Source organism: Taudactylus pleione, unplaced genomic scaffold (assembly GCF_031769625.1).
Source record: "Taudactylus pleione unplaced genomic scaffold, aTauple2 ptg001523l, whole genome shotgun sequence".
NCBI lineage: Eukaryota > Metazoa > Chordata > Amphibia > Anura > Myobatrachidae > Taudactylus > Taudactylus pleione.
Genome location: NW_028285920.1, coordinates 59279 through 120245, shown reverse-complemented (window position 1 = coordinate 120245; position 60967 = coordinate 59279). Strand labels below are relative to the sequence as shown.

General features: G+C 44.8%; 1 protein-coding gene across 1 annotated transcript; it reads left to right on the top strand.

Moving 5' to 3' along the window:
* The first annotated feature begins 5936 nt into the window (after positions 1 to 5936).
* Positions 5937 to 59475, top strand: LOC148442429 (branched-chain-amino-acid aminotransferase, cytosolic-like). The gene is made up of 9 exons (XM_088463956.1): positions 5937 to 6147; positions 10787 to 10897; positions 11229 to 11348; positions 12111 to 12274; positions 13775 to 13917; positions 15431 to 15516; positions 16770 to 16910; positions 48867 to 48941; positions 53816 to 59475. The coding sequence occupies exons 1-9, from the start codon at positions 6037 to 6039 to the stop codon at positions 53861 to 53863; spliced, it is 999 nt and encodes a 332-aa protein (XP_088320082.1). The 5' UTR covers positions 5937 to 6036; the 3' UTR covers positions 53864 to 59475.
* The last annotated feature ends 1492 nt before the right edge of the window (positions 59476 to 60967 follow it).

Below are 60967 nucleotides of genomic sequence, written 5' to 3'. Positions count from 1 at the left end.
ATGGGCTGTATCTCCCCTGTGCAGGTAATGGGATGGGCTGTATCTCCCCTGTGCAGGTAATGGGATGGGCTGTAAATTGCTGATCCCTAGAAGTGTTTTGTGAGTTTCTGAGTTTTTTTTTTTTTTTTTTTATAATATCACATAGACTATTTAGGTAAAGTCACATTTAGTTGCATTATGTCGAACACAGCAGCGATGTCCGACCATCCCAGAACCACAGTTTTCATTAAACAAACGTTCCCCCTAAAATATGGCTCAGTCAATAGTGAGAGTGAGTGGACATCGGGACTTCCGTTATTACATGTGACACGTGTGTATGACTATGTGTGTATGTATGTGTGTATGACTATGTGTATGTGTCCCTGTGAAGGTTTTTATTACATTGCTCTGGCTGTACCTAAAATGTACCCTCCGCACGCCTATAACTCATTTCATTAATCTCACTCCATCTAAAATCTTGTTTTTGCAATGCTCCGCTAAATAAGGCGCACCAGTGCGCTCACTCCGTGCCAGGAACGCCTTCCATCCACCCAAATCCTCCCCCCTGCCAGTGACAAATCCGCCCATCGTTCCTCACTAATGTATGCGCCCCGGCAGGCGTGCACTTGCACAAATCAGGGTGCGCGGTACGGTAGGTCTTAAGTTGCTGCTGCGCTAGAATTTACAGGTTCTGTGCTTTCAAACTCCCCATAGATGAAATCTGATGTAACCTGACGTTCTACACATTTCTGCACAAAGTGTCCAGGATAAGCGATTACCTCTAAGGTCCTAGAAGTTATATTTGGGAAAGGTTATTATTGGCTAAAGGGATTCAAACTGCAGAAAAATCCCAAAAATCTGATTTCACTGTTGTAGGAAATTACGTTACAAAGAGCCAGTTGTTCCGAGATCACATTCTTACTGCGAATACGCACAACCACAAACAAACACATCCTGGTAAAATATTATCCTATTACCGCGGTAATCCCCCAGGCTGACAGATTAATGGACGACAAACGCCTGTGGTAATAGCTGGCAGTTTTCTAGGTCCCACCAAGATTTCGTTATCTCCATAAACATAAGGTGTAGTTCCGAGAAAGGAGCAAATCGGCCCTAAAGCCACAGCAGCCAATCAGACGTTTGCTTTCATAGTATAGTTTGCACTAGACAGATGAAAGCTGATTGGCTGCTTTGGTTGTAGAGCAGATCCGCACCCTTACTGCTCTTTCCTTACTCTATAATAACATATAAACGCCCTGTCCAAGGGGTATTGGCTCCCTCTAGTCTGACTGTGCTGATGGGCATCTGTAAGGGCAAAGTTACCTGCAGCCACCAGTCGCCACATCTGCCAACCTGGCTTTCAAGTGTGCCACATACACACTTAACAATATGGCTCATGGAGCAGTAAGTGTTTCCCTTGCACTGCCGGGCTCAGTGTCCTTAACGATATCGTTCAGTGACGGCACCTCCCTCATCCCCGTACTTGCAGAACCTGACGATATCCTTCAGTGACGGCACCTCCCTCATCCCCGTACTTGCAGAACCTGACGATATCCTTCAGTGACGGCACCTCCCTCATCCCCGTACTTGCAGAACCTGACGATATCGTTCAGTGACGGCACCTCCCTCATCCCCGTACTTGCAGAACCTGACGATATCGCTCAGTGACGGTACCTCCCTCATCCCCGTACTTGCAGAACCTGACTATATCTATGGGTGATGAAAGACATCGTTAACTATCCGCGGGAGCATGCATCGTTAACGATGTCTTGCATACACACTGGACGATATTGAATGCGAAGAACAATAACTATATCGTTATCGTTCATATCGTCCAACTTATCGTGTAATGTGTATGCGGCAACTTTTCTTCCTCTGCCACTTCTATTATCTCCATCTTCTTTATATTTTATTTATTGGTGGGGCTGCAGCACAGTCCAAGATTCAAATAGGGGAGTCACACCAAGTGCCAGCGAGTCCTGGCCAGCGATGTTTGGCAGCGCTTTGGGGTGGCAGTTGGTGTGACTCCCCTATTTGAATTTTGGACAGTAGCTGATCACATTTCCCTCGGCCCCTCTGTATCTGATCGCATTTCCCTCGGTCCCTCAGTAGCTGATCACATTTCCCTCGGCCCCTCAGTGTCTGATAACATTTCCCTCGGTCCCTCAGTAGCTGATTACATTTCCCTCGGTCCCTCAGTAGCTGATTACATTTCCCTCGGTCCCTCAGTAGCTGATTACATTTCCCTCGGTCCCTCAGTATCTGATCACATTTCCCTCTGTCCCTCAGTATCTGATCACATTTCCTTCGGCCCCTCAGTGTCTGATCGCATTTCCTTCGGCCCCTCAGTGTCTGATCGCATTTCCCTCGGTCCCTCAGTATCTGATCGCATTTCCCTCGGTCCCTCAGTGTCTGATCGCATTTCCCTCGGTCCCTCAGTATCTGATCGCATTTCCCTCGGTCCCTCAGTATCTGATCGCATTTCCCTCGGTCCCTCAGTATCTGATCGCATTTCCCTCGGTCCCTCAGTATCTGATCGCATTTCCCTCGGTCCCTCAGTATCTGATCGCATTTCCCTCGGTCCCTCAGTATCTGATCGCATTTCCCTCGGTCCCTCAGTATCTGATCGCATTTCCCTCGGTCCCTCAGTATCTGATCGCATTTCCCTCGGTCCCTCAGTATCTGATCGCATTTCCCTCGGTCCCTCAGTATCTGATCACATTTCCCTCTGTCCCTCAGTAGCTGATCACATTTCCCTCTGTCCCTCAGTAGCTGATCACATTTCCCTCGGTCCATCAGTGTCTGATCACATTTCCCTCGGTCCCTCAGTGTCTGATCACATTTCCCTCGGTCCCTCAGTGTCTGATCACATTTCCCTCAGTGTCTGATCACATTTCCCTCGGTCCCTAAGTAGCTGATCACATTTCCCTCAGTATCTGATCACATTTCCCTCGGTCCCTCAGTATCTGATCACATTTCCCTCTGTCCCTCAGTATCTGATCGCATTTCCCTCGGTCCCTCAGTATCTGATCGCATTTCCCTCGGTCCCTCAGTATCTGATCACATTTCCCTCTGTCCCTCAGTAGCTGATCACATTTCCCTCTGTCCCTCAGTAGCTGATCACATTTCCCTCGGTCCATCAGTGTCTGATCACATTTCCCTCGGTCCCTCAGTGTCTGATCACATTTCCCTCGGTCCCTCAGTGTCTGATCACATTTCCCTCAGTGTCTGATCACATTTCCCTCGGTCCCTAAGTAGCTGATCACATTTCCCTCAGTATCTGATCACATTTCCCTCTGTCCCTCTGTATCTGATCACATTTCCCTCGGTCCCTCAGTAGCTGATCACATTTCCCTCGGCCCCTCAGTGTCTGATAACATTTCCCTCGGTCCCTCAGTAGCTGATCACATTTCCCTCGGTCCCTCAGTAGCTGATCACATTTCCCTCGGTCCCTCAGTAGCTGATCACATTTCCCTCGGTCCCTCAGTGTCTGATTGCATTTCCCTCGGTCCCTCAGTGTCTGATCGCATTTCCCTCGGTCCCTCAGTATCTGATCGCATTTCCCTCGGTCCCTCAGTATCTGATCGCATTTCCCTCGGTCCCTCAGTATCTGATCGCATTTCCCTCGGTCCCTCAGTATCTGATCGCATTTCCCTCGGTCCCTCAGTATCTGATCGCATTTCCCTCGGTCCCTCAGTATCTGATCGCATTTCCCTCGGTCCCTCAGTATCTGATCACATTTCCCTCTGTCCCTCAGTAGCTGATCACATTTCCCTTGGTCCATCAGTGTCTGATCACATTTCCCTCGGTCCCTCAGTGTCTGATCACATTTCCCTCGGTCCCTCAGTGTCTGATCACATTTCCCTCAGTGTCTGATCACATTTCCCTCGGTCCCTAAGTAGCTGATCACATTTCCCTCAGTATCTGATCACATTTCCCTCTGTCCCTCAGTATCTGATCACATTTCCCTCGGTCCCTCAGTAGCTGATCACATTTCCCTCGGCCCCTCAGTGTCTGATAACATTTCCCTCGGTCCCTCAGTAGCTGATCACATTTCCCTCGGTCCCTCAGTAGCTGATCACATTTCCCTCGGTCCCTCAGTAGCTGATCACATTTCCCTCGGTCCCTCAGTAGCTGATCACATTTCCCTCGGTCCCTCAGTGTCTGATTACATTTCCCTCGGTCCCTCAGTGTCTGATTACATTTCCCTCGGTCCCTCAGTGTCTGATCGCATTTCCCTCAGTCCCTCAGTATCTGATCGCATTTCCCTCGGTCCCTCAGTATCTGATCGCATTTCCCTCGGTCCCTCAGTATCTGATAATATTCCCACACGGAGCTGAGGGCCTGATTCAGAGCCGCTCGTAAGCGGTCGCTCCGAGCGATGTTCGCACAACTGCGCATGCGGTCAGAAATCGAGCGCTCGCAAAATAGCGAATGCCTGCTAATTTGAGTGACAGAATGAGGCGTTTGTGGGTGGTAACAGGGGAAGGTGCTTGAAAACGGGGAGCGGTGATCCGAACGCAGGCGTGCCAAAAGGTCAAAACGGGAGTTTTAAGGGTGTGCATAATTAACAAAGCAGCGTCATCGACCACGTCACTTGGTTGTTTCTTAGCCTGAACTGTTCGCATGATTGCGGTAGGAAAATCCAACCACAAGCACTGCGAGCAGTTCAGACGCCTTTCGATGTACTTGATTAATCTAATAAATAGCAGAGATGACTTATGATGCGAGCGGCCAGGGGGCGTCTTTACAAAATAGCGAGCGCATATTTCGTTCGCTCAGACAGAGGCGTCAACAGACCGCAAAGAGCGAGCGCTCAATTTAAATAGCCGGCCCCTTTTTCTGAACGAGCGAGCGCAAAGAGCGTCCGGCTCTGAATCAGGCCCTGACTCCTTTGTGCTTCTCACAACATGAAGGAAACAGAACTTTATTCAGTTATTGGTGTTTTATTACTTGGTTTGTTTTCAGTTTCCCAATAATCCTCTACAGAGGAGAAGAGGCTTCTGGGTGATGACATACACATGGCGGCCATATGTGTCTATGCCCCGTCCGCTGATACATTATACATTACAGACCATGATACATTACAGACCATCTGTTTCTGCCTGCTTTGGGATCATCAGTGTAGGAGGGCGGGTTGCTGTAGGCAGTAGAATGGGGTGACGTGCAGCTGGCCTCACTTTAGCTAGAAGTAGTGGTTTGACGATGAGAATAGTTTGTCTGAAAGTTATTATGTGCAGAACAGAGCGTATCCGGCCCATGCACTAAATAGATAACTGTTATAATAGGGATCATGTGGCTTCTCGTCATGTGGAGAGTAACCCTTTAACTTCTCATTGGGACTCAGTATGTTGGAAGACATTACACAGCGTTCTCTCGTGCTGGCGTTTCCTGTTCCTATTGTGGTCCCCTGTCTGCTCCCCCCCACATCTTTACCCTTTTATCTGATAGACAGTAAGCTATAAGTAACCAGTCACCTGACTATGCTGTAACAATGCACCTACTGCCGCAGCGCCTACCAATATACATTATTACAACCTGTACTAACGGTGTTATTACACACAGCAGGGTATAAGGACCATGCATGCTCCAGACCTGATCATTTAGCCATTTACCGGCCACGCGCGTTCTAGGTAATCATTTCTTGTTAAATGAGTTGACAAGTGTGCGGATGACGACAGACCCGATCCAATGAGATGGTAAATCTGCTGGTAATCTGCAGCCATTACTTTGAAATGTTGCACCCAAAACGGGCACCTTGAAGCCAAGTGCGCTGTAATTGTTCCGTTCGTCTAGTGATCCGTCAGCTGCCGTACAACGCGGGCGCACTGCTCCATTAGATCAGAATTTTCCTTTCACAATCCCGAATAAAAACTTTCAAGTCAATAACAATCTGATTGAGGTTTGTCCTTACATTGTCCATTGATGGGATAGCGACGGTCTGTCCTCTTTGTCTCTCACATTCAGGCATCGGACGTAACCATTGAACTGACCACCTCCCCAAAAGAAAAGCCAGACCCAAAGAAGCTGGTTTTCGGCACAGTGTTCACCGATCACATGTTCGCGGTTGAGTGGTCCGTAGAGAAAGGATGGCAACGACCGGCTATAAAGCCTTTCCAAAATATCTCCATGCACCCAGCCTGCTCTTGTCTTCATTATGCCATCCAAGTGAGTTTGAGTAAAGGGCACTGTAACCTTTTTTCTATTTCTCTCTTTGTATTTGTCTATTGGGCTATTGAGATGTTGTTATTATATAATGTTCTCTTATTACAGATCTTATTTCATGTGAAGGTGTTTCTTGCATTCATGCAGAGCTCATCTTTCATTAGACTGCCCTTGTCTTTGTCTCTGTCCCCCGATATCCTCACTGAGCCTTCCTGTCATTCCTCTTCTCACAATACAAGAGGTTAATGGCCAGAGGCAGGTATGGCCTTATTGGTTTTCAGCTAAGATTATATTCAATAATATTCAAACAAAGATCCCTCTATGGCACTATCATCATCTTACACACCATGAGTACAGTGATAGCGCGTGAGAGTATTAGTAGCAAATTCAAAAGCCACATTACCCTATTCGCACACAGTATAATAATGCAATGAAGCATCAGTGCAGATGTAGTATTGACTGTATTAATAATAAACTAGCGTACGCCTGGAGCTTCCCTCGTGTGGTTGTCTGTTATTGCTCAGCAGAACTAATTTTACAAAGACAGTAGTGACATCTAATATTGTGATTTGTATATTTTGTACTGTAGACATTGATCACAAAATGTCTTTGTAAACAATATTTGCTGTTTTTCCTTCAGGGATTAACACAAAAAGATGCTTGGGGCTACTAACTCGTGAGCAGGCCACTTAACCTACAGTAACACTGAAAGGTTGCAAGTAACATGAGCAGCGACTCTATGATCTGTAGTATTTGTCTTGGTGGGCCATCTATTGGTTTGACATATATATACTGAAACTTCATGAGTCAAGATAAGATGCCTGATTAGTGCTTAATATATAGTTGGATATTCCTGTGAAATAGATCTTGATATACAGTGCATCCGGAAAGTATTCACAATGCTTCACGTTTTCCACATTTTGTTATGTTACAGACTTATTCCAAAATGGAATAAATAAATTTTTGTACTCAAAATTCTACACACAATACCCCATAATGACAACGTGTAAAAAGTTTTTTTGCAAATTTAATTAAAAAAACAAACTAAGAAATCACATGTACATAGGTATTCACAACCTTTGCTCAATACTTTGTTGATGCACCTTTGGCAGCAATTACAGCCTCAAGTCTTTTTGAATATGATGCCACAAGCTTGGCACACCTATCTTTGGGCAGTTTCACCTATTTCTCTTTGCAGCACCTCTCAAGCTCCATCAGGTTGGATGGGAAGCGTCGGTGCACAGCCATTTCCAGATCTCTCCAGAGATGTTCAATTGGATTCAAGTCTGGGCTCTGGCTGGGCCACTCAAGGATATTCACAGAGTTATCATGAAGCCACTCCTTTTGATATCTTGGCTGTGCGCTTAGGGTCGTTGTCCTGCTGAAAGATGAACCGTCGCCCCAGTATGAGGTCAAGAGCGCTCTGGAGCATGTTTTCATCCATTATGTCTCTGTACATTGCTGCATTCATCTTTCCCTCTATCCTCACTAGTCTCCCAGTTCCTGCCGCTGAAAACATCCCCACAGCATGATGCTGCCACCACCATGCTTCACTGTAGGGATGGTATTGGCCTGGTGATGAACGGGGCCTGGTTTCCTCCAAACATAATGCCTGGCATTCACGTCAAAGAGTTCAATCTTTGTCTCTCATGGTCTGAGAGTCCTTCAGGTGCATTTTCGCAAACTCCAGGCGGGCTGCCATGTGCTTTTTACTAAGGAGTTGCTTCTGTCTGGCCACTCTACCATACAGGCCTGATTGATGGATTACTGCAGAGATGGTTGTCCTTCTGGAAGGTTCTCGTCTCTCCACAGAGGAATGCTGTAGCTCTGACAGAGTGACCATCGGGTTCTTGGTCACCTCCCTGACTAGGGCACTTTTCCCCCGATTGCTCATTTTAGACGGCCGGGCAACTCTAGCAAGAGTCCTGGTGGTTCCGAACTTCTTCCATTTACGGATGATGGAGGCCACTGTGCTCATTGGGACTTTCAAAGCAGCAGATATTTTTCTGTACCCTTCCCCAGATTTGTGCCTCAAGACAATCCTGTCTCGGAGGTCTACAGACACTTCCTTGGACTTCATGCTTGGTTTGTGCTCTGACATGCACTGTCAAGTGTGAGACCTTATATAGACAGGTGTATGCCTTTTAAAAATCATGTCCAATCAACTGAACTTACCACAGGTGGACTCCAATTAAGCTGTAGGAACATCTCAAGGATGATCAGTGGAAACAGGATGCACCTGAGCTCAATTTTGAGTTTCATGGCAAAGGCTGTGAATACTTATGTACATGTGACTTCTTAGTGTTTTTTTTTTTTTTTTATTATTAAATTTGCAAAAATCTAAAAAAAACTTTTTTACACGTCATTCTGGGGTATTGGACCTCATTCAGAGGCGCTCGTTCTGAATGAGGGCGGCCGCTTCATTTTTGAAGTGCGACCTCCAGGTCGTTAGGTAAGCTGTGGGTTACCACCCACAGCTTAACGACCGACCAGGTTGATGGTCGCGATGGTGAACACCATCGCGACCATCGGGGCTTGCGACGAGACCCTAAGGTTGGGTCTCGGCAGCCGCAAGCCCCAGGGAGCTTCCTGCTCCTTAAGGAACGTCTCCGTTTTGGAAACCACCCCCCCCTGGCCCGCCTACAAAACGGGGCGAGCTGTCGATCAACATCGACAGCTGCCCCTTTTGTAGTGAACTCCGGAGCGAGACAGTTTCTCTCTTGCTCCGGGGCATGCGCAGTGCGGCCGCTGCGCGTGCGCAGGGCTAACTATCGACCCGGTTGCGAGCACATCGGTGCTTGCGCCCGGGTCTGAATGAGACCCGTTGTGTGTAGAATTTTGAGGACAAAAATGAAGCCTGTAACATAACAAATGTGGAAAAAAAATGAAGTGTTGTGAATACGTTCCGGATGCACTGTATATACATATACATACAGGACTTGAGGAGCCTGTGCAAATCCTGATAACAATTTTTTGTCTCCATAGTTCATAAACATTCCCTAAAACTATATTTGTCCCCCAAAAAATATATTTATATACATCTGGTCATTTGTGGCTTTAGGAGCCTGCACACGGCACGTGCCAAGTATCAAGCGTTTGGTTCTTACTTTATTGCTCCTCTCCCTGATGTCACATTGAAATAATAAATACCTCCAGTGTCTTTCTAGGTGACTAAGCTATACAATATTGAAAACGCAATCCAAATTCATCCCGTAGTTTTTGCGTGATGCCGGAATGAACAGACAGACAAACAAAAATTCCGAATTTATTTTGTCTCCATAGTTCATACACCATCGCAAGGAGAACATTTCTGCAAAAACATTTCTATGTACAGACACAACCATTACAACTTTATTATAAGTATAGATATAAAAGTTGACATTGCCACATAAAGGACCTCATTCAGAGGCGGTCGGAGGATGCAAGCGGTCGCTCAGAAACTGGGCGGCGCTTGCATCCTGACCGCCTGCCTCTGTTTCGGTTGTTAGGCTGTGGGTTTACACCCACAGCTCTAACGACCACTAGGGTGATGGTCGCGATGGTCATAGACCATCGCGACCATCGGGGCTTACGACGAGACCCTAGGGTAGGGTCTCACTTGTCGTAAGCCCCGGAGAGCTTCTGGCTCTGTCAGAGCCGGAAGCTCTCCACTGACATCCCTAGTGATGTCAGTGGGGCCTCCCCCAAATGGCAGGCGTTCCCATGGGAACGCCTCCGTTTGGGCTGCCACCCCCCCGGCCCGCCTTCCAAACGGGGCGAGCTGTCAATCAACATCGACAGCTTGCCCCCTTTGGAAAGAGACCCGCTACGACCGTCGCTGTCGGTCGTAGCGGGTCTCACGCATGCGCACGAAGGAGCCGGCTCCCACGTGCGCATGCGCACTGGACAAACATCGAGGCGGCCGTGTGGTTGTAGACCGTACGACCGCCTCTGAATGAAGCCCAAAATGTAAGTAAATTCAAATAAAAATAAATTTTACAAATTATATTAAGGGAAGTTAAATTAAATACAAACATATATTGTTTTCCCCTTTACAAATCCAATGGGGAATCTTCTCCAAAAGGAAATGTTGATTAAGTAATAGACAGCGTTTGCGCATAGGTGTAGACCCCATCCCTCCTGCATTTCTCTGCAGGATAAGATTTATAAAATGTGCATATATATATATTATATATATATATATCTATATGTGTGTTTGCATACGCAGTACAGAAATGTGTATTTTATGTGACTAAAACAGTCATACGTCTGTTTCCACATGCGTCCCTTCGCCTGGATCGTGTTACTGAACCGCTGCGGCCCGCCACGGCTATTGTAGACGTGGAGATAGTTACCTTTGTTGACAAAGGACTTTTACAGTTTTAGAACCAATAATCTGACGCCAGCAATGACACTAACATTTAATATTCTCCTTTACAGCTGTAAAAATCCGTTAGATAATAGGTCTATGTTCCGTACATTTACCCAGGACCCTCGTCTGATAGTAGCTGTGCTCAGCATTACTTTGTGACCTGCGTGAAATGCGTCAGCACTGGGACCGCGTCAGTTACGTCTGTGAATGAGAGCGCTGAGGGAGATCTCGCACTCTGTATTGAGGCTTTGGCTGTTCTATGACGTAGTAACTCTTATTTTATCTGTGCAGCTCTTTGAAGGTTTGAAAGCTTATCGGGGAGAAGATGGAAAAATCCGCCTGTTCCGACCCCTGCTCAATATGGAGCGAATGCAGCGATCCGCTAAAAGGATGACCCTACCGGTATGTGAGTGATGGGAGAGTGCTAAGAAATCGGGGCTATATATATATATATATATATATATATATATATATATATATATATATATATATATATTATAATTATTACATCTTATTTATAGAGGATGAGAGGTGACACAAACAAGTGTATGCAGTCCTAGGCGTAAATAGGGTTCTGTTGATTCTTTGCAGTAAGAGCAGTAAGGGTGTAGGACATGATGCCGCTGATGAGCATATGCTCTATTATATTAGTAGAATTAAACCATCTTTTATTGAGCAGAACGGATTATTCACGGCGAATGTTCAACATACTGACACCTAATTCTCATTCCAGCCCTTTGATAAGAGAGAACTTTTGGAGTGTATCCGTAAACTGATAGACGTGGACAGAGCCTGGGTCCCGGATTCCAGTGAGGCCAGCCTGTACGTCCGGCCAATCTTCATCGGGACCGAGGTGAGATTTCCATAGTAACACGAAGCCGCTAATTGCGTGTTCTGCAACAGTCTCTGAGATCATTTCTCCGCACATCTGCACCGTGTGTAATGTGGAAACGTGACAGATACCGTCTACAGCAAGGTTGGGCACTAAGCAGCCCTCCAGCTGCTGTGAGACTACATATCTCAGCAAGCCCTGCCACAGTTTTGCTGTCAGGGCATGCTGGGATGCGTAGTTTAGCTAAATGCCCACCCCTGGTCTAGAGCATTGTATGTAAATGAGGGGGAGGAGACAGGTTCAGGAGACATTCTAGTAGTGTTAAACAAAAGTTTCCCCTGGCACTGTATGTAAATGAGAGGGAGGAGACAGATCCAGCAGACATTCCAGTAGTGTAAAAAGAAAGACGTCCACTGGCACTGTATGTAAATGAGGGGGAGGAGACAAATTCAGCAGACATTCTAGTAGTGTAACTGGGCTAGACTGTATGTAAATGAGGAGGAGGAGATACATTCACCAGACATTCTAGTAGTGTAAGCAGACAAAGGGCCCTGATACTGTATGATAATAAGGGAGAGGAGACAGATTCAGCAGACATTCTATCAGTGTAAAAAGAAGGTGGACTGAAAACACATTACTTTGGAGACACACAAGTAATTTTCCGATATTCAGCAATTTAATCTCCCTCATTACCCACATTAGGGGCTCAGGGGGTTATTGATCAGTCCTGGTAACTATGTAACACTTCCATCCACACAACCATCATATTTCTCGCCCGTCCAGCCCTCGCTAGGAGTGAAGAGACCGTCCAAGGCCTTATTGTACGTAATCCTGAGCCCAGTCGGTCCCTATTTCTCAGGCGGAGCTTTTAATCCGGTTTCATTGTGGGCCGACCCCAAATACGTCCGGGCCTGGAAGGGAGGAACCGGAGAAAGCAAAGTGGGAGGGTGAGTTTGTTGCATGTTACGTTACTGTCTCATCAGATTTACATACTGAGGTTTATATATTAGCCAGGTCTCATATTATATAAACCAATGGAAGTATAACTAAAGGGAGGGAGTCGCGAGGAAGCTTTCCGCACACTAGACAAGCCCCGCCCCCTTCCGAACTGCCGCATTGCCCCTGAGGCGGCATCACCTTGATCACAGCGGAAGCTCTTTTGTACCCCCCCCACAGATGCCACCATCTTGAACCCATGCACTTTCAAAGTAGGCACATGATATCTTAAACATTTGCGCTGTGGGTTTGTGCTTTCCTAAATGGGCCTCGTTATCTTCTGAAGACGTGAGAGTTCTGTTCTCATTATGGGAACATTCTGTTTTACAATAAATAGAGTTTTAGGGGTATATTTACTAAAGTGAGATTTTTATTTTAAATTGAGATGTTGCCCATAGCAACCAATCAGATTCTACTTGACATTTAACTAGCACCTTCTAGAAGATAATAGCTAGGATCTGATTGGTTGCTATGGGCAACATCTCCACTTCTAAAAACCCTCTTTTTAGTAAATATACACCTTTTAGGGGGGTATTCAATTATACTGCGAAAAGTCGAAATCAGCGATAAATTATCACTGATGACGTCATTTTCGCATGTTTCAATTATCCCCGTATTCAATTTCAAAGACTTTTCGCAGGTTCGAAAAGTCTTTAAAAAAAAATGGGGATAACTTTTCACCACTGAATAGGTGGCGAAAAAAAAGTGCAGAATTTGGGTTTAGGGGTGCAGGCTTAAACAAAATAGCCTGCACCCCTGGGAATTACCCCTTAAAACGAACTGTGTCAAAAAAAGTTTAAAAAAAAAATCAGGACACCCCAAAAAAATTACTTTAAATTTGGGGTAATTAAAAAAAATAAATAAATGGGAACAGTGTTTAAAAATAGCCAAATAGGTTCGGGGGCGTTCTGTAAGTATGCGGCAGGTGTTTTCTACAATAGGCTATAAGCGGCAGGTGCGTTTTTGCAGAATGTTATAAAAATAAGTTTAGGGACTTAAAAATATGCTAGTACCCATTTTCATGTACCCCAAATTTGATGGGACCACTTGAAAAAACACTGTTCTGCTCTTCTGCATCACTTGTTCTAATGTCGGGAAAAAACACCTGCCGCAGCTATTTAAAAATGCAGAACACATTCTGCAGGGCTAAACGGGGGTACCCAGAGTGAACCCCCATGTCTGGACATCTTTAGGGGGGTCCTAGGAGCAAAACCAGAAAATTCCCAAATTTTTAGCGATACTTACCTTTCCGCCGGCTCCCGTTTTCGCTGCTTCCTAATTGAATACGGGGATAAAGCGGGCACGCGTCCGATACTTTATCCCCGGAAAATCAGCGATGTGCTGGACTTTTTGCTCCCTAATTGAATACGGGCCATAGTGTAGATTCCTCAGGGAACGTATTTTAGCGCTATCAAATCTACATCATGTGTATTTGGCGTCTTGTCTCTCAGGAACTACGGAAATGCGCTTTTCGCGCAGTACGAGGCTGTGGATGTGGGATGTCAGCAGGTGCTCTGGTTATACGGAGAGGACGAACAGATCACAGAAGTGGGGACTATGAATCTTTTCCTCTTCTGGACAAATGAAAATGGCGGTAGGAGAATGCTTATATACAGCGTGACTGATCGCGGCTTTAGGAAAATGCTTATATACAGCGTGACTGATGGCGGTTATTGGATTCCTCCCTCCCTCTTACAAACCGCTGAGATTTAAAAGTTATTTTTCTTTTTTACTTCACGAATCTTTACAGAGACTGCTGTAATAGACACATTAGGGTACAAACCCCCTGTTCTGTATGTAGTGGGCTTAGCTATATATATCTTTGTGGCACTTTGTTACAATAACATCGGATGTTCTGTTATCTCCCTACATAAAGAATAAGCCTCGTATCCGAGACTCTGAGACACAGCAGATGGCTCCGGGGTCTTTGGTTGGTAAATTGTTTTTCAAATCCAATTTGTGGCTTAGATTTCATTGTCCTGCAGAGGAAAGCAAAGAAAATGCTTTTTACAGCGACGGACGATGTGAAATCTCCTCACATCCCCGAGTCAGCTGGATAAAACCCACTGTAGTGCCCCCAGGTCACATGATGGCACAGTGCCCTGGTTACCCGCCCTGGCTGCCCTGTTCTGAATACGGCACTGATTGTAATGTACGTGGTTAGTTAGTACCCGTAATAAATACAATTCATAATTAAACTACAGAATGTAACTGTAGTCGTATATTCCGCGTTCCATCACTGCGCCGCAGCGGGCATATGGTACCTCAGCTGGAGAAGATATACGCGTGACCTCGGATATATTTATCCACCCAGCTCCAGTCCCCTTACATGCAATAGGCCCTGCGGCAGATGATGAGAGATATTACTGCGGGACCAGCGATGTGACATACTATTACATGCGCCGTCATAGATGAAATCATTGGGCAGGAAAACTAGTCCCACGGTTGGCTCTTATAGCAAGCAGCAAACTATCTGACTATGGGTCCTGATTCATTACGGATCGCAACTGCGATTGCAATAGGGATTACGCACTCAGTCTCCCTGCGATAGTACGCTAATACACTGCGATCACCATGCCATCGCAGCACAACACAAGGACGCCCCCTTTACCTTACACACATCCGTAATGTTTAGTAAGACTGCAAAACCATCGATAACATGGAGTACCATCACATCCTCACACACACTTACACAGGCTCTGACCTTACTCAGGAATTGCTGACTTCAGCGCACGCTATCAGGTCTCAGGCCGCGTAGGGCATCGCAGTGGATCATTTATGTACGTCCATGCAACGGTGTTCAAACGCACTGGCATGTTTGCATTTCGCTGACCCCCCCCCCCCCCCCGTAACCACCCACAAATGGCATTTCCTGTCAATCCTTCTGTGATGGGTACTACGTGGTCACTGATCACAGTCCCAATCGCAGTGGCCGGTTTACTCACGTGCTTTGCGATGCATGCGCATACTGCAACAATCGGCCGATTGCGTCCGTAATCGCATTTGTGATTGGTAATGAGCCAGGCGCTGTATCTGCGCGATCGATTATTACAAGATTAATAGATTTATTACATAGTAACTCAAATAATATATCTTTATTTTTTCAGAACTGGAGCTGGCTACCCCACCACTAGATGGCATCATTCTCCCTGGGGTTACAAGGCATAGCATTCTAGATCTGGCCCGGGAGTGGGTGAGTGCACAGAATATACCGCGTCATGTTATACGCCGTGTAGATCATATCACAGAGTGCGCAGTCTCCTTACGTCATCCCCTGTGGGGTCCTGTTACTACGGTCAGTGGTAACGCTGCCGCCTGGACATCTAAGGACAGTCTAATTTTTTTGAATGTCCCACGTTCCCATGTAATTATTTATACAGTGATATTGGTGCTGATATCGGCCTTACGGGGATATCAAAATTACTGTGATCCCCAACAATAGCTCAGTATTGGTGGGATCATTATCTGGCATGTAGGCAGATGATCACATGATCACGCTAACGAAGTCTTTCTCCGTCCGTGTAATATGTCTGTTTTTGCATGTCCCTTTCTCTTTCCTTCGAGCCCTTACGCTTTGACGTGCCGGCGTAGAGCCCCCCTTTGTGGCAGCCATCTTTGTCCTGCCCACACTGGAGTCACGTAATTTATACAGCACCTGTTAGGACACGAGTTGCTGCCATTCCAGTGCCACAGTGGTTATTTCATCCCGCCCATGGCACAAAATTATATATGTACCCATGGTGCCCCCGCGATATAGCGGCTTTTCTCACTGCCCGAACAACGTAACTCAGATCACATAATATACTGTGATAGGTGGGGGGCAATAGTGATAATCATGGGGGGCGGGCTGTCTGTAAGATCACTATCCCTTTAGGAAACCTGGTTCCTGTATCTGAATAAGAAATAATGGACCTCATTCAGACCCGCTTGCAAGCGGGTCGATGGTGAGGGCCTGCGCAGCGCTCACATTGCGTGTGTGCAAGCCCCGGAGCAAGTGACCAATTCACTCGCTACGGGGCTCGCTACAAAAGGGGTGGCTGTCGATGTTGATCGACAGCTCTTCCCGTTTTGTAGGCGGGGAGGGGGGGTGGCCGGACAAACTGAGGCGTTCCTGATGGAACGCCTGCTGTTTGTAGGCGGCCCTACTGACATCACACGTGACATCACACATCTCTGTTAGAGCAGGAAGCTACCTGGGGCTTGCGGTAGATGAGACCCTACCGCAAGGGGTCTCGTCACAAGCCGCGATGGTCTCGACCATCGCGACTATCACCTGGTCACCTGCTAAAGCTGTGGGTGAAGCGGCCGCCCTCATTCAGAGTGAGCGCTCGCTGCTTGCGAGCGGCTCTGAATGAGGTCCAATGTCCATCATTCTTCACTTATGTACTTATTTGAGATAAAACTTAATTTCTAATCACATCCTTACTCCCATCCATCTGTCTCCAGGGAGAGTTTAAAGTGTCTGAGCGTTACCTCACCATGAGTGATCTGGTGACGGCATTAAAGGAGAACCGGGTGAAGGAGATGTTCGGTGCGGGCACCGCGTGTGTGGTATGTCCGGTCGGCAAAGTCCTGTACAAGAACGAGGTAAGAGGTTACTGCCAATCATTGTCCTCCTTATGTGTATACATCTACCTCTAATTACTGTGTGGAACCAGGCTCGGGAGTGCGCAGAATATGAGGATAGTACAATAGAAACACGAAATTCATGGGAAATGTTCTTAACTTCATCCCTCAGGGGACTTTAATGTATTGATTTACATGACATCCTGTAACTGTCACTGAGCACACTGTATACATTGTATCACATCAGCCTCCTGTCACTGATACTGAGCACACTGTATACACTGTATCACATCAGCCTCCTGTCACTGAGCACACTGTATACATTGTATCACATCATCCTCCTGTCACTGAGCACACTGTATACATTGTATCACATCAGCCTCCTGTCACTGATACTGAGCACACTGTATACATTGTATCACATCAGCCTCCTGTCCCTGTCACTGATACTGAGCACACTGTATACATTGTATCACATCAGCCTCCTGTCCCTGTCACTGATACTGAGCACACTGTATACATTGTATCACATCATCCTCCTGTTACTGAGCACACTGTATACATTGTATCACATCAGCCTCCTGTCACTGATACTGAGCACACTGTATACATTGTATCACATCAGCCTCCTGTCACTGATACTGAGCACACTGTATACATTGTATCACATCATCCTCCTGTCACTGATACTGAGCACACTGTATACATTGTATCACATCAGCCTCCTGTCACTGATACTGAGCACACTGTATACATTGTATCACATCAGCCTCCTGTCACTGATACTGAGCACACTGTATACATTGTATCACATCAGCCTCCTGTCACTGTTACTGAGCACACTGTATACATTGTATCACATCAGCCTCCTGTCACTGATACTGAGTACACTGTATACATTGTATCACATCAGCCTCCTGTCACTGTTACTGAGCACACTGTATCACATCAGCCTCCTGTCACTGATACTGAGCACACTGTATACATTGTATCACATCATCCTCCTGTCACTGATACTGAGCACACTGTATACATTGTATCACATCAGCCTCCTGTCACTGATACTGAGCACACTGTATACATTGTATCACATCAGCCTCCTGTCACTGATACTGAGCACACTGTATACATTGTATCACATCAGCCTCCTGTTACTGAGCACACTGTATACATTGTATCACATCAGCCTCCTGTCACTGAGCACACTGTATACATTGTATCACATCATCCTCCTGTCACTGTTACTGAGCACACTGTATACATTGTATCACATCATCCTCCTGTCACTGATACTGAGCACACTGTATACATTGTATCACATCAGCCTCCTGTCACTGATACTGAGCACACTGTATACATTGTATCACATCATCCTCCTGTCACTGTCACTGAGCACACTGTATACATTGTATCACATCAGCCTCCTGTTACTGTTACTGAGCACACTGTATACATTGTATCACATCATCCTCCTGTCACTGATACTGAGCACACTGTATACATTGTATCACATCAGCCTCCTGTCACTGTTACTGAGCACACTGTATACACTGTATCACATCAGCCTCCTGTCACTGTTACTGAGCACACTGTATACATTGTATCACATCAGCCTACTGTCACTGTCACTGAGCACACTGTATACATTGTATCACATCAGCCTCCTGTCACTGTTACTGAGCACACTGTATACATTGTATCACATCAGCCTCCTGTCACTGAGCACACTGTATACATTGTATCACATCAGCCTCCTGTCACTGTTACTGAGCACACTGTATACATTGTATCACATCAGCCTCCTGTCACTGTTACTGAGCACACTGTATACATTGTATCACATCAGCCTCCTGTCACTGATACTGAGCACACTGTATACATTGTATCACATCAGCCTCCTGTCACTGATACTGAGCACACTGTATACATTGTATCACATCAGCCTCCTGTCACTGATACTGAGCACACTGTATACACTGTATCACATCATCCTCCTGTCACTGATACTGAGCACACTGTATACATTGTATCACATCAGCCTCCTGTTACTGAGCACACTGTATACATTGTATCACATCAGCCTCCTGTCACTGATACTGAGCACACTGTATACATTGTATCACATCAGCCTCCTGTCACTGATACTGAGCACACTGTATACATTGTATCACATCAGCCTCCTGTTACTGAGCACACTGTATACATTGTATCACATCATCCTCCTGTCACTGTTACTGAGCACACTGTATACATTGTATCACATCAGCCTCCTGTCACTGATACTGAGCACACTGTATACATTGTATCACATCAGCCTCCTGTCACTGTTACTGAGCACACTGTATACATTGTATCACATCAGCCTCCTGTTACTGAGCACACTGTATACATTGTATCACATCAGCCTCCTGTCACTGTTACTGAGCACACTGTATACATTGTATCACATCATCCTCCTGTCACTGATACTGAGCACACTGTATACATTGTATCACATCATCCTCCTGTCACTGTTACTGAGCACACTGTATACATTGTATCACATCAGCCTCCTGTCACTGATACTGAGCACACTGTATACATTGTATCACATCAGCCTCCTGTCACTGATACTGAGCACACTGTATACACTGTATCACATCATCCTCCTGTCACTGATACTGAGCACACTGTATACATTGTATCACATCAGCCTCCTGTCACTGATACTGAGCACACTGTATACATTGTATCACATCAGCCTCCTGTCACTGATACTGAGCACACTGTATACATTGTATCACATCAGCCTCCTGTCACTGATACTGAGCACACTGTATACATTGTATCACATCAGCCTCCTGTCACTATTACTGAGCACACTGTATACATTGTATCACATCAGCCTCCTGTCACTGATACTGAGCACACTGTATACATTGTATCACATCAGCCTCCTGTTACTGAGCACACTGTATACATTGTATCACATCATCCTCCTGTCACTGTTACTGAGCACACTGTATACATTGTATCACATCAGCCTCCTGTCACTGATACTGAGCACACTGTATACATTGTATCACATCAGCCTCCTGTCACTGTTACTGAGCACACTGTATACATTGTATCACATCAGCCTCCTGTTACTGAGCACACTGTATACATTGTATCACATCATCCTCCTGTCAATGTTACTGAGCACACTGTATACATTGTATCACATCATCCTCCTGTCACTGATACTGAGCACACTGTATACATTGTATCACATCATCCTCCTGTCACTGTTACTGAGCACACTGTATACATTGTATCACATCAGCCTCCTGTCACTGATACTGAGCACACTGTATACATTGTATCACCTCAGCCTCCTGTCACTGATACTGAGCACACTGTATACACTGTATCACATCATCCTCCTGTCACTGATACTGAGCACACTGTATACATTGTATCACATCAGCCTCCTGTCACTGATACTGAGCACACTGTATACATTGTATCACATCAGCCTCCTGTCACTGATACTGAGCACACTGTATACATTGTATCACATCAGCCTCCTGTCACTGATACTGAGCACACTGTATACATTGTATCACATCAGCCTCCTGTCACTGTTACTGAGCACACTGTATACATTGTATCACATCAGCCTCCTGTCACTGATACTGAGCACACTGTATACATTGTATCACATCAGCCTCCTGTCACTGATACTGAGCACACTGTATACATTGTATCACATCAGCCTCCTGTCACTGATACTGAGCACACTGTATACATTGTATCACATCAGCCTCCTGTCACTGTTACTGAGCACACTGTATACATTGTATCACATCAGCCTCCTGTCACTGAGCACACTGTATACATTGTATCACATCAGCCTCCTGTCACTGTTACTGAGCACACTGTATACATTGTATCACATCATCCTCCTGTCACTGATACTGAGCACACTGTATACATTGTATCACATCATCCTCCTGTCACTGTCACTGAGCACACTGTATACACTGTATCACATCATCCTCCTGTCACTGATACTGAGCACACTGTATACATTGTATCACATCAGCCTCCTGTCACTGATACTGAGCACACTGTATACATTGTATCACATCATCCTCCTGTCACTGATACTGAGCACACTGTATACATTGTATCACATCAGCCTCCTGTCACTGATACTGAGCACACTTTATACACTGTATCACATCATCCTCCTGTCACTGATACTGAGCACACTGTATACATTGTATCACATAAGCCTCCTGTCACTGATACTGAGCACACTGTATACATTGTATCACATCATCCTCCTGTCACTGATACTGAGCACACTGTATACATTGTATCACATCATCCTCCTGTCACTGATACTGAGCACACTGTATACATTGTATCACATCATCCTCCTGTCACTGTTACTGAGCACACTGTATACATTGTATCACATCATCCTCCTGTCACTGTTACTGAGCACACTGTATACATTGTATCACATCATCCTCCTGTCACTGATACTGAGCACACTGTATACACTGTATCACATCATCCTCCTGTCACTGATACTGAGCACACTGTATACATTGTATCACATCAGCCTCCTGTCACTGATACTGAGCACACTGTATACATTGTATCACATCAGCCTCCTGTCACTGATACTGAGCACACTGTATACATTATATCACATCAGCCTCCTGTCACTGTTACTGAGCACACTGTATACATTGTATCACATCAGCCTCCTGTCACTGAGCACACTGTATACATTGTATCACATCAGCCTCCTGTCACTGTTACTGAGCACACTGTATACATTGTATCACATCATCCTCCTGTCACTGATACTGAGCACACTGTATACATTGTATCACATCATCCTCCTGTCACTGTCACTGAGCACACTGTATACACTGTATCACATCATCCTCCTGTCACTGATACTGAGCACACTGTATATATTGTATCACATCAGCCTCCTGTCACTGATACTGAGCACACTGTATACATTGTATCACATCAGCCTCCTGTCACTGATACTGAGCACACTGTATACATTGTATCACATCATCCTCCTGTCACTGATACTGAGCACACTGTATACATTGTATCACATCAGCCTCCTGTCACTGATACTGAGCACACTGTATACACTGTATCACATCATCCTCCTGTCACTGATACTGAGCACACTGTATACATTGTATCACATAAGCCTCCTGTCACTGATACTGAGCACACTGTATACATTGTATCACATCATCCTCCTGTCACTGATACTGAGCACACTGTATACATTGTATCACATCATCCTCCTGTCACTGATACTGAGCACACTGTATACATTGTATCACATCATCCTCCTGTCACTGTTACTGAGCACACTGTATACATTGTATCACATCATCCTCCTGTCACTGTTACTGAGCACACTGTATACATTGTATCACATCATCCTCCTGTCACTGATACTGAGCACACTGTATACACTGTATCACATCAGCCTCCTGTCACTGATACTGAGCACACTGTATACACTGTATCACATCATCCTCCTGTCACTGATACTGAGCACACTGTATACATTGTATCACATCATCCTCCTGTCACTGTCACTGAGCACACTGTATACATTGTATCACATCATCCTCCTGTCACTGTTACTGAGCACACTGTATACATTGTATCACATCAGCCTCCTGTCACTGATACTGAGCACACTGTATACATTGTATCACATCATCCTCCTGTCACTGATACTGAGCACACTGTATACATTGTATCACATCAGCCTCCTGTCACTGATACTGAGCACACTGTATACATTGTATCACATCAGCCTCCTGTCACTGATACTGAGCACACTGTATACATTGTATCACATCAGCCTCCTGTCACTGATACTGAGCACACTGTATACATTGTATCACATCAGCCTCCTGTCACTGATACTGAGCACACTGTATACATTGTATCACATCAGCCTCCTGTCACTGATACTGAGCACACTGTATACACTGTATCACATCATCCTCCAGTCACTGTTACTGAGCACACTGTATACATTGTATCACATCATCCTCCAGTCACTGATACTGAGCACACTGTATACATTGTATCACATCAGCCTCCTGTCACTGTTACTGAGCACACTGTATACATTGTATCACATCATCCTCCTGTCACTGATACTGAGCACACTGTATACATTGTATCACATCATCCTCCTGTCACTGATACTGAGCACACTGTATACATTGTATCACATCATCCTCCTGTCACTGATACTGAGCACACTGTATACATTGTATCACATCAGCCTCCTGTCACTGATACTGAGCACACTGTATACATTGTATCACATCAGCCTCCTGTCACTGATACTGAGCACACTGTATACATTGTATCACATCAGCCTCCTGTCACTGTTACTGAGCACACTGTATACATTGTATCACATCAGCCTCCTGTCACTGAGCACACTGTATACATTGTATCACATCAGCCTCCTGTCACTGATACTGAGCACACTGTATACATTTTATCACATCATACTCCTGTCACTGTCACTGAGCACACTGTATACATTGTATCACATCAGCCTCCTGTCACTGATACTGAGCACACTGTATACACTGTATCACATCATCCTCCTGTCACTGATACTGAGCACACTGTATACATTGTATCACATAAGCCTCCTGTCACTGATACTGAGCACACTGTATACATTGTATCACATCATCCTCCTGTCACTGATACTGAGCACACTGTATACATTGTATCACATCATCCTCCTGTCACTGATACTGAGCACACTGTATACATTGTATCACATCATCCTCCTGTCACTGTTACTGAGCACACTGTATACATTGTATCACATCATCCTCCTGTCACTGTTACTGAGCACACTGTATACATTGTATCACATCATCCTCCTGTCACTGATACTGAGCACACTGTATACACTGTATCACATCAGCCTCCTGTCACTGATACTGAGCACACTGTATACACTGTATCACATCATCCTCCTGTCACTGATACTGAGCACACTGTATACATTGTATCACATCATCCTCCTGTCACTGTCACTGAGCACACTGTATACATTGTATCACATCATCCTCCTGTCACTGTTACTGAGCACACTGTATACATTGTATCACATCAGCCTCCTGTCACTGATACTGAGCACACTGTATACATTGTATCACATCAGCCTCCTGTCACTGATACTGAGCACACTGTATACATTGTATCACATCAGCCTCCTGTCACTGATACTGAGCACACTGTATACATTGTATCACATCAGCCTCCTGTCACTGATACTGAGCACACTGTATACATTGTATCACATCAGCCTCCTGTCACTGATACTGAGCACACTGTATACATTGTATCACATCAGCCTCCTGTCACTGATACTGAGCACACTGTATACATTGTATCACATCAGCCTCCTGTCACTGATACTGAGCACACTGTATACACTGTATCACATCATCCTCCAGTCACTGTTACTGAGCACACTGTATACATTGTATCACATCATCCTCCAGTCACTGATACTGAGCACACTGTATACATTGTATCACATCAGCCTCCTGTCACTGTTACTGAGCACACTGTATACATTGTATCACATCATCCTCCTGTCACTGATACTGAGCACACTGTATACATTGTATCACATCATCCTCCTGTCACTGATACTGAGCACACTGTATACATTGTATCACATCATCCTCCTGTCACTGATACTGAGCACACTGTATACATTGTATCACATCAGCCTCCTGTCACTGATACTGAGCACACTGTATACATTGTATCACATCAGCCTCCTGTCACTGATACTGAGCACACTGTATACATTGTATCACATCAGCCTCCTGTCACTGTTACTGAGCACACTGTATACATTGTATCACATCAGCCTCCTGTCACTGAGCACACTGTATACATTGTATCACATCAGCCTCCTGTCACTGATACTGAGCACACTGTATACATTGTATCACATCATCCTCCTGTCACTGTCACTGAGCACACTGTATACATTGTATCACATCAGCCTCCTGTCACTGTTACTGAGCACACTGTATACATTGTATCACATCAGCCTCCTGTCACTGAGCACACTGTATACATTGTATCACATCATCCTCCTGTCACTGATACTGAGCACACTGTATACATTGTATCACATCATCCTCCTGTCACTGTTACTGAGCACACTGTATACATTGTATCACATCAGCCTCCTGTCACTGATACTGAGCACACTGTATACATTGTATCACATCATCCTCCTGTCACTGATACTGAGCACACTGTATACATTGTATCACATCAGCCTCCTGTCACTGATACTGAGCACACTGTATACATTGTATCACATCAGCCTCCTGTCACTGATACTGAGCACACTGTATACATTGTATCACATCAGCCTCCTGTCACTGATACTGAGCACACTGTATACATTGTATCACATCAGCCTCCTGTCACTGTTACTGAGCACACTGTATACATTGTATCACATCAGCCTCCTGTCACTGATACTGAGCACACTGTATACATTGTATCACATCAGCCTCCTGTCACTGATACTGAGCACACTGTATACACTGTATCACATCAGCCTCCTGTCACTGATACTGAGCACACTGTATACATTGTATCACATCAGCCTCCTGTCACTGATACTGAGCACACTGTATACATTGTATCACATCAGCCTCCTGTCACTGATACTGAGCACACTGTATACATTGTATCACATCAGCCTCCTGTCACTGATACTGAGCACACTGTATACATTGTATCACATCAGCCTCCTGTCACTGTTACTGAGCACACTGTATACATTGTATCACATCAGCCTCCTGTCACTGATACTGAGCACACTGTATACATTGTATCACATCAGCCTCCTGTCACTGATACTGAGCACACTGTATACACTGTATCACATCATCCTCCTGTCACTGATACTGAGCACACTGTATACATTGTATCACATCAGCCTCCTGTCACTGATACTGAGCACACTGTATACATTGTATCACATCAGCCTCCTGTCACTGATACTGAGCACACTGTATACATTGTATCACATCAGCCTCCTGTCACTGATACTGAGCACACTGTATACATTGTATCACATCAGCCTCCTGTCACTGTTACTGAGCACACTGTATACATTGTATCACATCAGCCTCCTGTCACTGAGCACACTGTATACATTGTATCACATCAGCCTCCTGTCACTGTTACTGAGCACACTGTATACATTGTATCACATCATCCTCCTGTCACTGATACTGAGCACACTGTATACATTGTATCACATCAGCCTCCTGTCACTGTTACTGAGCACACTGTATACATTGTATCACATCAGCCTCCTGTCACTGATACTGAGCACACTGTATACATTGTATCACATCAGCCTCCTGTCACTGATACTGAGCACACTGTATACACTGTATCACATCATCCTCCAGTCACTGTTACTGAGCACACTGTATACATTGTATCACATCATCCTCCAGTCACTGATACTGAGCACACTGTATACATTGTATCACATCAGCCTCCTGTCACTGTTACTGAGCACACTGTATACATTGTATCACATCATCCTCCTGTCACTGATACTGAGCACACTGTATACATTGTATCACATCATCCTCCTGTCACTGATACTGAGCACACTGTATACATTGTATCACATCATCCTCCTGTCACTGATACTGAGCACACTGTATACATTGTATCACATCAGCCTCCTGTCACTGATACTGAGCACACTGTATACATTGTATCACATCAGCCTCCTGTCACTGATACTGAGCACACTGTATACATTGTATCACATCAGCCTCCTGTCACTGTTACTGAGCACACTGTATACATTGTATCACATCAGCCTCCTGTCACTGAGCACACTGTATACATTGTATCACATCAGCCTCCTGTCACTGATACTGAGCACACTGTATACATTGTATCACATCATCCTCCTGTCACTGTCACTGAGCACACTGTATACATTGTATCACATCAGCCTCCTGTCACTGTTACTGAGCACACTGTATACATTGTATCACATCATCCTCCTGTCACTGAGCACACTGTATACATTGTATCACATCATCCTCCTGTCACTGATACTGAGCACACTGTATACATTGTATCACATCATCCTCCTGTCACTGTTACTGAGCACACTGTATACATTGTATCACATCAGCCTCCTGTCACTGATACTGAGCACACTGTATACATTGTATCACATCATCCTCCTGTCACTGATACTGAGCACACTGTATACATTGTATCACATCAGCCTCCTGTCACTGATACTGAGCACACTGTATACATTGTATCACATCAGCCTCCTGTCACTGATACTGAGCACACTGTATACATTGTATCACATCAGCCTCCTGTCACTGATACTGAGCACACTGTATACATTGTATCACATCAGCCTCCTGTCACTGTTACTGAGCACACTGTATACATTGTATCACATCAGCCTCCTGTCACTGATACTGAGCACACTGTATACATTGTATCACATCAGCCTCCTGTCACTGATACTGAGCACACTGTATACATTGTATCACATCATCCTCCTGTCACTGATACTGAGCACAGTGTATACATTGTATCACATCAGCCTCCTGTCACTGATACTGAGCACACTGTATACATTGTATCACATCAGCCTCCTGTCACTGTTACTGAGCACACTGTATACATTGTATCACATCAGCCTCCTGTCACTGATACTGAGCACACTGTATACATTGTATCACATCAGCCTCCTGTCACTGATACTGAGCACACTGTATACATTGTATCACATCAGCCTCCTGTCACTGATACTGAGCACACTGTATACATTGTATCACATCAGCCTCCTGTCACTGTTACTGAGCACACTGTATACATTGTATCACATCAGCCTCCTGTCACTGATACTGAGCACACTGTATACACTGTATCACATCAGCCTCCTGTCACTGATACTGAGCACACTGTATACATTGTATCACATCATCCTCCTGTCACTGATACTGAGCACACTGTATACATTGTATCACATCAGCCTCCTGTCACTGAGCACACTGTATACATTGTATCACATCATCCTCCTGTTACTGTTACTGAGCACACTGTATACATTGTATCACATCAGCCTCCTGTCACTGATACTGAGCACACTGTATACATTGTATCACATCAGCCTCCTGTCACTGTTACTGAGCACACTGTATACATTGTATCACATCAGCCTCCTGTCACTGATACTGAGCACACTGTATACATTGTATCACATCAGCCTCCTGTCACTGATACTGAGCACACTGTATACATTGTATCACATCATCCTCCTGTCACTGTCACTGAGCACACTGTATATATTGTATCACATCATCCTCCTGTCACTGATACTGAGCACACTGTATACATTGTATCACATCAGCCTCCTGTCACTGATACTGAGCACACTGTATACATTGTATCACATCAGCCTCCTGTCACTGATACTGAGCACACTGTATACATTGTATCACATCAGCCTCCTGTCACTGATACTGAGCACACTGTATACATTGTATCACATCAGCCTCCTGTCACTGAGCACACTGTATACATTGTATCACATCAGCCTCCTGTCACTGAGCACACTGTATACATTGTATCACATCATCCTCCTGTCACTGAGCACACTGTATACATTGTATTACATCATCCTCCTGTCACTGAGCACACTGTATACATTGTATCACATCAGCATCCTGTCACTGTTACTGAGCACACGGTATACATTGTATCACATCATCCTCCTGTCACTGATACTGAGCACACTGTATACACTGTATCACATCAGCCTCCTGTCACTGAGCACACTGTATACATTGTATCACATCATCCTCCTGTCACTGAGCACACTGTATACATTGTATCACATCAGCCTCCTGTCACTGTCACTGAGCACACTGTATACATTGTATCACATCAGCCTCCTGTCACTGAGCACACTGTATACATTGTATCACATCAGCCTCCTGTCACTGAGCACACTGTATACATTGTATCACATCAGCCTCCTGTCACTGATACTGAGCACACTGTATACATTGTATCACATCAGCCTCCTGTCACTGAGCACACTGTATACATTGTATCACATCAGCCTCCTGTCACTGTCACTGAGCACACTGTATACATTGTATCACATCAGCCTCCTGTCACTGTTACTGAGCACACTGTATACATTGTATCACATCAGCCTCCTGTCACTGTTACTGAGCACACTGTATACATTGTATCACATCAGCCTCCTGTCACTGATACTGAGCACACTGTATACATTGTATCACATCAGCCTCCTGTCACTGATACTGAGCACACTGTATACATTGTATCACATCAGCCTCCTGTCACTGTTACTGAGCACACTGTATACATTGTATCACATCATCCTCCTGTTACTGAGCACACTGTATACACTGTATCACATCAGCCTCCTGTCACTGAGCACACTGTATACATTGTATCACATCATCCTCCTGTTACTGTTACTGAGCACACTGTATACATTGTATCACATCAGCCTCCTGTCACTGTCACTGAGCACACTGTATACATTGTATCACATCAGCCTCCTGTCACTGTCACTGAGCACACTGTATACATTGTATCACATCAGCCTCCTGTCACTGATACTGAGCACACTGTATACATTGTATCACATCAGCCTCCTGTCACTGATACTGAGCACACTGTATACATTGTATCACATCAGCCTCCTGTCACTGTCACTGTTACTGAGCACACTGTATACATTGTATCACATCATCCTCCTGTCACTGATACTGAGCACACTGTATACATTGTATCACATCATCCTCCTGTCACTGATACTGAGCACACTGTATACACTGTATCACATCAGCCTCCTGTCACTGTCACTGAGCACACTGTATACATTGTATCACATCATCCTCCTGTTACTGATACTGAGCACACTGTATACATTGTATCACATCATCCTCCTGTCACTGATACTGAGCACACTGTATACACTGTATCACATCATCCTCCTGTCACTGTCACTGAGCACACTGTATACATTGTATCACATCAGCCTCCTGTCACTGTCACTGAGCACACTGTATACATTGTATCACATCAGCCTCCTGTCACTGTCACTGAGCACACTGTATACATTGTATCACATCAGCCTCCTGTCACTGATACTGAGCACACTGTATACATTGTATCACATCAGCCTCCTGTCACTGATACTGAGCACACTGTATACATTGTATCACATCAGCCTCCTGTCACTGTCACTGAGCACACTGTATATATTGTATCACATCATCCTCCTGTTACTGATACTGAGCACACTGTATACATTGTATCACATCATCCTCCTGTCACTGAGCACACTGTATACATTGTATCACATCAGCCTCCTGTCACTGAGCACACTGTATACATTGTATCACATCAGCCTCCTGTCACTGAGCACACTGTATACATTGTATCACATCAGCCTCCTGTCACTGTTACTGAGCACACTGTATACATTGTATCACATCATCCTCCTGTCACTGTTACTGAGCACACTGTATACATTGTATCACATCAGCCTCCTGTCACTGTTACTGAGCACACTGTATATATTGTATCACATCAGCCTCCTGTTACTGTCACTGAGCACACTGTATACATTGTATCACATCAGCCTCCTGTCACTGATACTGAGCACACTGTATACATTGTATCACATCAGCCTCCTGTCACTGAGCACACTGTATCACATCAGCCTCCTGTCACTGTTACTGAGCACACTGTATACATTGTATCACATCAGCCTCCTGTCACTGTCACTGAGCACACTGTATACATTGTATCACATCAGCCTCCTGTCACTGATACTGAGCACACTGTATACATTGTATCACATCAGCCTCCTGTCACTGTTACTGAGCACACTGTATACATTGTATCACATCAGCCTCCTGTCACTGATACTGAGCACACTGTATACATTGTATCACATCAGCCTCCTGTCACTGATACTGAGCACACTGTATACACTGTATCACATCAGCCTCCTGTCACTGAGCACACTGTATACATTGTATCACATCAGCCTCCTGTTACTGATACTGAGCACACTGTATACATTGTATCACATCAGCCTCCTGTCACTGATACTGAGCACACTGTATACATTGTATCACATCATCCTCCTGTCACTGTCACTGAGCACACTGTATACACTGTATCACATCAGCCTCCTGTCACTGTCACTGAGCACACTGTATACATTGTATCACATCAGCCTCCTGTCACTGATACTGAGCACACTGTATACACTGTATCACATCAGCCTCCTGTCACTGAGCACACTGTATACATTGTATCACATCAGCCTCCTGTCACTGATACTGAGCACACTGTATACATTGTATCACATCAGCCTCCTGTCACTGTCACTGTTACTGAGCACACTGTATACATTGTATCACATCATCCTCCTGTCACTGATACTGAGCACACTGTATACATTGTATCACATCAGCCTCCTGTCACTGTTACTGAGCACACTGTATATATTGTATCACATCATCCTCCTGTCACTGATACTGAGCACACTGTATACACTGTATCACATCAGCCTCCTGTAACTGTCACTGAGCACACTGTATACATTGTATCACATCAGCCTCCTGTCACTGTCACTGAGCACACTGTATACATTGTATCACATCAGCCTCCTGTCACTGAGCACACTGTATACATTGTATCACATCATCCTCCTGTCACTGTCACTGATACTGAGCACAGTGTATACATTGTATCACATCATCCTCCTGTCACTGATACTGAGCACACTGTATACATTGTATCACATCATCCTCCTGTCACTGATACTGAGCACACTGTATACATTGTATCACATCAGCCTCCTGTCACTGAGCACACTGTATACATTGTATCACATCAGCCTCCTGTCACTGATACTGAGCACACTGTATACATTGTATCACATCAGCCTCCTGTCACTGTCACTGATACTGAGCACAGTGTATACATTGTATCACATCATCCTCCTGTCACTGATACTGAGCACACTGTATACATTGTATCACATCAGCCTCCTGTCACTGTTACTGAGCACACTGTATACATTGTATCACATCAGCCTCCTGTCACTGTCACTGAGCACACTGTATACATTGTATCACATCAGCCTCCTGTCACTGATACTGAGCACACTGTATACATTGTATCACATCAGCCTCCTGTCACTGATACTGAGCACACTGTATACACTGTATCACATCAGCCTCCTGTCACTGAGCACACTGTATACACTGTATCACATCATCCTCCTGTCACTGATACTGAGCACACTGTATACATTGTATCACATCAGCCTCCTGTCACTGATACTGAGCACACTGTATACATTGTATCACATCAGCCTCCTGTTACTGATACTGAGCACACTGTATACATTGTATCACATCAGCCTCCTGTCACTGATACTGAGCACACTGTATACATTGTATCACATCAGCCTCCTGTCACTGTCACTGAGCACACTGTATATATTGTATCACATCAGCCTCCTGTCACTGATACTGAGCACACTGTATACATTGTATCACATCAGCCTCCTGTCACTGATACTGAGCACACTGTATACATTGTATCACATCAGCCTCCTGTCACTGATACTGAGCACACTGTATACATTGTATCACATCAGCCTCCTGTCACTGATACTGAGCACACTGTATACATTGTATCACATCATCCTCCTGTCACTGAGCACACTGTATACATTGTATCACATCAGCCTCCTGTCACTGAGCACACTGTATACATTGTATCACATCAGCCTCCTGTTACTGATACTGAGCACACTGTATACATTGTATCACATCAGCCTCCTGTCACTGATACTGAGCACACTGTATACATTGTATCACATCAGCCTCCTGTCACTGAGCACACTGTATATATTGTATCACATCAGCCTCCTGTCACTGATACTGAGCACACTGTATACATTGTATCACATCAGCCTCCTGTCACTGATACTGAGCACACTGTATACATTGTATCACATCAGCCTCCTGTCACTGTCACTGAGCACACTGTATACATTGTATCACATCATCCTCCTGTCACTGTTACTGAGCACACTGTATACATTGTATCACATCATCCTCCTGTCACTGAGCACACTGTATACATTGTATCACATCAGCCTCCTGTCACTGATACTGAGCACACTGTATACATTGTATCACATCAGCCTCCTGTCACTGATACTGAGCACACTGTATACATTGTATCACATCATCCTCCTGTCACTGATACTGAGCACACTGTATACATTGTATCACATCAGCCTCCTGTTACTGATACTGAGCACACTGTATATATTGTATCACATCAGCCTCCTGTCACTGATACTGAGCACACTGTATACATTGTATCACATCAGCCTCCTGTCACTGAGCACACTGTATATATTGTATCACATCAGCCTCCTGTCACTGATACTGAGCACACTGTATACATTGTATCACATCATCCTCCTGTCACTGATACTGAGCACACTGTATACATTGTATCACATCAGCCTCCTGTCACTGAGCACACTGTATACATTGTATCACATCAGCCTCCTGTCACTGAGCACACTGTATACATTGTATCACATCAGCCTCCTGTCACTGTTACTGAGCACACTGTATACATTGTATCACATCAGCCTCCTGTCACTGATACTGAGCACACTGTATACATTGTATCACATCAGCCTCCTGTCACTGATACTGAGCACACTGTATACATTGTATCACATCATCCTCCTGTCACTGATACTGAGCACACTGTATACATTGTATCACATCATCCTCCTGTCACTGATACTGAGCACACTGTATACATTGTATCACATCAGCCTCCTGTCACTGAGCACACTGTATACATTGTATCACATCAGCCTCCTGTCACTGAGCACACTGTATACATTGTATCACATCAGCCTCCTGTCACTGTCACTGAGCACACTGTATACATTGTATCACATCAGCCTCCTGTCACTGAGCACACTGTATACATTGTATCACATCGTCCTCCTGTCACTGTCACTGAGCACACTGTATACATTGTATGACATCATCCTCCTGTTACTGAGCACACTGTATACATTGTATCACATCAGCCTCCTGTCACTGAGCACACTGTATACATTGTATCACATCATCCTCCTGTCACTGTCACTGATACTGAGCACACTGTATACATTGTATCACATCAGCCTCCTGTCACTGATACTGAGCACACTGTATACATTGTATCACATCATCCTCCTGTCACTGATACTGAGCACACTGTATACATTGTATCACATCAGCCTCCTGTCACTGATACTGAGCACACTGTATACATTGTATCACATCATCCTCCTGTCACTGATACTGAGCACACTGTATAAACTGTATCACATCAGCCTCCTGTCACTGTCACTGAGCACACTGTATACATTGTATCACATCATCCTCCTGTCACTGTCACTGAGCACACTGTATACATTGTATCACATCATCCTCCTGTCACTGTCACTGAGCACACTGTATACATTGTATCACATCAGCCTCCTGTCACTGTCACTGAGCACACTGTATACATTGTATCACATCAGCCTCCTGTCACTGTCACTGAGCACACTGTATACATTGTATCACATCAGCCTCCTGTCACTGTCACTGAGCACACTGTATACATTGTATCACATCAGCCTCCTGTCACTGAGCACACTGTATACATTGTATCCCATCAGCCTCCTGTCACTGAGCACACTGTATACATTGTATCACATCATCCTCCTGTCACTGAGCACACTGTATACATTGTATCACATCAGCCTCCTGTCACTGTCACTGAGCACACTGTATACATTGTATCACATCATCCTCCTGTCACTGATACTGAGCACACTGTATACATTGTATCACATCATCCTCCTGTCACTGATACTGAGCACACTGTATACATTGTATCACATCAGCCTCCTGTCACTGATACTGAGCACACTGTATACATTGTATCACATCAGCCTCCTGTCACTGTCACTGAGCACACTGTATACATTGTATCACATCAGCCTCCTGTCACTGTCACTGAGCACACTGTATACATTGTATCACATCAGCCTCCTGTCACTGAGCACACTGTATACATTGTATCACATCATCCTCCTGTCACTGATACTGAGCACACTGTATACATTGTATCACATCATCCTCCTGTCACTGTCACTGATACTGAGCACACTGTATACATTGTATCACATCAGCCTCCTGTCACTGATACTGAGCACACTGTATACATTGTATCACATCAGCCTCCTGTCACTGATACTGAGCACACTGTATACATTGTATCACATCAGCCTCCTGTCACTGATACTGAGCACACTGTATACATTGTATCACATCAGCCTCCTGTCACTGAGCACACTGTATACATTGTATCCCATCAGCCTCCTGTCACTGAGCACACTGTATACATTGTATCACATCATCCTCCTGTCACTGAGCACACTGTATACATTGTATCACATCAGCCTCCTGTCACTGTCACTGAGCACACTGTATACATTGTATCACATCAGCCTCCTGTCACTGTTACTGAGCACACTGTATACATTGTATCACATCAGCCTCCTGTCACTGTCACTGAGCACACTGTATACATTGTATCACATCATCCTCCTGTCTGATACTGAGCACACTGTATACATTGTATCACATCAGCCTCCTGTCACTGATACTGAGCACACTGTATACATTGTATCACATCAGCCTCCTGTCACTGTTACTGAGCACACTGTATACATTGTATCACATCATCCTCCTGTTACTGATACTGAGCACACTGTATACACTGTATCACATCATCCTCCTGTCACTGATACTGAGCACACTGTATACATTGTATCACATCAGCCTCCTGTCACTGAGCACACTGTATACATTGTATCACATCAGCCTCCTGTCACTGTTACTGAGCACACTGTATACATTGTATCACATCATCCTCCTGTCACTGATACTGAGCACACTGTATACATTGTATCACATCATCCTCCTGTTACTGATACTGAGCACACTGTATACACTGTATCACATCAGCCTCCTGTCACTGTTACTGAGCACACTGTATACATTGTATCACATCAGCCTCCTGTCACTGTTACTGAGCACACTGTATACATTGTATCACATCATCCTCCTGTCACTGTCACTGAGCACACTGTATACACTGTATCACATCATCCTCCTGTCACTGATACTGAGCACACTGTATATATTGTATCACATCAGCCTCCTGTCACTGAGCACACTGTATACATTGTATCACATCAGCCTCCTGTCACTGAGCACACTGTATACATTGTATCACATCAGCCTCCTGTCACTGAGCACACTGTATATATTGTATCACATCAGCCTCCTGTCACTGATACTGAGCACACTGTATACATTGTATCACATCAGCCTCCTGTCACTGTCACTGAGCACACTGTATACATTGTATCACATCAGCCTCCTGTCACTGAGCACACTGTATACATTGTATCATATCAGCCTCCTGTCACTGTTACTGAGCACACTGTATACATTGTATCACATCAGCCTCCTGTCACTGATACTGAGCACACTGTATACATTGTATCACATCAGCCTCCTGTCACTGATACTGAGCACACTGTATACATTGTATCACATCAGCCTCCTGTCACTGTTACTGAGCACACTGTATACATTGTATCACATCAGCCTCCTGTCACTGTTACTGAGCACACTGTATACATTGTATCACATCAGCCTCCTGTCACTGATACTGAGCACACTGTATACATTGTATCACATCAGCCTCCTGTCACTGATACTGAGCACACTGTATACATTGTATCACATCAGCCTCCTGTCACTGTTACTGAGCACACTGTATACACTGTATCACATCAGCCTCCTGTCACTGATACTGAGCACACTGTATACATTGTATCACATCAGCCTCCTGTCACTGTTACTGAGCACACTGTATACATTGTATCACATCATCCTCCTGTCACTGAGCACACTGTATACATTGTATCACATCATCCTCCTGTCACTGATACTGAGCACACTGTATACATTGTATCACATCATCCTCCTGTCACTGATACTGAGCACACTGTATACATTGTATCACATCATCCTCCTGTCACTGTCACTGAGCACACTGTATACATTGTATCACATCATCCTCCTTTCACTGTCACTGTTACTGAGCACACTGTATACATTGTATCACTTCAGCCTCCTGTCACTGTCACTGAGCACACTGTATACACTGTATCACATCAGCCTCCTGTCACTGATACTGAGCACACTGTATACATTGTATCACATCAGCCTCCTGTCACTGATACTGAGCACACTGTATACATTGTATCACATCAGCCTCCTGTCACTGATACTGAGCACACTGTATACATTGTATCACATCAGCCTCCTGTCACTGATACTGAGCACACTGTATACATTGTATCACATCAGCCTCCTGTCACTGAGCACACTGTATACATTGTATCACATCAGCCTCCTGTCACTGATACTGAGCACACTGTATACATTGTATCACATCAGCCTCCTGTCACTGAGCACACTGTATACATTGTATCACATCAGCCTCCAGTCACTGATACTGAGCACACTGTATACATTGTATCACATCAGCCTCCTGTTACTGAGCACACTGTATACATTGTATCACATCATCCTCCTGTCACTGATACTGAGCACACTGTATACATTGTATCACATCAGCCTCCTGTCACTGATACTGAGCACACTGTATACATTGTATCACATCAGCCTCCTGTCACTGATACTGAGCACACTGTATACATTGTATCACATCAGCCTCCTGTCACTGATACTGAGCACACTGTATACATTGTATCACATCAGCCTCCTGTCACTGATACTGAGCACACTGTATACATTGTATCACATCAGCCTCCTGTCACTGATACTGAGCACACTGTATACATTGTATCACATCAGCCTCCTGTCACTGATACTGAGCACACTGTATACATTGTATCACATCAGCCTCCTGTCACTGAGCACACTGTATACATTGTATCACATCAGCCTCCTGTCACTGATACTGAGCACACTGTATACATTGTATCACATCAGCCTCCTGTCACTGATACTGAGCACACTGTATACATTGTATCACATCAGCCTCCTGTCACTGATACTGAGCACACTGTATACATTGTATCACATCAGCCTCCTGTCACTGTCACTGAGCACACTGTATACATTGTATCACATCATCCTCCTGTCACTGTTACTGAGCACACTGTATACATTGTATCACATCAGCCTCCTGTCACTGATACTGAGCACACTGTATACATTGTATCACATCAGCCTCCTGTCACTGTTACTGAGCACACTGTATACATTGTATCACATCAGCCTCCTGTCACTGATACTGAGCACACTGTATACATTGTATCACATCAGCCTCCTGTCACTGATACTGAGCACACTGTATACATTGTATCACATCAGCCTCCTGTCACTGATACTGAGCACACTGTATACATTGTATCACATCATCCTCCTGTCACTGTTACTGAGCACACTGTATACATTGTATCACATCATCCTCCTGTCACTGTCACTGAGCACACTGTATACATTGTATCACATCAGCCTCCTGTCACTGATACTGAGCACACTGTATACATTGTATCACATCAGCCTCCTGTCACTGATACTGAGCACACTGTATACATTGTATCACATCAGCCTCCTGTCACTGATACTGAGCACACTGTATACACTGTATCACATCAGCCTCCTGTCACTGAGCACACTGTATACACTGTATCACATCATCCTCCTGTCACTGATACTGAGCACACTGTATACATTGTATCACATCAGCCTCCTGTCACTGATACTGAGCACACTGTATACATTGTATCACATCAGCCTCCTGTTACTGATACTGAGCACACTGTATACATTGTATCACATCAGCCTCCTGTCACTGATACTGAGCACACTGTATACATTGTATCACATCAGCCTCCTGTCACTGTCACTGAGCACACTGTATATATTGTATCACATCAGCCTCCTGTCACTGATACTGAGCACACTGTATACATTGTATCACATCAGCCTCCTGTCACTGATACTGAGCACACTGTATACATTGTATCACATCAGCCTCCTGTCACTGATACTGAGCACACTGTATACATTGTATCACATCAGCCTCCTGTCACTGATACTGAGCACACTGTATACATTGTATCACATCATCCTCCTGTCACTGAGCACACTGTATACATTGTATCACATCAGCCTCCTGTCACTGAGCACACTGTATACATTGTATCACATCAGCCTCCTGTCACTGATACTGAGCACACTGTATACATTGTATCACATCATCCTCCTGTCACTGATACTGAGCACACTGTATACATTGTATCACATCAGCCTCCTGTCACTGAGCACACTGTATACATTGTATCACATCAGCCTCCTGTCACTGTCACTGAGCACACTGTATACATTGTATCACATCAGCCTCCTGTCACTGTTACTGAGCACACTGTATACATTGTATCACATCAGCCTCCTGTCACTGATACTGAGCACACTGTATACATTGTATCACATCAGCCTCCTGTCACTGATACTGAGCACACTGTATACATTGTATCACATCATCCTCCTGTCACTGATACTGAGCACACTGTATACATTGTATCACATCATCCTCCTGTCACTGAGCACACTGTATACATTGTATCACATCAGCCTCCTGTCACTGATAATGAGCACACTGTATACATTGTATCACATCAGCCTCCTGTCACTGTCACTGAGCACACTGTATACATTGTATCACATCAGCCTCCTGTCACTGATACTGAGCACACTGTATACATTGTATCACATCAGCCTCCTGTCACTGAGCACACTGTATACATTGTATCACATCATCCTCCTGTCACTGAGCACACTGTATACACTGTATCACATCAGCCTCCTGTCACTGTCACTGAGCACACTGTATACATTGTATCACATCAGCCTCCTGTCACTGTCACTGAGCACACTGTATACATTGTATCACATCATCCTCCTGTCACTGTCACTGAGCACACTGTATACATTGTATCACATCATCCTCCTGTTACTGAGCACACTGTATACATTGTATCACATCAGCCTCCTGTCACTGAGCACACTGTATACATTGTATCACATCAGCCTCCTGTCACTGTCACTGAGCACACTGTATACATTGTATCACATCAGCCTCCTGTCACTGTCACTGAGCACACTGTATACATTGTATCACATCATCCTCCTGTCACTGTCACTGATACTGAGCACACTGTATACATTGTATCACATCAGCCTCCTGTCACTGATACTGAGCACACTGTATACATTGTATCACATCATCCTCCTGTCACTGATACTGAGCACACTGTATACATTGTATCACATCAGCCTCCTGTCACTGATACTGAGCACACTGTATACATTGTATCACATCATCCTCCTGTCACTGATACTGAGCACACTGTATACACTGTATCACATCAGCCTCCTGTCACTGAGCACACTGTATACATTGTATCACATCATCCTCCTGTCACTGTCACTGAGCACACTGTATACATTGTATCACATCATCCTCCTGTCACTGTCACTGAGCACACTGTATACATTGTATCACATCAGCCTCCTGTCACTGTCACTGAGCACACTGTATACATTGTATCACATCATCCTCCTGTCACTGAGCACACTGTATACATTGTATCACATCAGCCTCCTGTCACTGTCACTGAGCACACTGTATACATTGTATCACATCAGCCTCCTGTCACTGTCACTGAGCACACTGTATACATTGTATCACAACAGCCTCCTGTCACTGAGCACACTGTATACATTGTATCACATCATCCTCCTGTCACTGTCACTGAGCACACTGTATACATTGTATCACATCAGCCTCCTGTCACTGTCACTGAGCACACTGTATACATTGTATCACATCATCCTCCTGTCACTGATACTGAGCACACTGTATACATTGTATCACATCATCCTCCTGTCACTGATACTGAGCACACTGTATACATTGTATCACATCAGCCTCCTGTCACTGATACTGAGCACACTGTATACATTGTATCACATCAGCCTCCTGTCACTGTCACTGAGCACACTGTATACATTGTATAACATCAGCCTCCTGTCACTGTCACTGAGCACACTGTATACATTGTATCACATCAGCCTCCTGTCACTGAGCACACTGTATACATTGTATCACATCATCCTCCTGTCACTGATACTGAGCACACTGTATACATTGTATCACATCATCCTCCTGTCACTGTCACTGATACTGAGCACACTGTATACATTGTATCACATCAGCCTCCTGTCACTGATACTGAGCACACTGTATACATTGTATCACATCAGCCTCCTGTCACTGATACTGAGCACACTGTATACATTGTATCACATCAGCCTCCTGTCACTGATACTGAGCACACTGTATACATTGTATCACATCATCCTCCTGTCACTGTCACTGAGCACACTGTATACATTGTATCACATCATCCTCCTGTCACTGTCACTGATACTGAGCACACTGTATAAATTGTATCACATCAGCCTCCTGTCACTGTTACTGAGCACACTGTATACATTGTATCACATCATCCTCCTGTCACTGTTACTGAGCACACTGTATACATTGTATCACATCATCCTCCTGTCTGATACTGAGCACACTGTATACATTGTATCACATCATCCTCCTGTCTGATACTGAGCACACTGTATACATTGTATCACATCAGCCTCCTGTCACTGATACTGAGCACACTGTATACATTGTATCACATCAGCCTCCTGTCACTGTTACTGAGCACACTGTATACATTGTATCACATCATCCTCCTGTTACTGATACTGAGCACACTGTATACACTGTATCACATCATCCTCCTGTCACTGATACTGAGCACACTGTATACATTGTATCACATCAGCCTCCTGTCACTGTCACTGAGCACACTGTATACATTGTATCACATCAGCCTCCTGTCACTGTTACTGAGCACACTGTATACATTGTATCACATCATCCGCCTGTCACTGATACTGAGCACACTGTATACATTGTATCACATCATCCTCCTGTTACTGATACTGAGCACACTGTATACACTGTATCACATCAGCCTCCTGTCACTGAGCACACTGTATACATTGTATCACATCAGCCTCCTGTCACTGAGCACACTGTATACATTGTATCACATCAGCCTCCTGTCACTGAGCACACTGTATATATTGTATCACATCAGCCTCCTGTCACTGATACTGAGCACACTGTATACATTGTATCACATCAGCCTCCTGTCACTGTCACTGAGCACACTGTATACATTGTATCACATCAGCCTCCTGTCACTGATACTGAGCACACTGTATACACTGTATCACATCAGCCTCCTGTCACTGAGCACACTGTATACATTGTATCACATCAGCCTCCTGTCACTGATACTGAGCACACTGTATACATTGTATCACATCAGCCTCCTGTCACTGATACTGAGCACACTGTATACATTGTATCACATCAGCCTCCTGTCACTGATACTGAGCACACTGTATACACTGTATCACATCAGCCTCCTGTCACTGAGCACACTGTATACATTGTATCACATCAGCCTCCTGTCACTGATACTGAGCACACTGTATACATTGTATCACATCAGCCTCCTGTCACTGATACTGAGCACACTGTATACATTGTATCACATCAGCCTCCTGTCACTGTCACTGAGCACACTGTATATATTGTATCACATCAGCCTCCTGTCACTGATACTGAGCACACTGTATACATTGTATCACATCAGCCTCCTGTCAGTGATACTGAGCACACTGTATACACTGTATCACATCAGCCTCCTGTCACTGATACTGAGCACACTGTATACATTGTATCACATCAGCCTCCTGTCACTGATACTGAGCACACTGTATACATTGTATCATATCAGCCTCCTGTCACTGTTACTGAGCACACTGTATACATTGTATCACATCAGCCTCCTGTCACTGATACTGAGCACACTGTATACATTGTATCACATCAGCCTCCTGTCACTGATACTGAGCACACTGTATACATTGTATCACATCAGCCTCCTGTCACTGTTACTGAGCACACTGTATACATTGTATCACATCAGCCTCCTGTCACTGTTACTGAGCACACTGTATACATTGTATCACATCAGCCTCCTGTCACTGATACTGAGCACACTGTATACATTGTATCACATCAGCCTCCTGTCACTGATACTGAGCACACTGTATACATTGTATCACATCAGCCTCCTGTCACTGTTACTGAGCACACTGTATACACTGTATCACATCAGCCTCCTGTCACTGATACTGAGCACACTGTATACATTGTATCACATCAGCCTCCTGTCACTGTTACTGAGCACACTGTATACATTGTATCACATCATCCTCCTGTCACTGAGCACACTGTATACATTGTATCACATCATCCTCCTGTCACTGATACTGAGCACACTGTATACATTGTATCACATCATCCTCCTGTCACTGTTACTGAGCACACTGTATACATTGTATCACATCAGCCTCCTGTCACTGATACTGAGCACACTGTATACATTGTATCACATCATCCTCCTGTCACTGATACTGAGCACACTGTATACATTGTATCACATCATCCTCCTGTCACTGATACTGAGCACACTGTATACATTGTATCACATCAGCCTCCTGTCACTGATACTGAGCACACTGTATACATTGTATCACATCATCCTCCTGTCACTGATACTGAGCACACTGTATACATTGTATCACATCATCCTCCTGTCACTGTTACTGAGCACACTGTATACATTGTATCACATCAGCCTCCTGTCACTGATACTGAGCACACTGTATACATTGTATCACATCAGCCTCCTGTCACTGATACTGAGCACACTGTATACATTGTATCACATCAGCCTCCTGTCACTGTCACTGTTACTGAGCACACTGTATACATTGTATCACATCATCCTCCTGTCACTGATACTGAGCACACTGTATACATTGTATCACATCAGCCTCCTGTTACTGATACTGAGCACACTGTATACATTGTATCACATCAGCCTCCTGTCACTGTTACTGAGCACACTGTATACATTGTATCACATCATCCTCCTGTCACTGATACTGAGCACACTGTATACATTGTATCACATCATCCTCCTGTCACTGTCACTGAGCACACTGTATACATTGTATCACATCAGCCTCCTGTCACTGATACTGAGCACACTGTATACATTGTATCACATCAGCCTCCTGTCACTGTTACTGAGCACACTGTATACATTGTATCACATCAGCCTCCTGTCACTGATACTGAGCACACTGTATACATTGTATCACATCAGCCTCCTGTCACTGATACTGAGCACACTGTATACATTGTATCACATCAGCCTCCTGTCACTGATACTGAGCACACTGTATACATTGTATCACATCAGCCTCCTGTCACTGATACTGAGCACACTGTATACATTGTATCACATCATCCTCCTGTCACTGTCACTGAGCACACTGTATACATTGTATCACATCATCCTCCTGTCACTGATACTGAGCACACTGTATACACTGTATCACATCATCCTCCTGTCACTGATACTGAGCACACTGTATACACTGTATCACATCAGCCTCCTGTCACTGATACTGAGCACACTTTATACATTGTATCACATCAGCCTCCTGTCACTGTCACTGAGCACACTGTATACATTGTATCACATCATCCTCCTGTCACTGATACTGAGCACACTGTATACATTGTATCACATCAGCCTCCTGTCACTGTCACTGAGCACACTGTATACATTGTATCACATCAGCCTCCTGTCACTGAGCACACTGTATACATTGTATCACATCAGCCTCCTGTCACTGATACTGAGCACACTGTATACATTGTATCACATCATCCTCCTGTCACTGATACTGAGCACACTGTATACATTGTATCACATCAGCCTCCTGTCACTGTTTACGGAGAACACTGTAAACATAGTATCACATCATCCTCCTGTCACTGATACTGAGCACACTGTATACATTGTATCACATCAGCCTCCTGTCACTGACACTGAGCACACTGTATACATTGTATCACATCATCCTCCTGTCACTGATACTGAGCACACTGTATACATTGTATCACATCATCCTCCTGTCACTGATACTGAGCACACTGTATACATTGTATCACATCATCCTCCTGTCACTGATACTGAGCACACTGTATACATTGTATCACATCAGCCTCCTGTCACTGATACTGAGCACATTGTATACATTGTATCACATCAGCCTCCTGTCACTGTTACTGAGCACACTGTATACATTGTATCACATCAGCCTCCTGTCACTGATACTGAGCACACTGTATACACTGTATCACATCAGCCTCCTGTCACTGAGCACACTGTATACATTGTATCACATCAGCCTCCTGTCACTGATACTGAGCACACTGTATACACTGTATCACATCATCCTCCTGTCACTGTTACTGAGCACACTGTATACATTGTATCACATCAGCCTCCTGTCACTGATACTGAGCACACTGTATACACTGTATCACATCAGCCTCCTGTCACTGATACTGAGCACACTGTATACATTGTATCACATCAGCCTCCTGTCACTGTTACTGAGCACACTGTATACATTGTATCACATCAGCCTCCTGTCACTGTTACTGAGCACACTGTATACATTGTATCACATCAGCCTCCTGTCACTGTTACTGAGCACACTGTATACATTGTATCACATCAGCCTCCTGTCACTGATACTGAGCACACTGTATACATTGTATCACATCAGCCTCCTGTCACTGTTACTGAGCACACTGTATACATTGTATCACATCAGCCTCCTGTCACTGTTACTGAGCACACTGTATACATTGTATCACATCAGCCTCCTGTCACTGATACTGAGCACACTGTATACATTGTATCACATCAGCCTCCTGTCACTGATACTGAGCACACTGTATACACTGTATCACATCAGCCTCCTGTCACTGATACTGAGCACACTGTATACATTGTATCACATCAGCCTCCTGTCACTGTTACTGAGCACACTGTATACATTGTATCACATCAGCCTCCTGTCACTGATACTGAGCACACTGTATACATTGTATCACATCAGCCTCCTGTCACTGATACTGAGCACACTGTATACATTGTATCACATCAGCCTCCTGTCACTGTCACTGTTACTGAGCACACTGTATACATTGTATCACATCATCCTCCTGTCACTGATACTGAGCACACTGTATACATTGTATCACATCAGCCTCCTGTTACTGATACTGAGCACACTGTATACATTGTATCACATCAGCCTCCTGTCACTGTTACTGAGCACACTGTATACATTGTATCACATCAGCCTCCTGTTACTGATACTGAGCACACTGTATACATTGTATCACATCAGCCTCCTGTCACTGTTACTGAGCACACTGTATACATTGTATCACATCATCCTCCTGTCACTGATACTGAGCACACTGTATACATTGTATCACATCATCCTCCTGTCACTGTCACTGAGCACACTGTATACATTGTATCACATCAGCCTCCTGTCACTGATACTGAGCACACTGTATACATTGTATCACATCAGCCTCCTGTCACTGTCACTGTTACTGAGCACACTGTATACATTGTATCACATCAGCCTCCTGTCACTGATACTGAGCACACTGTATACATTGTATCACATCAGCCTCCTGTCACTGAGCACACTGTATACATTGTATCACATCAGCCTCCTGTCACTGATACTGAGCACACTGTATACATTGTATCACATCAGCCTCCTGTCACTGTTACTGAGCACACTGTATACATTGTATCACATCAGCCTCCTGTCACTGTTACTGAGCACACTGTATACATTGTATCACATCATCCTCCTGTCACTGATACTGAGCACACTGTATATATTGTATCACATCAGCCTCCTGTCACTGATACTGAGCACACTGTATACATTGTATCACATCATCCTCCTGTCACTGTCACTGAGCACACTGTATACATTGTATCACATCAGCCTCCTGTCACTGATACTGAGCACACTGTATACATTGTATCACATCAGCCTCCTGTCACTGATACTGAGCACACTGTATACATTGTATCACATCAGCCTCCTGTCACTGATACTGAGCACACTGTATACATTGTATCACATCAGCCTCCTGTCACTGATACTGAGCACACTGTATACACTGTATCACATCAGCCTCCTGTCACTGATACTGAGCACACTGTATACATTGTATCACATCAGCCTCCTGTCACTGATACTGAGCACACTGTATACATTGTATCACATCAGCCTCCTGTTACTGAGCACACTGTATACACTGTATCACATCAGCCTCCTGTCACTGATACTGAGCACACTGTATACATTGTATCACATCAGCCTCCTGTCACTGATACTGAGCACACTGTATACATTGTATCACATCAGCCTCCTGTCACTGTTACTGAGCACACTGTATACATTGTATCACATCAGCCTCCTGTCACTGACACTGAGCACACTGTATACATTGTATCACATCAGCCTCCTGTCACTGATACTGAGCACACTGTATACATTGTATCACATCATCCTCCTGTCACTGATACTGAGCACACTGTATACATTGTATCACATCATCCTCCTGTTACTGATACTGAGCACACTGTATACATTGTATCACATCATCCTCCTGTCACTGATACTGAGCACACTGTATACATTGTATCACATCAGCCTCCTGTCACTGATACTGAGCACACTGTATACATTGTATCACATCAGCCTCCTGTCACTGATACTGAGCACACTGTATACATTGTATCACATCAGCCTCCTGTCACTGAGCACACTGTATACATTGTATCACATCATCCTCCTGTCACTGATACTGAGCACACTGTATACACTGTATCACATCAGCCTCCTGTCACTGAGCACACTGTATACATTGTATCACATCATCCTCCTGTCACTGATACTGAGCACACTGTATACATTGTATCACATCAGCCTCCTGTTACTGAGCACACTGTATACACTGTATCACATCAGCCTCCTGTCACTGATACTGAGCACACTGTATACATTGTATCACATCAGCCTCCTGTCACTGATACTGAGCACACTGTATACATTGTATCACATCAGCCTCCTGTCACTGTTTACGGAGAACACTGTAAACATAGTAGCAGTAATCCACTATTACTGAGCTCCGTAATATTCATAAAATAGCTGAGTGTTTATACTGTCCATGCTCTTTAAGCCCCCGGGAGCAGGAGCTGATTGGTTGGTACTTTATCTTTCTCCAAGGTTTGATACACCTCCTCCTGAAACATTCCAATTGTATGGTTTAGTTTTTCCTTAAACAATAAAACCGTTTGTCTATTTAGTCCAAACACTAGTAGAGTATAATTAATATCTTCAGTAGAGTTGAAATAGAAGTATATAAAAAATTTATTATTATTTGGCTCTAACATCCTTCCAGGTGTTTCTCCATATTAGAGATAATTCCGCAGCTTCTGTCTGACATCGTGACGTCTATCTTATGTCTCTCTAGAACTTACACATCCCAACTATGGAGAACGGACCCAAGATGGCCTCTCGGTTCTTGAAGGAACTGACTGATATCCAGGTGAGGAGTCTGGTAACATTCGGAAGTGAGCGCTAATCCCGGTACTGAGAATTGATGCCAATGCCACAGCCGCTGTAATTTGCGCAGAGTCACCCATCGACTGCATCTCTAATCTGCCGCTTGTGTACAGACGAATCATCGAACTCTGAGCAAATCTATGGCTGCTCAGAATGTACGACGAAAGTTAGGTGCCGGGGCCAGTGAAACTTCATACAAATACGCAGTCGCTGGCTATGACACGCCCTCGTGTGACTACACGCCTTACCTCCCATAAACACACACTGATTGTCAATCACTCTGCATCTAAATTCTCACTACGGCCGCCATTGGTAAGCCATCACGCATCCGAAGTGCGACTCACACGCATATGCAGTACAAACAACATCGGCCGACTGCGCAAACTTCAGCATCACATTCACCTGTGAATCAGCCCCATTGGGTCTTCCACACACCAGTAGCAGAAACACATCAGACAAATGATGAATTTCATGGGATAAATGTTCCCTATGTATATACCGGATTAGTGTTAGTTATGCGATAAATATTCCTAAAAATACATTTGCTGAGAAATTATCGGCCCAAGTAGATTTAGAAACATCATGTACCAAAGGAAAATAAAATATCAGCCATAAAATCCAGTGCAGCGCTGCCCCCCAGTGGCCACATTATTATATCTTTACTTCCATCGTATCCAGGAGGGAGCAGAGAGGGATGCAGTTAGGAAGCCGACGGTCGTAATGCCGACCGCCGGCTTCCCGACTGTCAAATCCCGGCAAGTGTCTAATGACAGGCGGCGAAATCCCGAGACCTGTCATTAGACCTACGCCGAGAGCCCGACACCCGGCTTACCGATCGAAGGTAAGCCAGGCGCGGACAGCCGCGTGGGGGAGGGGGGTTAGGGGGCTCCCAGGGGGAGGGGCGGTGAAGGGGGTTAGGCTAGGGGAAGAGGGGGGGTTAGGGTTAGGCACCCCCCGGGAGACTTAGGGTTAGGCTGCGGGGAAGGTGGGGGTTAGGCACTTGGGGGGAAGGTTACGGTTAGGCACCCCTAAGAGAGAGTTATTAGGTTAGTAAATAGAAAAAATACTCACCTGTCGGGTTCTCCACTGCCGGGCTTCCGCTGTCGGGATTTGCGGCGGTAAATCCTACTGATCCCAGCAGAGATACTCAAGTTATTTGAACCTGTTTAAATTTACTCCCATTTGCTGGCTCTCAGTGTAAGATTGTGGTGTATACAATGTTGCCAGTTTGAGCTGAAGTGTAAACATTCTATAATATTTTAACATTTATTTTGTAAATTAAGCTCAAATATTTCATGTTTGAACAGAAAACGGTTTAAAAATAAATAAATACAATGTAGCACATTTCGTAACTTTACAGTCAAGTAGGTGAACGGGTTCAAGATGCACCATAACCCAATCTGATGACCTGTACAGTACATAGCAGTACCCCCACCCCCCGGCTGGCACGGCAAAGAGCATCAGGCAGAAATATTTTGCTTATATTTAATGGAAATTGGGGAAATACGTTCACTTTGCGCAGTTTGAAAAGTAAATTTTCTGTGAACAAAATCTTTGTAGCCGGGAGATGACTCAAAAAAAAATAAAATGTAATGTAAGGACGTTATGCGACTTTTGTCTCCCGGAATGTGCAGAGACGGCTTACGTCTGTGTCCTATTGGTGAGATGTACGGATCGTACAGATTTCTATTGTTTCAGCTCCTGGATGTACAATATCTGCATCTCGCTCACTAATATCTCAGGAAATCAGGATAAGGATTCGGCTGCCAGAATTCTGAGGTCACGTCCAAAGCACAAATTTGCTAAAATTCCTTAATACTTTTAGCGCCTAATTCAGAATGAGTTGTGCGCTAATCCTCTCGCAGCTGCGATTTTCATGTGTTGTGCAAAAATCTGCTAATGCAGCCGCGGCCGGGACTTGTACGGAGACACCCACCAGTACATATACGCAGCTTTGGGCACAGGTCAGGCATACGTCGACTTCTATGGTCACTTAATGGTCGGCGTAACTGAGTCGCCGGAGCCATGTAAACTGCGCACGAGATCACAGATGCAAGATTTGAGACACGCTTCAGAAACGGTTGAGACTCTCCCTGTTGCCTCCCCCAGACGCTCTGTCTGTCACACTGCGAATAAAGACTCTCAGTGTGCGACTATGGTAATGTCCCTCCACACATGCGCAGTGCAACCCAGACACACGCGCAGAGGCAAAAAATCGCTCCACTTGTGATGGCATTGGCGTAGTGTACAATCAGGCCCACTGTACGGTACAGTGCGTCAGCTACAGCAACACGGACCCTGACCATCATGTACTGTACAGCGCTACAGCAACACAGACCCTGACCATCATGTACTGTACAGTGCATCAGCTACAGCAACACAGACCCTGACCATCATGTACTGTACAGCACGTCAGCTACAGCTACACAGACACTGACCATCATGTACTGTACAGTGCATCAGCTACAGCAACACGGACACTGACCATCATGTACTGTACAGCGCGTCAGCTACAGCAACACATACCCTGACCATCATGTACTGTACAGCGCATCAGCTACAGCAACACAGACCCTGGCCATCATGTACTGTACAGCGCATCAGCTACAGCAACACAGACACTGACCATCATTTACTGTACAGCGCGTCAGCTACAGCAACACAGACACTGACCATCATGTACTGTACAGCGCATCAGCTACAGCAACACATACCCTGACCATCATGTACTGTACAGCGCATCAGCTACAGCAACACGGACCCTGACCATCATGTACTGTACAGCGCATCAGCTACAGCTACACAGACACTGACCATCATGTACTGTACAGCGCATCAGCTACAGCAACACAGACACTGACCATCATTTACTGTACAGCGCGTCAGCTATAGCAACACGGACACTGACCATCATGTACTGTACAGCGCATCAGCTACAACAACACAGACACTTACCATCATGTACTGTACAGCGCTACAGCAACACAGATCCTGACCATCATGTACTGTACAGCGCATCAGCTACAGCAACACACACACTGACCATCATGTACTGTACAGCGCGTCAGATACAGCAACACAGAACCTGGCCATCATGTACTGTACAGCGCGTCAGCTACAGCAAAACGGGCACTGACCATGTACTGTACAGCGCGTCAGCTACAGCAACACGGACACTGACCATCATGTACTGTACAGCGCATCAGCTACAACAACACGGACACTGACCATCATGTACTGTACAGCGCTACAGCAACACAGACTCTGACCATCAAGTACGGTACAGTGCATCAGCTACAGAAACCCTGACCATCATGTACAGTGCATCAGCTACAGCAACACAGACCCTGACCATCATGTACTGTACAGCACGTCAGCTACAGCTACACAGACACTGACCATCATGTACTGTACAGTGCATCAGCTACAGCAACACGGACACTGACCATCATGTACTGTACAGCGCGTCAGCTACAGCAACACATACCCTGACCATCATGTACTGTACAGCGCGTCAGATACAGCAACACACACACTGACCATCATGTACTGTACAGTGCATCAGCTACAGCAACACATACCCTGACCATCATGTACTGTACAGCGCATCAGCTACAACAATACGGACACTGACCATCATGTACTGTAGATACAGAGATCTGTTGTCATGGATATGGCCTGATCGTACTGTACTGTACAGCAATCAGGGGAGGGGTACTGGTGGACTGGGGACCTCTGCTGTACGATTGCTGTAATGACATGTGAGCCGCATTAGGTAGGACTGAAATGACAGATGGCAACTGGTGGGTGACTGCTATGGCCGTACGGTCAGCGACAGGCTGGCATTTATAACTGATTGGCGCTCTTGCACTTTTACAAATACAATCCCGTATCGGTCCTCTGTCACATTAAGCACCGGACTCTGCTGCACTCAGCAAATGGTGGGATTCACATGGAGAGACCCCCACAGGTATCCTAGTATATAGTGTTAAGACTCTTTATTTTCCAAAACTATAAAACCCCTTTAGAACATTTCCCGTCCCTATAGCTACAGCCATCATCACCGATACTGTTTACGTAACGCAAAGCTTTGCACTTTAGGGGCCTGATTCAGAGCCGCTCATTAGCGGCTGCTCGTTCGCTCCGAGCGATGATTGCACAACTGCGCATGCGTACGGATTGTAATACGCATGCGCGAACCAGTCTGTGCGGCGGAAAATTGTTTGTTCGCTAGATAGCGAATGCCTGCTATTTTGAGTGACAGGAGGAGGCGTATGTGGGTGGTAACAGGGGAAGGTGCTTGAAAACGGGGAGTGGAGATCAGAACGCAGGCGTGCTTAAAGGTCAAAACGGGCGTTTTATGGGTGTGCATAATTAAAACAGCAGCGTCATCAACTACGTCAGTTGGGTGTCTTTTAGCCAAAACTGCTCGCAAGATTGCGGTAGGAAAAACCAACCACAAGAATAGCGAGCAGTGCAGATGCTGTTCGATGTACTCGATTAATCTAATAAATAGCGGACATGACGTAGGATGCGAGCGGCCAGGGGGCGTTTTTTTTCAAATAAACGAGCGCATGTTTTGTTCGCTCGTTCAGACATGGAGGCGTGAACAGACCGCAAGGAGCGAACAGTTCATTTGAATAGCCACCCCTTTTTCTGAACGAGCGAGCGCTAATTGCGAGCGGCTCTGAATCAGGCCCTAGGTTCTTTATCTCAGGTTTTGGTGCTGATGAAAACAATTTCTGGTTAATCACCGATATGTTTATTTTTTATTTGTTTTATTGGTTGTCATAGTGGGAAAGTGTGTTTGGTGACTTTTTTTTATATTTATGATTTAATAATGTTTTGTGTTTTCAGTACGGAAGGACAGAGAGTAAGTGGACAGTGCTGGTGGGCAGCTCCTAAAGACCCGACCCCAAATCACCGATGGACAGAAGAACACAACCAATATACGATTAGAATAGGTGTAGACTCCAGAATCTAGAAATCTGTGCTGTGATATGTGATTTACATTTCTCCAATTCTTTTTATATAATAACTAGATGTCATTGTGTGTTGTATTGATGTAAACGCACAAAATATCTGCAATAGTTCTGCTCTATTCAGGTCTCTTATCACAAGGTCAGAACACTAATTGCAACATGTTTGCTCTGAAACTGGTTATTCAGGACTTTTATGTGTTGGAAAACTGTGGGGAGGGGGTATTCTGTAATAGTGGAGGAGTCGGAAAATGTACTCCAGGAGGTTTGTCCAGGATTCTGCAGTTTTACAACAAAATTCAATTACGAATATTTTATTTTGGATATGAAAAGTACTTTTTGTAAGAAAACCGTATTTGCTATATTTTTAGTCTGGCCCTTACTTACGCTGCCCAAAATCCCCTGTGGCCGTGCCACGCACAGTATGTTTTGCTGGTTCTTCTGCAAACCGGATGGCAGCGTTTGTGGAAGAGAATTTGCGCGGCCTGATGGGAGGAGTTGAGCGGAGTGAGGCGTAAACTTAGTTTTACGGAGCGTTCTGTGTTGGTCCGTTCTGCGCAAGGGGAAGCACAGCCATTTCCACTCTGCAATCGGAGGTGAACTCGCAGTCTTAGATCAGTGTCAGGTCTGTTGCGCGCTGGGTCACATCCTGTGGTTATAATGGAAATAGCTCTGCAATGTGCGTCTGTAGGAAGCGCATTTCCAAGCGTACGCTGAGCAATGTGAAGACAGTAATGACGTCACATCATTTAATCCGTAAATAAGGCTACACAGAGCAGTATTTATAGGCGTAAGACAGAGACGTTTTATGTAATGAGAACGAGGTTGCATAGTGGTCAGCGTTATGCTCCTATTGTATTGTTCTGCTGCGCGGTCTCCTAGGCTCGCTTGTAGTTTGTGGGGGCGTCTACTAAGAGCGCGCACTCTGAAGCATCCCATGCGCAATGTAAATGAGGTCCCCCGCAGACAGGACGATTTCCGCCATATTTATTGAGGTCAGAAGTAATGTGTCATCTGTGATAGAATCTGAACCACGCCCACAGTCTGCTCATTAGCATAAGTAGATGCAGGAGAAATACAGATGGAATCCTGTGAAACCAAACTTCCCATTTCACTATTATAGAATATCCCCCAATGTCTTACTATGACCCCTCCTGGGGACCAGTAATATTAGCCAGTGGCCAGGTCCAAAAACTTGGTTTTCATCAGGAAGCACAAATTCCATCATCATTTATATTTACCCGTTATTCCATCAGCATTTATATTTACCCGTTATTCCATCAGCATTTATATTTACCCGTTATTCCATCAGCATTTATATTTACCCGTTATTCCATCATCATTTATATTTACCCATTATTCCATAAACAGGTTCTAAATGGTTTCCATGCTGCATTTTCACGAAAAGGGGTTTTATAAAGCACAAAACCATACAAAAGAATTGCCCCTGTGTTTCTTTATCCCAACTTTATGCTTCTCCCCCTCCCCTCTCTCTCCCCCCCCCCCTATCTGTCTCTCTCCCTCCCCTCTCTCTCCCTTCTATCTGCCTGGTCTCTCTCTCTCTCCTCTCTCCTCTCTCCTCTCTCCTCTCTCCTCTCTCCTCTCTCTCTCTCTCTCTCTCTCTCTCTCTCTCTCTCTCTCCTCTCATCCCCTCCCTCTCCCCCTTATCTGTCTCTCATCCCCTCTCCCCTCTCTGCCCCTATCTGTCTCACCCCCTCCCCTCTCTCTCCCCCTATCTGTCTCTCATCCCCTCTCTCCTCCTATCTGTCTCCCCTCTCTCCTCCTGTCTGTCTCCCCTCTCTCCTCCTGTCTGTCCCCCTCCCCTTTCTCTCCCCCTATCTGTCTCTCATCCCCTCTCTCCTTATATCTGTCTCCCCTCTCTTGGCCCCCTATCTGTCTGTCCCCCTCCCCTCTCTCTCCCCCCTATCTGTCTCTCTCCTCCTTTCTATCTCACCTTTTCTCTCTCCCTCCTTTCATTCTCTATCTCTCCCCTTTGTCTCTTTCTCACATGACCTATCCCATAAACCACCTACCACTGAGCTAATCAGCTGAGTTTAGATGTCAATCAAAGAGATTGTTAGTGGAAATTTGGAAGTTATTGTACGAATATAATAGAGGGAAATTTTTGTAATTATGAATGAAATCTGTGATCATGTTGCAATGTATATACAAATAATTATATGTTCTATAAACTTGTTACAATAAACAAGCCCAAAGATCAATACGCTCCATATTACGACGCTGCTAGACGGCCGGTTCTCCTCAGGTCAGACACGTCCATCGTATTTGGCGCATAGTAAGTTTAGCATTTTTATTTCCTCTGAACCAAAGAGCAGGGTGTTTATTCCAGCATGTAAAACGCAGAAGGCTGAAGGCTACAACACTATTATCCATGTGCTCATATCAGTTACAGCACTGCTTCATCTTCCTGTTGTTTCCTGGGATAGATTTATAGAGGAGCTGACGCGTTTCATGAAGTAATCACTGGTGGTTTGATTTCCACTATGGCGGCTGTTTCCTTCCTGCGTGTGATCTCATTATATTAACTTCTGATTTCGTGAGATGCGCAGACTGGCACGGCAAGGCGGTGGCTGGGTGTAGGCGGACCGCGGTGGCCCTTCTGGAATCGGGCGTAGCATTATTGAGTTTCTATAATGCGATGCTTGATAAGGAGTTTGCGCATATGTGAAGGATTGTGACAATTCAACACCACTCTGCCACGTGTGCTGGGAATAGTACTCAGCCCTGCTCAGTATCATGGATAAGGCACATTACTATCCGCTTCCTCCAGTGTAATATAATACTATCCAGGCATAGCCCCAGTGCCAGGTGTTGCTGACATCATGCATTTAGGTGACAGTATGAAGCTATTCCTTATGCTGAGAATGTAGAATGAGGGTCTGGAAATGTAAAATATGCTGCCTCATATATCACTGTATGGTAATTCTCCCATTATTACTAACCCGCCATTACTAACCTGCCATTACTAAACCAGCATTACTGACCCACCATTACTGACCCACCATTACTGACCCGCCATTACTGACCCACCATTACTGACCCACCATTACTGACCCGGCATTACTAACCCGCCATTACTAACCCGGCATTACTGACCCACCATTACTAACCCGGCATTACTGACCCGCCATTACTTACCCACCATTACTAACCCGCATTACTGACCCGACATTACTGACCCGGCATTACTAACCCAGCATTACTAACCCGGCACTACTGACCCACCATTACTAACCCTGCATTACTGAACCACCATTACTGACCCACCATTACTGACCCGGCATTACTAACCCGGCATTACTGACCCACCATTACTAACCCGGCATTACTGACCCACCATTACTAACCCGGCATTACTGACCCACCATTACTAACCCGGCACTACTGACCCACCATTACTGACCCACCGTTACTGACCCGCCATTACTGACCCGCCATTACTGACCCGCCATTACAAACCCACCATTACTAACTCGGCATTACTGACCCACCATTACTGACCCGGCATTACTGACCCGGCATTACTGACCCGGCATTACCCACCTGCCATTACTGACCCACCATTACTAACCCGGCATTACTTAGAAGTGGAACTATGGCTTCCCCCGGAATGTTTTGTCCTATGGCTCTAATCCCTCTAACACTGCGTGTTTCATGCTCGCTGATAGCTATTTCCTCTTCTATTCCCCTCCTGTTATAGATTCGGCACTCAGTACACTTCTCATATGTGTCGTATTATCTCCCCTTCCCCAGTGATTACCCCGATTACAGAGCTTGTGATGTCATTGCCATATTATCAGGATATTACGTGAGTAGCAGAAAGTACTATATGTCCATCAGGATTAGCTCTTAGGACCATATATCGATCAATGTGTTTCTGATATTCTGTTAAAGTGCATAAGAATCTCTTGTAGTTGTCAGATCTGTGACTGAGACGTTTATCACCGTTCTATCCGTGTATCGCACAACCGATTCCTCCCTGTGTATTGTCTGGTATCAGAATAACGTGCCCTATATATATGATGGATCTATATTGTGCAGTGGTGACTATAGTGCTGAGCAACAGAAGCAAAGCTCCTGTAGGTAATTATTCACAGATACGGAGTACATTAAACCTTTGCGGATATTTAGTAAGGGATAATAATAGCTACTGTATGAGATGATCTGCATATCAGTACGTTTCTGTAAGGGGGTTTTATTACGTGCAATATTCTGCAGATCTCGGGTGGTCTGTAATAGCCAGGCCAGGGGGTAAAGGGGGTTTGTTCCTTGGTCATCAGTAAGAGGGGGGCCTACAGCCATATTCAGAGATGAACAGAAGTGTAATCGCAAAATGGGTCTGAAAAAATAGCATTTTGCTCCCCAACTCTGTATAAGACAGCAAGTGTGACCCCCTCCCCAATCACGTAACGGGAGTGGATACGGCAGGAATACCGCAGGAGGCGTGGCTTCGCCATGGGTACAATATGGTGAAAATGGCAGTACACAACGCTGGATAGTGCAGATAATACGACCCACTGCCCCTGGAGCTTGTGAAATACTATTCGAACAAGACACAAATATGAAATGTTATCTTGTTTGATAAATAACACTCAGAAACCTTTGCGCAGCGTGCACCTTCCTGATCGGAGCACGAAACCGGCCTTATTTATGTAAGACGAGCGGTCAGTACGCTGTAATCTCATTCTCTGCTTTCAGTTGCGGCACTTTGACTTCATTTCCATTTTGGCTGCAATTTGCCACAACACGCCATTACTGTACTCACATCTACACGCCGACAATGTCGCCTTGTTTTAAGGGAGCCGCAAGTACAAGTCGCATGAAATGAAAAGATACTGCGATAAGAAAGCGCAACTTATGTCCAACTCTGAATGAGGCCCATTCTGTGCAGTGTGCGCCAAGGGGATCTGGGTATATAACGCATTTATATGGTGGGAGACTGAGTTCTAGGAGATGAGGAAAGGTAGTGGGAATGTTGCGGTAATTACAATGTTGCATTGATGACAATGTTGCGATAATGACAATTGTGCGTTAATGACAGTGTTGCGATAATGATAGTGTTGCGATAATGACAATGTTGTGATAATGACAATGTTGTGTTAATGACCATTGTGCGATAATAACAATGTTGCGATAATGACAATTGTGCGTTAATGACAATGTTGTGATAATGACCATGTTGTGATAATGACAATTGTGCGTTAATGACAATGTTGCGATAATGACAGTGTTGCGATAATGACAATGTTGCGTTTATCATAACGAGGGATTTCCCCGGAGTAGTGGAACATTAATCTAACGTTTTTCATGAAGAATCATCTTATTTATAAAGGTCTGAATGACTGTCCGGCTGTACCAGTCATCCTGTCTCCTTCCTGTATTACCGATCACCTGATCAGACCATTGTGTATTGGTTACAATGTCACATGTTTGCTCCAAATCTAGATATTCTGCTTTTACTTATGGTTTCTTCATTATCTGCAATAAAACTATTTAATAAACTTCGGATCCTATGAACATGAATTTCTTGGGTTAATCATTTATCCCAGCACGATGCAGTAAGACGGCCCCATTATGTCCTGATATTGTCGTCCTCCTAAAATACAAATGCAGAAGTGACGAGACGCCTCCAGTCAGCATCTGTGATCCCAGCGCTGCGTCCGAGGTTACAGCCTGGGATCTCCATGTTGTGCGGCATCGGCCAGCTGAGTGTGTATCTGACATAATAAAAATGATGCCGTGTGAAACGTCTCGGTCTGGCAGAGGCATGGGGGGGGGGGGAGGGTCTGCGTGCGATCTCACAGGACCCTTTCTGCACATGCGCAGAATCGTGAATCTGCATATCGCCATCTGCGTCCTCTGAATCAGCCCCAATGTGCGCACATAGGACCTGGCTCAGCAAGGAATCCTGCTTATACGCGCAGTTGCTAATATCAGCGGTGATATGTCAATATTTGCATTCGCATTGCGATCGCAGCCTGACATAAGGACGCCACTTCCCCTTACTCACATCCGTATACTTTTACAACACAGCGAAACAATCGGTAACATCGGACCCAGACGCACAGGTAAGGCCGGTCAGACCTCACTCAGGAATTACTTCTGCGCTATGAGGCCTCAGGCTGCGTACGGCATCGCAGTGGCTAATAATGGGTCTGCGTAGACTCTGCGATCGTAACGTCTGGTTCGTGCACTGTAATGCATGCGCAGTGTGAATTAATCGGCCGATGGCGTGCGTATTAGCAACTGCGTTCCTTGCTGAATCTGACCCATAGTCCTCCAGAATTGTTATTCCATTATCAGTTCCTATTACATAAACTAGCAGCAATTCTGTTTTGGAAGATCAAGACAAATAGATAACACGCAGTATATGAAATACAGTGGGAGAGAGAGAATGTACCAATCAATCAGCTCCTGTCATTTTTCAAACATCCTGTAACATGAGTTAGGACCTGATTGATTGGTGCTTTATCACTCTCCAAGGGGTCTATTTACTAAGCCTTGGATGGAGACAAAGTGAACGTTAGATAAGGTACCAGCCAATCAGCTCCTAAATGTAATTTTCAAACTTAGGGGTCTATTTACTAAGCAGTGTTAGGAGACAGAGTGAAAAGTGATAAGGTGCCAGCCAATCAGCTCCTAACTGTCATTTTTCAAACACAGCCTGTGAGATGACAGCTAGGAGCTGATTGGCTGGTACCTTATCTAACGTTCACTTTGTCTCCTTCCAAGGCTTAGTAAATAGACCCCCAAGGCTCGGTGCATCTCCGCTTGTATGTGACATACACGAGTCCTGAATTCTGTCAGTACAGCGTCTTTTCCTTTATTGTGGTCATATGTCGCCCCCTGCTGGCTGCACATGTTTTATCACCTAGAAAACGCTGCACATGACGTTATTATACACGGTGCAGGTGCTGGAAGGAATCTGAAAAGAAAATCTAAATTACATTTATAAAAGCATGATTTATGACAAGGCATCATTTGCATTATGTCAGTACTGCGCAAAAGT

Excerpts from the sequence above, each read along its gene's own strand:
- LOC148442429 (XM_088463956.1), top strand. The coding sequence starts at position 6,037 with ATGTTCGCGGTTGAGTGGTCCGTAGAGAAAGGATGGCAACGACCGGCT. Across the intron at positions 12,275-13,774 it reads GGAGAAAGCAAAGTGGGAGG|GAACTACGGAAATGCGCTTT; the intron begins GTGAGTTTGTTG and ends CTTGTCTCTCAG. Across the intron at positions 15,517-16,769 it reads TAGATCTGGCCCGGGAGTGG|GGAGAGTTTAAAGTGTCTGA; the intron begins GTGAGTGCACAG and ends ATCTGTCTCCAG.